The sequence below is a fragment of the Mustela erminea genome, chromosome 2, assembly GCF_009829155.1.
Source record: "Mustela erminea isolate mMusErm1 chromosome 2, mMusErm1.Pri, whole genome shotgun sequence".
Lineage (NCBI taxonomy): Eukaryota > Metazoa > Chordata > Mammalia > Carnivora > Mustelidae > Mustela > Mustela erminea.
This window is the reverse complement of record NC_045615.1, coordinates 134868839-134940927: the sequence shown is the minus strand read 5'-3', so window position 1 is coordinate 134940927 and position 72089 is coordinate 134868839. Positions and strand designations below refer to the sequence as shown.

Below are 72089 nucleotides of genomic sequence, written 5' to 3'. Positions count from 1 at the left end.
ATATATACACAAATATACATATATACTTACAAAATATACACATATTACTGATACATATAGTTTTATATTTGGTTTACATCTTAAAAATAATCTTTTCATCATTTAATTACCGGAAATGATTTTTCACAAATAAAAACATATACTTAGGACATATAACAAAATTCAAAGCCACATTCATAGTATAAAAATGGCATGGGTTCTTCATTTTTTCGGTTTTCTTAATAAGCATATACTGTACAGATTCATTGTTTACATTATCTTTTTGCTAACCTATGAAAATAATACACTGAGTTCAGGTAATAACTAGGAGTGAGGTTTTAAAAAACGTTAGAAATTAGCAGTTGGTCAAATATCTGAAGTTTTTCAAAAACTATAAATATCTAAAAAAAGGAACTATAAATATCTCTTTGCTAGCTTTTGGTTTCTAAACACTAAAGCCTTCCTTCAAAGATTTTTCTCCACCTGAATGAAGTGATTGCAAAATCTCTGACTCGATGCGTTTACTGCTAGTGTCTACAATGCATCAGTCTCTTTGCTAGGCACTGGTGACTTAATGAACATTGTGAACACAAAGTTTGCAGAATGGAGAGGAGACAGGTGTGGACAGAATGTGAAGATAGTGGTGATACAAAGTGCCATTGAACCACAGGTCAATGATCCTCAATCCAGCCTAGTGGTGTTTAGGTGTCTCCCTCCTCCTTCCCCTCCCTCTTCTTCTTCCTCTCCCCCTCCCCCACCCCCCTCTCTCCCCTCTCTGCCCCCCCCATGCACACGCACATAAAATCAATGTCTCATTCTGAAGATAAGTAATTGGGTGAGAGGGAAAAAAGTAAAAGAGAATGTGTCTGGAGAGTATAAACTGGGCAAAATTGTATCTAATTCTAGGGAGAGAGATTGTTTTGCTCACACACAGGTGCAGCATTTACTGTGCCAAAGGTGAAGAAGCAAATAAAATAATGTAGGGTGGTTCAGAAATGATAGAATCTGGGAAATCCAGGAATCACTGTGACAGAAGCCATTAAGATCCGTGTAATCCTGATGATGCCTTAAAAATTCACCTTTTAATAATTAAACGCTATTTTAAAATTCTTGAGGTGTCTGGTTCTCTCAGTTAGAAGAATATGGGAATCCTGATTTCAGGGTCATGAATTAAAGCCCCACATTGTGTGTAGAGATCACTTAAATAAAATTTTTAAAAATTCTGAATAAAGTAGTTCTTACATATGGAAATTCTACTGAAACACTAAGATAATGGGTAAATTACAAGGGTGTCTGGGGGGCTCAGTCAGTTAAGTGTCTGCTTTCTGCCCAGGTCATGATCCCAGGATCCTAGGACTGAGCCCTGCATCCGGCTTCCTGCTCAGCGGGGAGCCTGTTTCTCCCTCTGCCTGCCACTTCCCCTGCTTGTGAGCTCTCTCTCTCCCTCTTTCTCTCTCTGGCATATAAATACACAAAATCTTTTAAAAAAATGTAGAAAAGGTGGGTGGTATGTCAGGATTTGTCTAGTCTCAATTATGTATGCTAATAAGATTAAACATAGAACCAAATGAAATTTCTCCCATCTCACATCTTGAGTTTCCTAAAATTTTAGATTTCTGAACCTCGAACAGCTATCACTTTTTAAATTCATAATAAAATTGAATGTATGGAACAGCAAAAAAAAAAAAAAAAAAAAAAGATTTAAGTTGGGAAGATGCATCTAAATAAATATAAAGCAAAAGTCTAGGCAATATACTGATAAGCAAGGCAATTTGAAGGGAATGGTCAGTTCAAACTATCTATTATGCAACACCTAAATGCTTCAACTTTCTGAATCTGGTCATATATGTAAATTTGGAGTAGTATACTTCTCAGTAGGATACATGTTAATAAATGGAGTAGATTAGGGCATAAAATGAGAAGCCTGATTGCATTTTTAAATATTTCAATTTCAGTTTTCAGAGCAAACCCAGCCATTTTTAACCTAGCTCTGATATCTAGTCTTACTCACTTGAAATACAGATAAAGTCTGAATCATAAATTAACATATAAATGACTTTGTGTTGATTTAGAAAAACTAAGTTGACCCTCAGGTCCTTTAACCATCAGTGAAGCCTAATGAAATAAAGAGCATTATAAGTTATGGGGAAAGTGTCACGAAGTTTTCATTGATTCATTCAATAAGTATTCATAGGACATATTCCTGGAGAATATAAATTCCCTACACCCAATGCCCCTACCATGTACTTAAAGGTGTGTGACAGTCACAATTATAAAATGCTGAATAGCAATTGTGTTAGTCAGGGCTCTCCAGAGAAACAGAACCAACAGGATAGATATAAATGTATATTAAGAGTTATTTGTTATTGTTGTTGTTTTAAAGGAATGGACTTATAATTGTAGGAGACATTCAAGTCTGAAATTTGCAGGGGAGGCAGCAGGCTAGAACTAACTCAGGCAGGATTTCTGTATTGCAGTCCTAGAGGCAGAATTCATTTTTCTCTGGGAAAACTCTTGTTTTTGCTCTTAAGACCTTCGACTGATTGGATGAGGCCCACCCATATTATCAAGAGTATTTTCCATTATTTTAAGGTTTACTAATTATATGTTAACCACATCCAGAAAGTTTCACAGCAAGATCTAGACTAGTATTAGTTAGTTAGATCAAACAACTGGGCACTGTAGCCTGGCTAAGTTGATCATAAAATTTAACCATCACAGCAGCTGATGATAATACACAAAGTTATTATTTCAGACATAGCATTGATATTGAAGTTCTCCAATGAATTTTAATCATTTACAAATCCATATGAGCCATTATGAAAACTAGGATATTAGATCAATTGCTAATTCCTCCTGAATATGGGCCAGTCTTAACCCACTTCTAAGGGCGAGATGAAATAGAAAAAACCAGATACAGCTTCTCCTCCAGCCCCCAGCTCATACTCCTGGGAAGATTGCCCTGGGTACATAGCCATCATGATGGAAAGAACCCCAGACTGCATCCAGAGACCAAATGTAGGTGTTCTAGACAAAAGCTTCTGCTGAGCTCCCAGCTACCAACCAGAATTACGACAAAAACAGCCTCTGTGAAGACTCAAGTCAACATCCAGCAGCAACCATATGAGAAATCCTGAGTAAAAACCCAACTAGCTAAAGCCCAGTTAACCCCCAAAGCAGTGAGAAATAATAAATTATTGTTGCTGTTTTATACCACTATGTTTGGTAACACTTATAATGAATCAGAAAAAACTGACATGTTTTACTGGCAATTGAACAGATAATTAATTAATATTTTAAATATTAAAATATTTAATGTTTTAAATATTAAAAGGTAATTAATATTTTGAATTTACTGAATGCTCACTGTGTGTTGGAAACTGTTTTAAATACTTTATAAATGTACAAAAATGCATTCAATTATCACAATGACCCAACAGAGAGAGTTGCTGTTTTACCCAGTTTTATAGATTAGAAAGCAGAGGCACTGAGAGATCAAACTTGTCCAAAATCACACAGGGATTTGTGGAGCTAGGATTTGAACTCAGTCTGGCTCCAAAGTTCACACTTTCTCTAACATATATTTTCCAGCAAAAGAAAGAAGATACAAAGGGGTTTTATTTCATACATAGAAGAGCAAGGCAATGGAAGCACTGGTTATCATTAAAAGAAAAATAGAAAAGTTTTACAACTGTGTAAATGGTATATAATCCTGTATTATTCCCACGTGGTATCAAAACGTTTTAGGTTTTTTTTGGTTATTGTTCTTGCTGTTTTAGTTTGTTTGTTTGTTTTGAGGCACAAGAAGAATATGAAAAGAAAGAAAAAGTTTCCTCTCCTACTGAGGCCTGGGAATCCTTAACAGTTGCTGTAGCCTTAAAGAGTCCTAGGATAACTTAATCTAAAATAAATTGGACTAGTTTGACTTGCAAAGGCTTCGATGATTTTAATAATGCCAAGATCTTCATGGCCCCTATTAAGCTGGGATCTACTCCAGAATAGACATTCACAGCAAGGCAAGCACATAAAAAAGGAAACCAACCAACCAACCAACATTTCCTCATCCTGCTAAATCAACTTTGTCCTTTACTCATCAATGTTTGCCCAAGAGGTCTTCTTTCAGCTTGTCTACGTGATGTCCCAGAAACTTTTGACATCATCTTCTCATTTTGGCTTCTGTGTTCCTTAAACCTTTCTAGCATCATCAAGTCAAATTCCTATATTATATAGAATCTATGTAACAATAGGGTCAAAATATTCTAAATTAAAAGGCACTGTAGATTATCACCAGTTGATTCTACTTAAAAAGTCTTGCAGAATGACAAAAAAATGACTGTGACAAGCAATGCATCTTGTATCACTAGGAGAGAGAATTATTTACTAGAGAACCATTGAGCAGAAGACTCTGCCATTTAAGCACAGAGTCCAAACCAGCTTCATTATTTCTACTGAAATCTTCCTCATAGCATGGGCAATGTGATAAATTATAAAAGTGAACAGCATAGTTTTAAAAGTAGACACCCTTATCTTTCAGTAATGGAAGGAAGGTACAGAAAATAAACGTGAGAAAAAGAAGGGCTGTCTTTGACATCAGGTGTTGGCCTGGGACGATTAGCTGGACGCTGGTGTTGCTAAGAGGTTACCTGATAACTCACAAACAGATCTCAGTGTTTTACCATTGAACGTAAATAATTTTACAGAACATCAACTTTAGACAAAGCCACTCAGGGGTCCTGATGGATCAAAACAAAAAATAAAACCAATCTCTGCACAGGTCTGAACATAAACCTTGTCCAAACTGTTAAAACAACTCGACATTCCCCCATTCTAGTTCATAAGAGTAACTGCTACTTCTTTATAAATTGCAGCTTTAGCCTTGCCCTCTTTCTAGATAAGATCTATTAAAATACTAAATAATGGAATAACCCACACTTCCTGATAGCATCCAATTCAAAGCAAATCATCTTTAAACTCTCTCCAAAACCACCTTCCATGAGCCCAAATCCTACGATAAGTCCTCCCTAGAACTCCAAGATGTAACTCAGTACCCAATGGCATGTAGTCTCTCTCCTTACAGAAGAAACAAGCCTTACTTGTTCAACTACACATGCACTCCTAGTGATCTTTAGCAGAGGGTGTAGACAAATGTCTTATAAGGATCAAAAATAGAGTAAGTCTCTGGTAGATGAAAAACAATAACCATGGTAACTATTTTACTAAGTCAGACATCAACAACTGAATGGATTATTTGTAATATACAATATACACAATCTTTACAAAATATTTTAAGTGATACTTACTAATAAAACAGGTTGCGTTTTTTAAGGGCAAAAATGGGGAAAAAATTATTTTGGGATTAACTCATGAGAAAGCCGAACACACAAATACAAGGACAAACCAAGTTATCACTTCATCATAAAAGTTGACAGATTCTTTGCTAATTTCATGACAAACCTATTCTGAGTATAATTCGTTCTCAATATACTCATTTGGAAATTGTATTTTTCTTAAACGAAGAAATCCAGTTTGGAAATTTCGATACTGCAGAAATCCATCTAAATATTACTTCCCAGTTATCAGTATCACTAAAAGTATCCATATTCTGAGTGTATAGTTTACTTCCAAAATAACTACTGTGTGCAGAATGCGTATTTGGTACTAAATCCATAACATTAATACAGGAGGAAAGACTGAGCTTTATCCATTTTTATAATACTTGAACTATCTCCATATATTATATAGGCTATCCTGGTTGGGATATGAGGTTGAAAACTGATGTGCACATGTGTGTCTGAGTGCATGCCTTCATAAGACCCTGAGTTTAATGAAGCATTTTCTTGCTTGAATTCACCCAGCTGCCACGAGTCCTCAGGCTCTACCCCATGGAAATATGGAGGCACTCGATGAGACGCTATAGCCTGATGGGCAGTGTGCAGATCCTGCAAATGTACTCAGAATTAAAAAAAAAAAAAAAAAAGAATCTCAATTAGGGCAATTTTAATGATGATCCATCACACGGTTTGAAAATACAAAGGTGGCAAGGGAAAAGATCTAGTTATGTTACTGTGGATTGGCCTCTGGTCATAAGGACCAGATGGAGAAGCACGAAGAAACCAAAAAGAGGTATTCAGCAGGAGTGGCCTTCACCCAAAAGGAAGCACTTACTCATGAGAGTGTCTGGGTGAAGGATGAGCTTGTGGAAAACACTAACAAAAATTTCAGTCTCTCTTCTCCCCGGATGATTTCATAAACATGCTTTGTACATTAAAACTATCCATAATAATTCAGGTTTAAAGAATCCTCTGAAAAGCAGTGATAGTGAGAAACCGATAAAAATAACGAACGTAGAAAAATTCCCAGGATATTCTTACTCAGAAGAACTCAATCAGAAGCTTAAATCTTTCAAATTTGTGAACACAAACGAATCTTTTAGCTAGGGTCCGACCCTAAACACGTGATGGAAATTTGTAAGGAAAGAACAAATTTGAGTTGGAAGAATGTAGGCAACTTCTTATTTATTTATTTATTTATTTGACAGACAAAGATCACAAGTAGGCAGAGAGACAGGCAGAGAGAGAGGAAGGGAAGCAGGCTCCCTGCTGAGCAGAGAGCCCGATGTGGGGCTTGATCCCAGGACCCTGCTATCACGACCTGAGCTGAAGGCAGGGGCTTTAACCCACTGAGCCACCCAGGCACCCCTGTAGGCAACTTTTAAAACACAGAGTATGTTCAATGACCACCAGAAAGTTCCTGTTGAAGAGAGTCCATGAACATGCAGTGCAATCTTGTTGAACCCAAACCCGCCCGAAACACAAAAACCCTTTCTGAAGAGAAATTCTGTGCATGTGATCAGTGTGGAAAACCCCTGGCTGCTCTGTCCAGCTCTTCCTCATTTGCATTATCAACACTATGTCAGCGTCTGCCAACCCAAGCTCTTTCTCTTTTCTCTTCACCTTTCCCTCAGCTTCTCAGTCTCTCCCTCTCCTTTATACATTGACATATATCTGTAGATTCGAGATCACTTCTCTTTCCCATTCAACTGCCATATTTTTGCTGGTGAGTCTTCCGTTTGTTTTTCCTATCTTATCCCATTTCTCTTCTTTGGTGGAAGGGGAGGAGCATATCTGTACCTACTCCATTTTTTTAAGTTTGTCAACTTTTTACTTTATCAAGGAAAAGCATAAAAACTATCGTAGCTATTATTTTGTAAAAAGACAAAAAATTATAAAATCAAAAAGTAGAAAGGGCATAATCTCAGAATAACATATAGTTTCTTCCCAAGTTAGGATAGTTAGAAAAGTTATGCAATACCCACCACCATCAGACTTATATTTCCTATTCTGCCAAAGAATAACAAAATCTTCGTCTGGGTGAAGTTATGTCTCAAGTGTCTTTTGGATTCTAGGATTCTATTCATGTCCTATGTCATTTTGTTTGATATATTTTATATATGTTTATTCTATATAGTAGTTCACTTTTAATTTATAATGGCCTATCTCCTACAGATGATTACAGATAACAATTTTCACAAATCTCAAGCTGGCTCTGCCTTAAGTTACTTTTAATTGAAATTGTTGTAGAGAGCGTTGTAGATTCAAATGCAGTTCTAATGCAGTTCACATGTAGTTATTAAAAGGTGAGAGTGGTATATATACACAATGGAATACTATGCAGCCACCAAAAGAAATGAAATCTTGCCATTTGCAATGACATGGATGGAACTAGAGGGTATCATGCTTAGTGAAATAAGTCAAGCGGAGGAAGACAACTATCATATGATCTCCCTGATATGAGGAAGTGGTGATGCAGCATGGGGGGTTAAGGGGATAGGAGAAGAATAAATGAAACAAGATGGGATTGGGAGGGAGACAAACCATAAGGGACTCTTAATCTCACAAAACAAACTGAGGGTTGCTGGGGGGAGGGGGGTTGGGAGAAAGGGGTGGGGTTATGGACATTGGGGAGGGTATGTGCTATGGTGAGTGCTGTGAAGTGTGTAAACCTGGTGATTCACAGACCTGTACCCCCGGGGATAAAAATATATTATATGTTTATAAAAAATTTAAAAAAAATTAAAAAAAAAAAGTGAGACTGTTGGTGGGTACTAAGGAGGGCACATATAGCATGGAACACTGGAAGTGGTGCATAAACAATGAATTCCGGAACACTGAAAAGAAATTTTTAAAAAATTAAAAAATAAAGTAATAGAGAAGCCCCATAGTTACTTTCTTTATCCATTATAATACAATATTTTACAGAACACAGCAAGGATATTGAATAGATACAATTCACACATCTTATTCCAATTTTCCTAGTTTTACCTATATTCATCTGTGCATGTGCATGTGCTTGTGTGGATGGTGTACTTAGTTCCATAAAATATTACCACAATTATAGGTTTGTGCATCCACCACACAGTCAAGATGTCGAACAGTCCATCACTGTAAGACTCCCTCATGTTGCCCTTGATAACCACATCCACCTCTCCCCCTGCTTAGCCCATATGCCTACTCTTAGCAATTTTTTCATTTCAAAAATGTGGTATAAATGGAATCATGTGATTTTTAACCTTTGGGATTGGTTTATTTCACCTGGACTATTCCCTAGATAGTCGTCCAAGTTGCTGTGTGTCTCAATGCTTTATTCTGCTCTGTCCTTGAGTCGTTAGTATCCCAGGGTATGTATATGTCACGGATTGTTGACTATTCATCTTTTAGAGAATAACTAGGTTGATTCAACATTATATGAAAAATAAATGCCCTTTGAATATTTGTATTAAAAAAATTTGTATTAAAAAAAAGCATAAACCAAGCCTTTAATGGATTTTTTTCATCCTAGGAAAGATAGAGGACCATTACTCACCTGTACTGGGCTTATCCAGCTGAATGTACTGTTTTCATTCTAAGCACTATTCGAAGTTGTTTTAAATCATGTATAACAATCCTAGGAAGGAAATATTGTTAGATACCCATGGTAGGGGTGAGAAAAATGAGGCAAAGTGTGGTAAATTGTTCAAGGTCACCTGATTTCTAAGTATCCAAGCTGGAATTTGAACCAGGCAGTCATTCCATAGATCATTATTGTAGTCATACTTCACTACAAAAAACAGAAAAGCACAAGAACCAATTGAAAGTAAATTATTTTTAAGCTATTTACAACTATTTCCAGGCTCTAATGACTTTGATCATCAGCATATCATTTGACCTCACTAGACCTAGACATAGTTATGGATAAAATGTGGTGAATCTCTTTCATTTTGCAGATGCTCTCTTTCAGAGCTCATGCTTTAGTTATTACCCTGATTCAAGGACTCCATGCCTAAGTGGGAGACTTTTGATTTCCAGAACTGGCAAATCTCTATCATTTCAGGGCACTCAGATTTATATTTGAATACAAAGCAGCAGAGCACCAAATAGTCCCCATTTTATATTCATTTTTAAACAGATTATGTTAGAATGCTCTTATCTGTGACAAATGCATTTTCCCCAAGAAACATTAAGTTCTTACTTTAAGGCAAGAATTTTACAAATATTTATGCCAACATGTCCTGAAATAGCATCTCCAAAATTTTAAGAGCTTTTAGATTTATCACAAAAAGGGAATCAGAATAAAACCTTCTCTTTTCCACTATACTCATATTGAGTTTTAAAACCAATAATGACAAATAAGTATATTTTTCATATCTACTCTTGTATTCACATTACCCCTTCACTGACAGTAAGAAGACTAATTTCAAGTGTCCTTTTTTTCCTCTCAGAAATTAAGGTTTAAGGTTTTCAAAAATTCAAAGTTATTTCAATTTTATTATTAAACGAAGGTGGAATTAATGTACAAATGATGCATAAATTGATATTTCTGTACAAGATAGTGGTAGACATTGTTATCTATGTCATATAAGATGTGTATTATAACCCTGGGGCAAAATATTACATTTTAAAATTTAATGGGCAAGTAAAATAATATTCTAGAAGAGCACTAGTAAGCTGTACCACAATCTGTCGTTTGTTGATTTATATTTTCATCATTTTTTATATATTAAAAACGAATTGCCCTGTACCACAGAAAATAAAGCTTGAACTCCATGTCTCCACAGAGAAGTTCGTAGGAGGCACTTCAAAGAGGAAGACTTTTCAAACAAAATTCATATTTATTCTATTTTTGTAGACTTTAGTAAATTGGTCAGAAAATGAAGTCTCATATAGAAGTATTGAAAGAGAAATGAACATCACTTTTCTAATAGCTAAAAATCTGGTAGCACCATGCAGAAGTTACATTGGTTTCTGGAGACTTTTATAAAGTTGTTACTAGAACACACACACACACACACACATACATACACAAATCATAGCAATTTTATGCTGTGTGGTTGCAGACACATAAAAAATTGTTTTCCCAAAGGAAACTTTTTTATTAAATGCTATGCCCAATTAAGTTCAGTTAATCGTTTTTGGTATAAAATGAGTTGCTGTGGAGTTGTTTTCCCTGAGGGAATAAGCAGCTCTCTGGCTTTGGATTAGAGAACAGCTGAAAGCAATCAAACATCATCTGAGCTCTACAAGTTTTTTCTTAATATAGGATCATCTTGCCTAGCTACCATGGGCTTTTAGGAGGGCAAAAGTGTTTAAGTTTCAGGATGTGATGTGTTGTTTGTATGTTTGTTTGTTTGTTTGTTTCTAGTGTATAAATGCAGTACAGGTGCCTACAAGGCAGGGCTCTCACCAGCTTACTGCACTAGTACCCCTCAGAAGCAGAGTGGGTGGGAAGGCGCAGTCTTTAGCAAACTTATCTTCAGTGCATTTAAAGCAAATTTAAATATATGTTAATAATAAATGTACTTAATTCTCCTTGGTCCCTTTCTGAACACTAGGTTTTGCATCAATTACAACAAATAGTAAGGCTGCTACATTGTTTTATGTTTGTCTAAGAAATTAAGACTCCAAAAACTTTTCAATTGTATGTAGCATTTGAAAGATTCTTAGTCACCTTAAATGTATCCATGAAAATCACTAATTGTTGTACAAAGACTCAAAGGACTTAAGATGGAAGACAAATTTCACCTTTATTCTAACGGTGATGAAAGCCTAAAATAGATTCCTCCCCATCATTAAATCCTTATCATACTGTGGAATAGACCTCTTCCCACAAGATAACAACACGTTACTGTGCTATGCAGGATGGCAGTATTTTTCCTCATGATCCCTATTATACATATATAAGTTAGATTTTATACATTAAAAGCAAAACATTATTTCTATACATGATCTTTTTAAGGAATTACAAATTAGTCATCGCTCTTCAAAACATTCTGCTGATTTCTCACTTTATGTTCTAATAAGCCCTACAGAATAAATTGAAATTCAATTAATGTATATTTTCATAAAATTATTAATTTCAATTAATGGACTAGAATAATGTTTTATTGTCAAAATACAACAAATGGCATATAGGTACAATACCGGAGGCTTAAATTTAATATTGCATTCTGAAGTTACATTGTTATGTAAAAATATTTAGAAAAAACTTTTCAAGCTGTTTCTACCAGAAACTTCAATATGTCTTAATTCACTTCTTCGTGTAGTATGACCAGATGGGAATGTAGGGAATTACAGACATCAGAATCTAAAAGTAACATGAGATAGATAAACGTAACATGGAGAAGTCAGAAGGAGGAGGGGCATTGGAGCTAACACAAGACTTGCACACCTTCGTGTGGAGGTAGGTGACAGAGTGTCAGAGGCAAACTCTTCGGAGCAATCAGAAATGAAGGCACAGGGCTGGAAGTTATAATCTCAGGCACGACTTCACTCAGGTAAAGATACACATCAAAAGTTCTGATGGGTCCATGTTTTCACAGAAACTGTTAGGCAGCTAACTTAAATAGAGACAGAGACTTATAAAGACACACATGTTTCTCAGGAAAGTGAAGGGCAGAATTTCTGCTGGGGCCAAAGGAGGGTATGGAACCAATAACTGAAAAACTACAGGGAAGGGAGAAAAAAAAAAAAAAAGGCATCACAAAATCCTCTCTCCTCTCTGCTGATCTGCTTCATGCTTTTCCCATCTGAAAATGACTTTTATCTGTTACAGCATTCTTGAAAGAGAGCTATCATAACCAATAGCCCCCTGCACAGTTTCACCCATAAAAGTGATGCTGGACTGATCAGAACCACCTGGATTTGGTTTCAAAGTCCTCCTGGAACATGCTCATTGGCTTAAATCAATTATCTGTGGCTATAGGTAGTAACAAGGATATCTAAACAATGAAAAACACCTGGAAGTCAAACAGACCACCTGTAATTTCTATATCGAGTAGAACTTTACTAAAAGCACGCATCCCAGGACAAATCTCCAGAATGGCGAAGGGAACTGGTAGGAATTAAGTGGGTCACTTAGTGGGTTTCTAAGTCTGTTCTGCCAAACATTTAAAATATTTGAAAGAGAAGACAAACCTACCAAGAACAATTCTTCTGAGTTCTTAAACAACTTGTGCAAATCCAGAAGGGAAAAAAAAAATCACCCATTGTCCTATTCCCTAGAAATAGTTCTTTGGGACTGTTATGTTTCCTCAAAGAAAAATGAATTTTTATTTTTGCTATAACATATATTTAAAATTATATGTAGTTAAATCTACCATTTCTCCATCATGACTTCATGTATTGATTTTAAGCTAAAAAGTCATCATTCATCCAGAGATATAAAAATGTGTGACAACTACTTTTTTTGTATTTCTTCTGTTGTTGGATTTCTTTAAACTTCACTGCTAGGAGTCTCAGAATGAAATCTATCACCCACCTTAAGCAACTGTATAGTCCAGGAAGTCTAGAATTCTACATTTTTAGTTTCATCTCACTTTGGTGAGTATTCAAATTTCTATTTTATTTTGTATTTCTATTATATGTATTTCCTATAAGGCATTTCAAATTTTTTGGGGGGAAAAAAAGGGCAGGCTTCAACTAGTTTCTTCTCCTCTTTTAAGTTAAATTTCCTATTATTTTTATAGGTACCAATTGAGGAAAAAATGATATATTTGATTCAGGTTTTCACGTAACAAAAATTTTTGAAAATAATATCAATTTAGATTTTACAATATATATTTTACAATATATATTTTAAGTTTACCTTATTTTTGATGTGTTAGGCAGGGGTAGCAGTCTATATTTTTCAACAGCCTACTTGCCATGGGTCTACAACCAAATAGATGCCAGCTGTAGTGCTTAAACAGAGTCTTGGCAGTGTTCCACTATGCCGACTATTTACCCTTTAGGTGTCATTTTGGGGGTGTTCAGGATGGCCCTGAAGGAAAGGCCATAACTGTTAGGACAATGGGTACTTGAGAGCTTAGAGAACTAGATGCTTACTAGATTGTATAAAATTATTTCAACATTGGGAGTGCCTGGGTGGCTCAGTGGGTTAAGCATCTGCCTTTGGCTCAGGTGATGATCCCAGGGTCCTGGGACTGAGTCCCGCATCAGGCTCCTTGCTCAGTGGAGAGCCTACTTGCTGCTCCCTCTCCCTCTGCTATTCCCTCTGCTTGCTCTCTCTGTCTCCCCCCCCCATCTCTGGCATATGAATAAAACCAGTGTACATATATCAGTGCGTATTTGCTAAATATTAATCTGATTCTAAGGATATGGGCTTGATAAATACACGATTACTCAAAGAGAATTCCTTCCCACTCTTAGGAGATAAGTATATGATTTGAAGTCACCTGTTGTGGTTTTTAAAGGAGATGATCCTTTCATCTCTAAAAACAAACTTTAAAACATCAAACTTATTACTGGTAAGGCTGGATGGACATGCAGCCAGGAACTGAAGCCAAAAATAACTCCCTAAGAGTTCCAAAGAGCTGAAGAATCCAAGAGAGGAGGCAGAAGAAAGAAGACAAGTAAGTCTGGCAGACCTAAAAGGTCCTGCGTACTACTCCATCCCCCACTTCCCCCAGGAAGCAGAAATAAGAGGCAAATCAGAGCAAGTGTGAGAGATGGAGAGGGAGAAGGGGAGGGGGAAAACCAGGAAAGGGTGGAGTGGACCCAGGCTCAGACTCTTTTTTCCAAATACCATTAGTCAGATAGTTCACTCCTACTTTTGAGGAAAGCAACATTAGAGTGATACTGATTCCTTTTGGAAAGTAAAGTGGGTGGTCCCACCCCTTAGAGGGGTTTTATAAACATCAGTATACATCATCATTTCTAGCTTCATGTAACAAAATCTGGAGCTAGCATAAATATAGCTTCCTCAACTTTTTACAAGTACACTAAACTCATTACATTTGCATTGTTAATTCACAGATGTACCTAAGAATTTACAGCAACCACTAAATCAACGTGGAATCGCAGAAAGTATTCCTGAACTGCACAATATTTTGGTCTCATTATTTGCTCTGATTCTCTCAGTTACACAGATAAGCAAACGTCAAAAGCTCTGTGAGCCTTAGCTCTTACCCTTAGGTGATAAAGTTGATAATGCCTCCCCTTCAGGAGATAAATTTACATAAACAACACTTTGTATAACTGACTCCTTACCAAATATTTTGCAAACTTCAAACCCAATATACTTCAACTAAGTTAAACAAAAGACAGTGCCAAAATGTGTCAGTAGCATGAACCTACTTTACAACCCGCTGATCTGTCCAGTTTTGAAAATACTTCCTAAAATTTCTTGGTTTTTTTATTGGAGGATTTTTTTGTATTCTGTAAAATTTAAATATGAAGAGTTAATTAAAATTCTTAAATTATCCTACATTAAATTTGCATAGTTATATTTTTAATGCTCCTGAGTTACAAAATCCATATACATATAAATCATAGTCACCCAATTAAGATAACTATTAAAAACAAAATTTAAAAATGTAGGCATTTTTCTTCTGGCCAAAACTGAATAACAGGCCCCTCTTAACTTTACTAAAACAACAGGCTGGATGGAACTGATTAAGTTCTTGAACCTAGGTGAGGTTCGGTGGGGTGAGGTTCAGAGCCAATGGCTAAGAAAGAATTCTTAAGACGTCTTTGGTGCAAAAAGGTGGTTTATTGGAGCTCACGGACAGGACCCGTGGGCAGACGGAGATGCTGCTGCGTTATCCTGAAGAGTGGCTGATTATATACACAGGAGTTGGGTAGGTGAGGACAAAGGGGATGATGTTAGTTTTAAGGAATTTTGGAAGCAAGGTCTCCAGGACCTTGAGGGGCTAGTTATTGTTGGGAGAAAGGTTATTCATTAGTAGTAGTAAAAATCTTCTGGTGAGACCCTTTAGATGTATATCAGTGGGCCATATGCTTGGGAATGATTCTCGACACTATCTTGGAGATCTAGAGATAAAGTTTCACATTTCTCCTATCAAGTGTCCTTGTTAGTGAGATTTGGGTTTAGAAGAAATTTAACTTTATTTAGGGCTTGAGGAACTGAGTTATTTGTCTCTGGATTGTGCTATTGTTAGATAGCTTCTTTGTTGTAAATCTCTAGGACATGGGTAAACCAAGGGAGACTCCTGTCTTGTAGGACTGTGATCTCTGCAAGTTAACTATTTAGGGCAGCCAGAGGTGCCTGAGGAATGTCACACATATTACTGAGGGGAGTGGGTGGAGAGGGGGTTCAAGGTGCCAGCTTTTGCTTTGTCCTCAGCCAGCCTCTTGCTCCCTTATCAGAACAGGGAGTGTATGAAACAACAGTTCTCAAGATACTATGCTTCAGGTGACCTAAGGCAATAACAACTCATGAAACATGTTTACCTGATGTGGTGGAAAAGGGAAGCCAGGCAAAGCTTGGCAGTCTTCCTGAGTTGAGCAGGTATTGCTGGAAGACAAGAAAGGGAGGAAAAGGGAAGCCAGGTAGAGCTTGGCAGTCTTCCTGAGTTGAGCAGGTATTGCTGGAAGACAAGAAAGACCATGGTGGCTAGAGAGCTACATAAGGACCTGTAGAGATTCATAGAGGCTCCCACCTAGAAACTTCAGTCAGGCTATTACCAGCTCATGCATGTGAAGAAATTACCAAGGCCTGGGAAAAGGCAGTAGAAGGCATCCTCTCTAATAGTCCAGGGATAGTTCCTGTTCCTGCCAGCTAAGGGAAAAACCCCAGAAACAAACACCACCAAGCAGAGTACTCAGAAAAGTTCTCTTACCACTGTGGCAAAGTTTGCCCTTGAGTAATGTTACACATCCTACCTAAGCTTTAAAGCCTTGCTTTAAAGGAGTTAAATCATTTCCAAGTAAATTAACTGTATCCCAGAACAAAGCTTAAGATTATTTATAGAATACAAAAATAGCCAGTATACAATAGTGTAAAACATTCACTCACTTTTGTTCTGTTTTACCTCCAAGAGATCCACCAGGGTCCCCAGTGAACAGCTGAGAAAAATCCCCTCATGCTTCTGACAGAGAGAGAAGAAAATGAACCATTTTGAAAGGCAGCAAAACATTCTTTTAACAAGCCCTACCCTCAAGGGAGAACTCGTTCACATAACCTAAACAGATGGGTTTGAGTAGAGCCTACTTGACCTGAGGGACGAGAAATGCCCAACTCCAGCCCACTGGAGACTTCCATTCCCATGGAATGGAACATGGAGCTCTGGGACAACTTCAAGTGGCCATGAATACATACAATTTGAGTCCCTAAAAGGGGGAGGGGAGGTGACAAAATTTTTTTGAAGAAACTACTGCTAAAAATTTTCCAAGCATGAATTAAACTATAGACCCATAGTTCCAAGACATTCCACAAACCACAAGTACAAAAGATGTGAAAAAAATAAAAACTATACCAAGATACATTATAATCAAATTGTTTTAAACCAGTGATAAAAATAAAATCTTGAAAGAAGACAGTGGGAAAAAAAAAGGGAACAAAATAAGATAAACAACAGATTTCTCATTGTAATACAAATAAGCCAGAAAACAAAGGAGAAACACCTTTAATGAAAAAAGACTGTCAACTTATAATTCTATTTTGCTTAAAACCAAAGGCAAAATAAAGGCTTTTTCAGACATAAGAGCTAAAGGAGTTCATTGCCAGCAAGTCTGTGTTACAAGAAATAGTGAAGACGTTCTGAGGACCATGGTGTAAGATAAAAATCTGTATCAACACAGGAATGAAGAACACTGGGAGTGGATACCACATGGGTAAATACAAAGACTGAGAGCCCTGTATCTATTTTTAAAATAAAGTTTACAATTATAAACTCTCCCATACACACTTAAACCTCAACGTTCACAAGACTTCACCATTTTACGAAGCATTTAAGGAAATCGTAATTCCAATTGTGCAGAAAATCAGAAAACAGAAGAAGCAACACTATATAATTCATTCTATGAAGGCAACATTACTATAGTACTCCAAAGACATTGAAGGAAAAGAAAACTATAGTCCAATAACTCTCACAAAAATTGATGCAAAAATTCTTAGCACATTTTATCACATTAAATCCAAAAATCATAAGAATTATATCATGTTCAAGGAGGGGTTATTCTAGGAATGTAAGACTGGTTTAATATTCAAAAATTAACCAATGTAATTCATCTTATGAACAGAATGAAAAGAAGATGTATCAATAGATGAATCAATAGATGTAAAATCAATAGATGTAAAAAATACATTTAACAAAATGCAACTTCTATTCTTAAGAACAAAAACTGTTAGTAAACTATAAATAAAAAGGGTGATTATCACCCTCATAAAGGGCATCTATGAAAAAACTTAGAAGAAATTTGTAGAATTGACAGGAGTCGACTTCAAGATCTACTATAATGCTACAGTAATCAAGATACTGTAGCATTAGCAAAAGAATAGACAAATTGATCAAACAGAATAAAGAGCCCAGAAACTGACCCACATAAAAACAGCCAACTGATCTTTGACAAAGGAACAAAGGCAATATAATCAAGCAAAGACAGTCTTCTTAACAAATGGTTCTGGGACAACTAGACATCCACATTAAAAAAAAAAAAATCAAATATAGACCTTAAGTCCTTCACAAAATTCAGCACAGATCATAGACTTAAATGTAAAATACAAAACTATAAAACTCCTAGAAGATAACAAAGGAGAAAACCTAGATGATCTTAGATACAGCAATGACTTTTTAGATATAACACCAAAAGCATAATTCATGAAAGAAATAATTTGTAAGCTCAACCTCTTTAAAATTAGAAACTTGTGCTCTGCAAAAAGCACTGTCAAAAAAATGAGAAAAGCACTTCTCCCAAACCCCCTCCCCCCAGCAACCCTGTTTGTTTTGTGAGATTGAGTCACTTGTGGTTTGTCTCCCTCCCAATCCCATCTTGTTTCATATATTCTTCTCCTACTCACTTAAGCCCCCATGTTGCATCACCACTTCCTCATATCAGGGAGATCATATGATAGTTGTCTTTCTCTGCTTGACTGCTTTGGTGAGTGCTGTGAAGTGTGTAAACCTGGTGATTCACAAACCTGTATCCCTGGGGATAAAAATATATGTTTATAAAAAATAAAAAAATTTAAAAAAAAATGAGAAAAGAAGCCACACACTGGGAAAAAATATTTGCAAAAGACATATCTAATAAAGGACTATTAACCAAAATATACAAAGAATTCTTCATATTCAACAGTAAGAAAACAACCCAATTTAAACATAGGCCAAAAACCTTAACAGACTCTTCAACAAAAAAGATACACAAATAAACATATGAAAAGATGCTCCAGATCACATGTCATCTGGGAAATGCAAATTAAAAGACAATGAGTTGCCAGTGCACACCTATTAGAATGGCTCAAATCCGGAGCATTGACATTACCAAATGACGTCAAGGATATGAAACAACAGAACATTCATTCTTATTCATTGCTGAAAGGAATGCAAAGTGCTATGGCCACTTTCAAAGACAGTTTGGAGGTTACTTACAAAACTAAAGAAACTCTTACCATACAATCTAGTAATAGCACTCCTTGGTATTTACATAAAGAAGAGGAAAACTTAGGTCCACCCAAAAATGTCCATAGGAATGTTTACAGAAACTTTATTTACAATTGCCTAACCCAGAAGCAAACAAGAGGTCCTGCAATAGCTAAAGGGATAAATAAATATAGAACAGTATTTAACACTGAAAAGAAATGAGCATTAGGTCATGAAAAGACATGGAGAAAACTTAAATGCATATTTCTAAGTGAAAGAAGCCAATCTGAAAAGGCGGCATACTGTGTGATTCCAACTATATAACATTTTGAAAAGGCAAAACTATGAAGACAGTAAAATGATCAGTGGTCGCCAGGGGTCAGGCTGAGGGAAGATTGAATAGGTTGAGCACATATTTTTAAGGCAGTGAGAGCACTCTGTATGATACCATAATGATGGATATATGCTGTTATATATGTATTCAAACACGTAGGAGGTACAACACAAGAGTGAACACTAATGTAAACTATATAGACCGTCAGTGGTTATGACGTATCCATGTAGGTTCATCAGTTTTAACAAAAGCAACACTATGGTAGGGAATGCTGACAAAGGGGAGTCTGTGGATGTGTGGGGGCAGGGGTATAAAGGAACTCTGTGTACCTTTTCCTCAGTTTTGCTATGAATCTAAAACTGCTCTAAAAAAATCAAGTTTTTTTTAAAGATTTATTTATGAATTTTAGAAAGAGAGCGAGCTCAAGCACACAAGTGGAAGGGGCAGGAGGAGAGTGAGAAAGAATCTCCGCATGGAGCCCATCAGCAGACTCGATTCCAGGACCTCGAGACCAGGATCTGAGCTGAATCCAGGAGTCGGTCATTCAACCAACTGTATCACCCAGGTGGCCCCCAAAATAAAATCTTGATAAAAAACTAATTCCTGAAAAAAAATTGAAGGACTACACTATGTGATAAGAAGTGTTATAATAAAGCTACAATAACCAAAACAGTGTAGTATCTTTTCAATATAGACAAAGAGTTCAATGAAAAAGAATAGAGTCCAGAAAGAACTGATTTTTTAAAACGATGCAAAGCCAATTCTGTGCAGAAAGGCAAATGGCACATATTTATATTTAAAAAGGAAGAATTACTTCAGTCTATAGCTTTCATAGCTTATATCATATACAAAAATTAACTCTCAACAAACAACATATATTAAAAAATAAATATTATTTCAACCTATGGCTTACACCATATATATGATATAAGCCGTAGATACATATATATATAGATAGATAGATATAGATATCTAATATATATATAAATAATATATATACTTATATAAATCTATATCTATATATATCTCTATCTATATATATAACTTTAATAGAACATAAGCCTAAGAGTAAAAACTAAAACTATAAAACTTCCATAAGAAACATAGGAGAAAATGTTTTTGACATTGGATTAGGCAAAGACTTTCCATATAGAAAAAAATAATAAACTGGTCATCATCAGAATGAATAACTTCTAGTCTTTGAAAGGAACTAACAGAATAAAGACCAAAGTCTAGGAGAAGTTACTTGCAAATAATATATATATTTTTAATTTTTAATTTTTTTTATAAACATATAATGTATTTTTATCCCCGGGGTACAGGTCTGTGAATCGCCAGGTTTACACACGTCACAGCACTCACCATAGCACATACCCTTCCCAATGTCCATAACCCTACCACCCTCTCCCTCCCCACCTCCCCCCAGCAACGCTCAGTCTGATTTTGAGATTGAGTCTTTTATAGTTTGTCTCCCTCCTGATCCCATCTTGTTTCATTTATTCTTTTCCTACCCCCCAAACCCCCCATGTTATATCTCTACTTCCTTATATCAGGGAGATCATCTGACAGTTGTCTTTATCCGATTGACTTATTTCACTAAGCATGATACCCTCTAGTTTCCATCCACGTCATTGCAAATGGCAAGATTTCATTTCTTTTGATGGCTGCGTAGTATTCCATTGTGTTTATATACCACATCTTCTTTATCCATTCATCTGTTGATGGACATCTAGGTTCTTTCCATAGTTTTGCTATTGTAGACATTGCTGCTATAAACATTTGGGTGCATGTGCCCCCTCGGATCACTACATTTGTATCTTTAGGGTAAATACCCAGTAGTGCAATTGCTGGGTCATAGGGTAGTTCTATTTTAAACTTTTTGAGGAACCTCCATGCTGTTTTCCAGAGTGATTGCACCAGCTTGCATTCCCACCAACAGTGTAGGAGAGTTCCCCTTTCTCCGCATCCTCACCAGCATCTGTCATTTCCTGACTTGTTAATTTTAGCCGCAAATCATATAAAGGATTTATATCTGGAATATGTAAAGAATCCTCAAACATCAATAATAAGTAAACAAACAACAAAATTTGTTGTCTTGTATAGGTTGTAGACCCCGTTGTAGTCTCTTCAGAAATGACTCAGATGCCTGATAGGAGCTGTGGGTACTTGGTATAAATGAAGTTGATGAGGTCACCTCCATCATCCAAAATCATACTGAGAGGCCTTCCTTCAAGTACAGTGTCTACTCAATGCACCAGAGGTACTCCTCATCTGTCTTACCCTTCCAGATGTACACAGAATGCTAGCCTTGGCAATGGCAGCCACTGCATGATCCTGGATAGACAAGATGTTGCAGCTGAACCACTGCCCCTCAGTACCCAGGGCAACAAGGGTCTCAGTGAGTATGGCTGTCTCTACTATCATCTGTAGGTATGTTGCCGGTGTCGGTCAGTGGCTTAAAGGCTGGGTAGATCTACTGCATGGGAATCAGGTCTATCATCTTTCTCTACAATGTCCAGGGCTTTGTGTCCCCCCCATGAGACTGGTTGATGTTGGCAATTTTGTAGGTCATTTTGTCTGACATGCTCGAGGTGCTTCCCCATGGAGTGATGGACATAGGTAAAGGGACCAGCTGAGGACAGGCAGAGAGTGGATGGTACTGGGCAGGGAAAGTTTGTCAATTTCTTAAAAATTTGTATATAAACCTGCCATATCAACCAACCATTCCTTGTGAAGCTATTTGGCCAAGAAAATGAGATCATATGTCCACACAAAGACTCATGCACATCAACATAAACATTGTACACAGATATTCATAGCAACTTTGTTCATAATCATAATCAAAGGCTGGAAACAACACACATGGCCATCCACAGATGAATGGATGATCAGTTGTAGTATATAAAAACCAAATGGACTACCAATACATGCAATAAAATAGATGAATCTTGACATAGTTATGTTGAATGAAAGAAACTGTGCAAGAAAGTATGAATCCTAAAACTGAATCAAGTCCTTGGAAGTATAAACTAGAATTCAGTGACAGAAATATCACTAGGCGTCAGAGGCAGGGATAAGCAAGAGGGAAGGATCACAAAGGGACAAGAGAAGACCTCAGCGGATAGAGAATATTTTCATTATCTTGATTGTGGTGATGGAGTCACAGTATACACACATATCAACACTTAACAGATTTGTATACTTTATGATTTATTGTATTTCGATTAGTCTTCAATAAAGCTGTGAAAGAAAGGAAGAAAAAAGTGTAGCTTATAACAGGATAAGTTATTATGATAAGAAATCAGATTTTTTTTTAATTAGAAGGATTATTTAACCTGAAATTTTAAGTATTTTTATTCCAAATGAGACTAAAACCTCCATGAAGCAAGTGTTATGTCATTGTCCTTTTACACATGTAGTACTGAGAACCATGTGTAGCACACAGTAGTTAGTTAATAAATATATGTAAGTCCAACATGTTTACCATTTCATTCACAGAACAGTGTGGAAGGAAGCCTATTTAAAACTGACTAGCTGGTGATGGTTTAAACATCATCTTCAAGCAGTCTCATTTCTAGGTCCTTAGAATAAATAAACAACATCTGTCTCTCTGTGCATTGTTGGTTTAAAGAACTCTAAGTTTAAGGAGTATCATGTGCACTAAAATGCAAATTGTTTTTCCATTTTGCAGAAAAAAGAAAGTGATTAAAAATTAAGAATTAACTTATTAGAGTCAAGCCTTTTCTATATTTTAAATTAAGTCAAAAGCATTTTTTTATTCTAGTCCCCGCTCCATGAAGGAGATAAAAATGTCAAAGTTTTTTCTTTCTGCTTACAATACAGCAGCTATAGCAAAAGACCTAAGAATTTTTATTTTTTTTTTTATTTGACAGAGAGAGACATAGTGAGAGAGGGAATGCAAGCAGGAGGAGTGAGAGAGGGAGAAGCAGGCTTCCCATGAACAGGGAGCCCTATGTGGGGCTTGATCCCAGGACCCTAGGATCAGGACCTGAGCCATTCATGACCTGAGACACCCACACACCCCCAAGACAATGCTTCAACCCTTCCTACTTAACCTCAAGCAATATTTTAACCCTCCCTATGAAAAACATCTATGTGTTCTGCGCATATTCATTGGTTAAATCTCAAATTATACCCATTCAAATGAGACAGTTATTTTTAAATGAAAGTATATTTCTTTTGTAGTGCCTCAATTTCCCAGATAAGTTAGGAGAAAGGTAAGATAAAACAGATCCCCATTTTTCAAATTCACTGCAAATTTCCCATACTTCAATTTACAGTAGAGCAGACTTAAGATATAATTCTTCATAAAATGTTTTCATTATAGAAAGCACATATATCCATTATGCTTATGGATCCAAAACATGCCTTTATTAACTTTTCAGAAGCAATGTTTTGTGTACAAACAGAATATTGCATTTGAAGCTGTCATATCTTCTCTTCAGATATGATAGATAATTCAACTTTAAGGAAAAGAAGTCCCTTCCTTCAATTAGGTTAATATATTTAATGGTAGAGACAGTAAAATATAATAACATTTTTGCAAATGTATTTTCATTGTGAAATAAAACTTTATTTTCTGCCAGAACTAACCTTATTGAGCTGTTTCCCTGTCTTGCCTTTCAAGTGAAACTATGTCTTCGAGGAATATATTGGTCATGGGTTAAAAAAGAACTGTCAAGTTGGCTTTTTACACACGATAAAATGGAATATTTCAAATCCCTTAAATCATTTCCAAAATCAGAGGAACAGATGGTGCCTCAGAGCAGAGCCCCAGCCTGCCATTTGCCTGAGATTTAAACCAGTGCTTAACTGTGTGAGAAAACAAGTGCTTCCTCCCTCTGGTCTGGAATAGCTTGCTAGGGCTCACGGAGACCACCACCAACAGTGTCTGGAACAGAGAGTAGGAAGCTGTGCCCAGAAGATCCATGTTTTTAGGGCTCTAGGTTTCAGCAGTCTTTTTGTTTGTTTGTTGATGTTTTCCCTCTTGACTCTGAAGGTAATGATGTAGCAAAAGGAAAAGCAGATTCAAAGTGAGGCTCTATGTACAGTCTACCATTAATTAGCAATGTGACCCTTTGGGCGAATTCTTGGCAAACACCCATTCCAAATACATCTGCCTGTCATTAAGGTGTTTTCCAGGTTTGTCAAATAAAACGTGAAAAAGCTTTTTCTTCAAAACTATATAACTAATGAAATAATTAATAACTAAATAAAACAGGAGATAAATTAGTAAACTGCATATCCTTCTTTTCCTCAGCCAACATTTTAATCAAGTTTGTTGTTTAAGTTTTCTAGCTATCAAAGCAAGCAGAGTGAAGTTTGAAAATTCAAAACTGGTTGCATCTATTTGCATTTGGCATGGCCTGAGAGATCTACAAAATTTGGATTCTGGCTCCAGTGTCTTGCACGCTCCTCTCTCTGTGCCCTAGTTGGAAAACTTTTTCAATCCCCAAACACACCACAATATCTCTCTCTTCAGGGCTTTAGTAAGTCAAACTCCTTTTGTCTGAACGTCTCTTCTCTGCCCAAGGCTGGCTCTCCAGGACCCATCAGATCTCAAACATTCCCTCTGGGTGAGCATTCTTGAAAATTGTACCTGGATGGACTGACTGTGTATATTGCACCCACCCCCCAAATCCATATGTTGAAGTTCTAATCCCCAATATGATGGTAACTGGAGGTGGAGCCCAAGGAAAGTAATTAGTTTTAGATGAGTTCACAAGGGTAGGGCCCTCATGGGGGGGTTAGTCTCCTTACCAGAAGAGGAAGAAAGAACAGAGCTCATTCTTGGAGCCCTGTGAGGACACAGTAATAAGGTGGCCATTTGCAAGCCAGAAAGTGAGCCACCAGAACACAGGTACCTGGGTTCTTATCCTAAATAGGATTTAAGAGAAGATGTAATATAATGCTGGTTAAAGGTCTATCTGGGAAGAAAATCATTTTCCTCATGTACTAGATTAGAGAGTTTGAGTAAATGACTTCTAAGTCTTTCCAGATTCATGGGTCTAAAAGAAATTAATGAATAGTAGAACAGCAATTATCAGATTAAAGAGAAAGTCCTATTCATAACAGTTACATTATCTAGGTATATATATATGAGTATAGATAATATAGATAGAGATATAAATACATAGAAAGGTATATAGAGATAGGTGTAGGTCTAGAGAATTCTTTAATACCACATCAGGCTACCCTAGAGATAGCTACGTCCAGAAAACAGGATGTGGTCTTCCACAGACAGAAAGGAGACATGAAAATAATAAAATAGTAGTAGATATTTATATTCAGAGATTAAAATAGTTATGCTGTCTATGGCTATTATTGGATTTTGTTGCCTTCAAAGAAAAATAATCTTTAAGACATAACCACTTCTGCTAATGATGCTATCATTGCTTAGAAGTTTTTAAAAAATTCTCCCTTGGAATTGCTTTCAGAATCAGTTTAAGAGCAATGGGAGAAATCAGAGTCATTACTTATATTTTTGGCTGCAAATATTATTGCTTAAAGTGGTCATCTAACTTACTTACCTTATGGCTTTTGGATTATTCCTAAAGTTAAATTTACCCTGAAATAAAAATACGATATAAATGAAGCTATTTATTCACCCGGACTGTCCATCTTTCATTCCATAAACTTACATAGGAAATCCGTAAAAAATATTATGCCACTAGGGCTGAAAATTATTGCCAAATAGAAATTGCTTTGTGGTAAACTATCATAGATTTTCATTATGTTTGTTGAAACTGGGTCTCCCCTCTTTCCCTCATGCCTCATATTTAATGCAGTAAGAAGCCTATAGGCTTTAATATAGATATCCTGAATATATCCTGAATATGCATCATCTCATGCCACTGCCAGCATCTTACACCAATACACCATCATGTATTGCCTTTCTAACCGCAATAGCCTCTTAGATGCTCGTAGATTTGATAGATACTAAAACTAAGAGTTAAACACAATATCTGGTCTGCATTCTTCAAAACTGTCAAAGTCCTTGTATTGGTCAGCTCAGGCTGCCATTACAAAATATATTGACTCGATGGCTTAGACAGCAGAAATTTATTTTCTTACTGTTCTAGAGGCTAGAGGGCCACAATCAACGTATCTGTGGGGTTAGTTTCTAGTGAGAGTTTTCTTCCTGGATTGCAGATGGCTACCAACACCCCATGTCTTCACATGGACTTTCCTCTGTGTGTATGCAGAACAAAAGACTGAAAACTCTCTGATATCTCTTCTGGTAAAAAATACTAATCTTATTGGATCAGAACCCCACACTTTGACTTCACTCAACCTTAATTACTTCCATGGAGGATCCATCTCCAAATACAGCCATACTGCGGGGTTAGGGCTTCAACATCATAGGGATTTGGGGGTAACACAAACATCATTCCACAATAGTAAAACAAAACAAAACAAAACAAAAAAACCCACAAAACTGTTCTGTATTAAAAAAGACTAAAGAGGCAACAGGGTGGCTCAGTCAGTTAAGTGTCTGCCTTTGTGTCAGGTCATGATCCCAGGGTTCTGGGATCAAGCCCTGCATCAAGCTGCTTGCTCAGTGGAGAGTTTGCCCCTCCCTTTCCCCCTGCTCATTCTTTCTCAAATAAATAAAATCTTTAAAAATATAAATAAATAAATAAATATGACTAAAGAGATATGGCAACCAAATATAACACATTATCCTAGATGGCATATTATTGGAACAATTGGCAAAACTTAAATAAGGCCTGAAGATTAAATATTAGTGCTGCATCATTGTCAATTTCCTAGTTCTGACAACAGCACTGTGGTTATAAGAGAGGATATTCTGTTTTTAGGAAATAAAGGTTGAAGTATTTGGTTGTAAAGGGTCCTTGTGTATACAACTTACAAATGGTTCTAAAATACACACACACATAAGATAAAATAAAATAAAAACAAAAAACATGATGCAGTGAAATGTTTACATTTGAGAACTCTGGATGAAGGTGTATGAAATACTTTATATAATTTTTGTAATTTTTCTTTAATTCTGAAATTACTTCAAAATATGAAGTTTATAAGAGTGTAATTCCATAGATCTTGCTTTTTTTTTTTAAGGGGGGAAAGGACAGAGAGCAAGGGACACAGAATCCCATGCAGGCCCCAAGCCCAGGATGGAGGCTGATACAGGGCTCCATCTCATGATCCAGAGATCGTGACCTGAGCTGAAATAGTAAGTTGCTACAGATAAAGAAGGAATAGTAAGTTGCTACAGATAAAGAAGGCATTTGCTAGTACATGGGTGAATTCAGAAAATTAGCTCAGGGGTTGCCTGGGTGGCTCAGTGGGTTAAAGCCTCTGCCTTCAGCTCAGGTCATGATCCCAGGGTCCTGAGATCTAGACCCACATCGGGCTCTCTGCTCAGCGGGGAGCCTACATCCCCCTCAGTTTGTGCCTGCCTCTCTGCCTACTTGTGATTTCTGTCAAATAAATAAATAAAATCTTTAAAAAACAAACAAACAAACAAACAACAACAACAACAAAAAACAGGGGTGCCTGGGTGGCTCAGTGGGTTAAGCCTCTGCCTTCGGCTCAGGTCATGATCTCAGGGTCCTGGGATCGAGCCCCACATTGGGCTCTCTGCTCAGCAGGGACCTGCTTTCTCTCTCTGCCTGCCTCTCTGCCTACTTGTGATTGCTGTCTGTCACTTAAATAAATAAAATCTTTAATAAAAGAAAAAAAGAAAATTAGCTCAGCTTGGTTTTTAGACTTTTCACTTTTGGAACTGTTTAATAACAAAAATTTAACAGTGAATTGTAAAGCTGTAATTGGCTTTATTAAATGATTATGAATCAAGCAAGGTTCTATCTAGCAAGCAGAGTGAGACTCTGAGGAGGTATACAAAAAAGGAAGGTTTTTATAGAAGGAGGGTGGGGCAAGAGAGTTACTGGCAAAAGTTACTGTTTCAGTCAAGGCTTTCCCTTAAGTGCAAAAGCAAGATGTCTTAACAACCAGAGTACCTCATCTTCCTTTTGGGGATGGAAAGGGCTCCAGTGGCCAACTCTTTGGTGCTGACCAAAAAATTCCTGGTTGACCAGTTAAGATGACATTCCTGGGGAAGGTAGAAATTGCATTTGACTGGGGATCAAGCCCTGGTTTGAGAACTCAATCTAAACGACACCATTCTGAGCCAGTGCTTTTCTAGTAACACAACATACTTCATACGGAACATACACATATTTTTAAAAATATTTTAATGGTTATATTCAATAAGTGGTAGGTCATTGGTATTATAACTATTAAAAAAGTACAATATAGTTCCTGAGAATATGGTAAACAGGTAAAAAGAGATCATAAATAAAGCAATAATCATATGTTTTATTTCAGTGGTACTAAACCAGGGGCAAATTTTGTTCCGCAAGAGATATTTAACAATGTCTAGAGATATTTTTTTTTGTCACAATCTTGGGGTGAGGAAGAATGTTACTCGCATATAATAAGTAGAGGTCAGGGATGTTGCTAAACATCATAGAATGCATAGCACAGCAGCTATTCATGACCAAAACTTATCTGACCCCAAATGTCAATAGTGCCAGGTTAAAAAAACTCTACTTATTCAAACATATCAAGGACCAGGCACCTGGGTGGCTCAGCTGGTTAAGCGTCTACCTTTAGCTCAGGTCATGATCCCAGAGTCCTGGGATTAAGTCCAGTGTTGGGCTCTCTGCTCAGCAAGGAGCCAGCTCCTCCCTCTCCCCCTGCCTCTGCCTGCTGCTCTGCCAACTCATGTGTGCTTTCTCGCTCTCTCTCTCTCTCTCGTAAATAAATAAAATCTTTAAAAACAATCCTAGAGGAGAACATAGGCAGTAACCTCTTCGACATCAGCCACACCAAATTCTTTCAAGACATGTCTCCAAAGGCAAAGGAAAGAAAAGCAAAAATGAACTTTTGGGACTTCATCAAGATAAAAGCTTCTGCATAGCAAAGGGAACAGTCAACAAAACAAAGAGGCAACCCATGGAATGGGAGAAAATATTCTCAAATGACACTACAGACAAAGGGCTGATATCCATGTCCTAAAAAGAACTCCTCAAACTCAACACACACAAAACAGGTAATCAAAAAAAATGGACAGAAGACATGAACAGACACTTCTCCAAAGGAGACATACAAATGGCTAACAGACATGGGAAAAATGTTCGTCTTCATTAGCCATCAGGGAAATTCAAATCAAAATCATATTGAGATATCACCTAATACCAGTTAGAATGGCCAAAATTAGCAGGACAGGAAACAACAAGTGTTAGAGAGAATGAAGAGAAAAGGGGAACCCTCTTACACTATTGGTGGGAATGCAAGTTGATACAGCCACTTTGGAAAAGTGTGGAGATTCCTCAAAAAATTAAAAATAGAGCTACCCTATGACTCTGCTATTGCACTACTGAGTATTTACCCCAAAGATACAGATGTAGTAAAAAGAAGGTCCATCTGTACCCCAATGTTCACAGCAGCAATGGCCTTACTAACCGGATTGTGGAAAGAGCCAAGAAGCTCTTCAACAGATGAATGGATAAAGAAGATATGGTCTATATGGTCTATATATACAATGGAATATTACACGGCCATAAGAAAGGATGAATACCCAACTTTTGTATCAACATGGGTGAGAATGGAGGAGATTATGCTGAGTGAAAAAAGTCAAGCAGAGAGAGTCAATTATATGGTTTCATTTACTTTTGGAGCATAAGGAATAACATGGAGGACATTAGGAGAAGAAAAGGAAATGTGAATTGGGGTAAACCAGAGGGGGAGATGAAGCATGAGAGACTGTGGACTCTGAGAAACAAACAGAGTTTTGGAAGGGAGAGGAGGGATGAGTGAGCCTGGTTGTGGATATTAAGGAGGGCACGTATTGCATGGAGCACTGGGTGTGGTGCATAAACAATGAATCTCGGAGCACTGACAAAATAAAATAAAATTTAAAAAAATATAAAGTACCCATAAGGGGCACCTGGATGGCTCAGTGAGTTAAGCCTCTGCCTTCGGCTCAGGTCATGATCTCAGAGTCCTGGGATTGAGGCCCACATCTGGTTTTCTGCTCAGTAGGGAGCCTGCTTCCCCCCACATCCCGCCTGCCTCTCTGCCTACTTGTGATCTCTGTCTGTCAAATAAATAAATAAATAAATCTTAAAAAATAAAACTATCCATAAAAAATATATATATGAAGGATCACTACCTGGTTTTTTTCAAATCTGCCCTTGTGAATTTGCAACAAAATCTTGTTTATTATGCCTCTAGATATTCATCCTTGCAATTGCCATAATCTACCTTTTCTTTTTTTAAAAGCAGGTTTGGTTTTTTTTTAGATTTTATTTATTTGGGGAGCCTTAAATCTTAAAAAAAATAAAAATTATTTATTTACTTGACAGAAAATGGATTGAATGGATTTGGTAAAAATGGGAAAATGATACAGGAGGCCATTTCATTGACCAGATGAGAGGAGAGAGATAGCAGCTTAGAGTGAACTAAACATCTTCTGCAGAAATAAAATCTTTTAAAAGATTATTTATTTATTTGACAGAGAGAGAGATCACAAGTAGGCAGAGAGGCAGGCAGAGAGAGGGACAAGCAGGCTCCCCGCTGAGCAGAGAGCTAGATCCCAGGACCCTGAGATCATGACCTGAGCCAAAGGCAGAGTCTCAACCCACTGAACCACCCAGGTGCCCATAATCCACCTTTTCTATTTAATACTGATAAAAAGAAACTGTTGTTATTGTGTTTTATGTCAGGCCAATGGATTTGGTTTAGACTTTTAATGTCAATTGCAGCATTCAATGGATCATTTCTACCATTAGTCTGAATTGCTGATTTAGTCTTATGTTAAGCACCAGTCATATTTTTCCCTGATGATTCAAAGCTCTAAGGGAGAAGTAACCATAATGTTTATTTTATTTTGTAGAAAACAAGTGTCACATATGCTAAGTAAAATAAGTCAATCAGTAAAAGACAAGTATCATATGATCTTACTGATCTGAGGAATTTGAGAAACAAGACAGAAGACCATAGGGAAAGAGAGGAAAAAAATGAAACAAGAAACCAGAGAGGGAGACAAACCTTAAGAAACTCTTAATCTCAGGAAACAAACTGAGGGCTGCTGGAGTGGAGGGGGTGGGAGAGAAGGGGTGGTCGGAGGATGGACATGGGGAGGGTACACACTATGGTGAGTGCTGTGAGTTGTGTGAGACTGATGATTCACAGACCTGTACCCCTGAAACAAATACTACATTATATGTTAATAAAAATAAGTGTAAAAATGTAAAAACATAAAGAAAACAAGTGTCACATGTGGAAAAAAGATTTTAAAATAAGTTTTTTAAATGAGCTTTTGATTTCCCTACTCTGTCTTCCCTCCTATTATTCAGACTAGAATGCTTCTGTCCATCCACCTATGCTTTTTAAAATTTCACTCATTATTCAATCTCAATCAAATCTAAAATGTGACCTTCTCTAAGAAGCTTCCAGAGTAATTCCCATCTGAATGGATGTCTCCCTTATCAATGTACCAAAATCACAGATATGGAAAACTCTATTACAACACATTGCACAAAATTATTTTGGATGTTAACTTTCCCCCCTACTATGTTAAAAATGCCAGAGGAAAATGACAATGTCATTCATTTCCTTATTCTGCATATCACTTAGCATAGTGTCTCAGATATTGAATATGCTTGGCTAATATTTTTTTACTAATTATTTTAAATACTGATGACGTTGATGGTAGTCAAAGCAACATGTCAGTAAATGATACACATTTTGAAAATCAGTAAGATAAAAAGATAAACATAATAATAAAAATGGACAAGTGATGTGAACAAGAAGTCAGAGAAGAAATATAAATGGTTCAAAAACAAAAACATTTTCAACCTCAAGGGTAACTTATTACAGTTGAATCAATAATCATAGCAAACTTCCTCTTATTTTGTGCCAGGCACTACAGTAAGCACTTAACACATATGGACTCATCTAATCCTCACCACTTTTTGCAGCATATGTATAATTATCCTCCTTTTACAGAGGAGGGAATTGTGGCATAGAAAGTAATTGGCCCAGTGTCTTGTGGATAGTGACAAAGCTGGACTGAAAACCCAGGTAATCTTGCTCCAAAGCTCAAATACTTAATCATGGAGATTATGCCACTTTGCCTGTATATTTGATAAATATCTATTCAATTATAATATACAGAAAAAAACTAAATACATGTTTTTGTATTAGATAAAATTGTTAGATGTTAAATGCCAGGGAAAGAATCAGATAAAAGTAATACAAAAACCCTCAAAGCCCAAGCAACTTATTTTTCATATGGTGTAGTGGAATAGGGATCAATTTTGATTGAATTAATTCAATCAAATTAATCTCACTTAGAATCTTCATCTCTTATAGCACCTCCGACAATCTGATTTAGACCGCATATCCACATCCAGGCATACTGAGAAAGTAACAGGAAAGAGAAAGATAACTCTCAACCAAAGAATACAAAGGAGCATAAAAAAAAGAAAGAAAAGAAAAATTTCTTATTCAGTATAACTTTGTATTTATGTGGAAGGTTAAAATAAATCTACCAATTCAATTGCTTTTGGAACTTGGAGAATTCTTAGGTACATACTATACACATAAAGCCTAGTTGTCATGTTAACCTTAACATTCACTACTTTTGGGGTAGTTTGATAATATTTAAAGATTTAGTAATAACTTTGAACTTGAGTATAGAGTAATCTTTCATGCATAAAAATGCTCCCTAAATTTCTAGGGGGTTTTGATTTGTCTTGTTTTAGTTTTGAAGTAGAATTTCTATCTTTACCTCAAAACCATCAAGCAAATCATAACCAATAAAATTGACATTTGATTTTTCTCTTATTTTTAGAAAACTTATCCCACCCTGGATATGTTAATTGCTATCTGCTTTGTCTGTCCCTTTATTTGAGAGTCACGATCTGACATTTAGTTTTCCTACATAGTATCCAAAAGGAAGTACTAAATAAAAAGGTTAACTTATGTAATTTGATTAGATAATTTGAAAGATTAATGAAGTGGACATTCTATACTTTCCCCACAGAGAAAAGCAACTGAAGGAACTATCTTACATTATTTTAACAAAACATAAATTGTGATTATGTAGGACAGAGTACAATTATAAATCATTTTTTTTCCTTGCCAAAAGTTTGTTATTCTGGTAAGGTAATTTGTCTTCACTTTTTGACAAATAGAAAGATCAGACAAACCACACCTCCTTGACCTTGAATATTTCTTTTTTTTTTTTTTTAAAGATTTTATTTATTTATTCGACAGAGAGAGAGATCACAAGTAGGCAGAGAGAGAGAGAGGAGGAAGCAGGCTCCCCGCTGAGCAGAGAGCCCGATGTGGGACTCGATCCCAGGACCCTGAGATCATGACCTGAGCCGAAGGCAGCGGCTTAACCCACTGAGCCACCCAGGCGCCCCTGACCTTGAATATTTCTAACTGAAAAATGAATCACCAACAAGCGAATAGCAGTGTGAGGAGCCATCACATTGGGCTTATAGGAAAGAATAGCCCATGGTCAAGACAGAAAACCTGGGTTCTAGTCTTTGAAGTGCAAATCCATTTTCTCTGAAATCTTAGCCAAGCCACATAACCTAGAAGCATCTACTTTTTCATATATAAATGGGATGGCAGGTCTCTGTCAAATTTCCAGAATCTTTAACACAAACAACTAAGTACTTGTGCAGATAACAGAGAACAGCCTATACTCCTTTTATTTATTCTTAAAGGTACACAAATATGTGACCAAGAGCTCTTCCTTTATGCTTGAAAAAAATACCTTTCTTTAGTGTTTTATTTGTTGAGCACTCTGTTAGTTATTTGACAATCCTCTCAGCAATCCAACAGAACTTGAGCAAGCTACTTGACACTTCTGTGTTTTAATGCACTTATCTATAAAATGGAGATGATAATTATACCTCCATCTGTGGTTGTTGTCAGAATTGAATGTGTAAATGAGTATTTACACAAAAAGCTTTAAAAAGCTTTTTCACATATACAAAGTGCTCAATTAATGTTAGCTCTTATTTGTATTACCCCCATCTTACAAGTAAGAAAACTGAGGTTTATGGAAGTTAATTAATATGCACCAAGGTCATACAATTTAAAAATAGTAGAAGTAAAACTTGAACCCAGATGTAGACTCCATAGCCCATATCTACACATTGCTCTATTCGGTCATCCTTTGAACATTCCGAACTAAGTAATAAGGAAAAGCTGCCCTGTTTTGCATATTTTGACAGAATGCAGAGAGAAGATATATAAGAAGCTGTAAATTATTTTAGTAGATAATATGTTAACAGAGAATAGGAGACCCTTAAACTCGTTATATGAACAGAGACTGAGAAATCATAATTTCTACAGTAAATGTAGTTACAGGATTTTCCTTGTTACTACTGAGACTACTGAGAAACATCCAGAGTTGTAAAGAGGGAAGACTGCCATAAATTGATGCTGAATAATCAATCCAAACCAAGAAAAACTGCCAACAAGCCCTAAATGCATTTTTCTGGAAAGATTTAATAAATGTGGCTTCATAAATACTGTATAGTGTAAGGTATAAATTATGCTGCTTTCTCTCAAAAATTAGTTTAAGTGCAAAATGGAAGAAAAGCTGATATAAAATTCAGTAAATACAGAAATTTTAAAAAAAGAATAATATTAAAGACTTCTAAAGATTATGTGAATACTGTAATTATCTGTGCATAAATGAAAGCATTTTATCTTCCTGTACCTAAACAGGAAAATAAATAACAAAAAAAAGTGTTCCCATAGGAAAATTATTTCCAAAAGCACTTTAAGAAATGGCAGCATTTTCTATATATAAGTTCTTGGACTTCCAAGTTAAAATTTTGAATATAACACTGATTCTGACATATGTTTTTTAATCTCTTTCTTTAAAATATTTTAGATCTTATATAAAATTATACATAACTTATGTAATAAGTGAAATGTAAATCCACAAAGCTGGTTTAAACAGAGACTCTACTTTCATCAGTGATAGAAAACAAGATTTATACAGAGATAATTAGGGAGTAATATATAATTAAGAGTTCAAATGGGGGGCGCCTGGGTGGCTCAGTGGGTTAAGCCGCTGCCTTCAGCTCAGGTCATGGTCTCAGCATCCTGGGATCGAGCCCCTCATCGGGCTCTCTGCTCCGCAGGGACCCTGCTTCCCTTTCTCTCTCTGCCTGCCTCTCTGCCTATTTGTGATCTCTGTCTGTCAAATAAATAAATAAAATCTTTAAAAAAAAAAAGAGTTAAAATGGTACTTGGTAGTTAGAATAAAGGCTAATAGCAGATTGAAGTTAGTCAGAATGAGACATAAATTCCTGATCTATTTCTTGCTACTAGCTACGTGACCTTAGGCAAGTTACTTAACACTCTTCATGAGAAAAATCAGAATAACAGAATACACCTTACAGACTTGGGATAATTAAATACAGTAATATTTATAAAGTACCTAGAACACCATCTGGCATGTAATTATATATTCAATAAATAGCAGTTGATATCACTATTTCATAGTAATATTAATGCCTAAATTAAAAATGCCACATGAGGTCAGAAGATTTCAAGAGCAGGCATATTATAAAGCTGCTGCTCTGAACGTTCACCTAGTATCCACATCTACAAAACCGAACAGATAAAATAGAGCCATCACTGTAATGGCAATCACTGGAATTCACTGTGTTACAGAGACCCCCAACTCTGCAGGCAAGAGCTCTGGGCCCAGTCCTTACTGCTGGGCTTCGCTTCCTATAATATCTGCAGTTCATTTTTAAATATAAAGCTATACAATTACCCAGATGACATCAAATGAGATATAGTATGAAGACAAATGTGTATAGAACACTAACCAAAATGATTCTTATCATAGAAAACAAGCTGAATTGTACAAATGGATGAATCTATTTGAAAAAATAATTAAAGTCATAAATATCTAAACCCCAGGAGGAATCTGGAATCAGAGATATCTCAGTGGGTTGCATTAAAGTAATTGGACTCTACTTTTTGCAAATGAGTATCAAGGGATATTCTGAGAAAAACATGCAACCTGATAATATAAAAGGATATATTAATTTTCTCCTTCTGTCTTCCTATCTTTGGAGATGATCTACAATCTCTTACACATAGCAGGCATTCAATAAATGTTTGCTAAATAAATGATTCCATTAAGGATCAGTATTAGGTTGCTAAACATACAGAACAAAAAAATAACAAGAATTTCAGGTGGAAGATCATTTAAATGTAATTTGCATGCTTAACATATTAGATTTAGAAAGGTAAAGAGAATTGTTCAGGGTCACCCAGCTAATTACAGACCTACAACCAGAAATCAAGCCTTAACTCGTAATTTAACTGAGAGACATATGTGATTCAAATTAAAATTGAAATTGTAAAAATATGTAATAAACTATGACATATCAAGGATTTGTCAGGAGGTTCATATCAAGTAAAGGACAAACCATGAGAGACTGTGGACTCTGAGAAACAAACTGAGGGTTTTGGAGGGGAAGAGGGTGGGAGGTTGGGTGAGCCTGGTGGTGTGTATTAAGGCAGGCACGTATTACACGGAGCACTGGGTGTGGTGCATAAACAATGAATCTTGGAACACTGAAAAAAAAAAAAAAAGAAATAGAATGGGAAAAAAAGAAAAAAGAAAAGCAGTGCTTTTATAATATTCTAGAGGCAGTGGAAAGATTGCTAAAGAAGGCATATAGAGATGTTTTAGTACTGACTCTGTACTCTGATTCTAGTTCTATGCAATTCTCAATAAAGGGGCTGATATGAATAACTACATCTAATTCCCCCCACAAAACATACCCATTTTATCTCTTGCACTGAGCTAGCAGCTGAGAATACAAGGAGAAGTAAAATGCAGGTCATGCTGTATTGGACTGAGGTTGTAGGAGGTAACCACATAGACTGTTGAGCCTATATGTTCTACTTCTGGCTTTACCATATACTAGCTACCTGATCTTGAGAGCTTATTTAATCTCTCTTGGCCTCAGTCTTCTACTCCATAAAATGGAAATAATAATAGGATTATACCTTATTTAGAGAATTATGAAGACTCAGGTACTATGTATATAACACTTAGAAAAATGCCTGCTATGGTTCTATAAATATTAGTCATTATTATTAGACACAAGGAATCTATAGTCTAACAGGGAAAATAAGAATATATATATAAAACTAAAAATATCACAGGCTACTATAATGTTAAGTTAAGCTACTATGATGTTAAGTTTGCACAAATTAAAGTGCAAAACTTTATCCCAAGAGTTTTAGGAATCACTTCATTCCAACAACAACAATGAAAAGGTAGAAATTAAAGGGAACATCCTTTGCCTCTGAAGGGGGTGATGATGGCAAAAGGAGAAGGTGAAGAGAAAGGCCAGAAAAATCAGTAAGATGAGTGAATATTGGATTTAGAAATATGGTGGTCTAAAGGTCACTTTCAACCTTTTGAAAAATTCATTCCCATTGAAGAGACAAGCAAATTATAAAAAAGTTGGAGAGAGAAAGAAGGTGAGAAAATATTATCAGTAAATATGAGCTACATTTTAAAATTTATTTATTGACTCACCACTCACTCCTAGTTAATACAACAAATACAAGGGCATACTATACACAACCCAGCATGGTGGCAGATGTGTACCTGAGGAGTGCCCTCCTCAGAGGTAGACAACAATATGATCCCTATCTTTCTAGATCCAGCATGTAGAAGAGGGTCTTCAGGGGATGCCTGGGTAGCCCAGTTGGTAAAGTGTTCACTTTGGAAAAAAAAAAAAAAAAAGATTTAATTAATTAATTTGACAGAGAGAGAGAGAGAGAGAGAGCAAGCAAGCACAACCAGGGAGAGTGGCAGGCAGAGGGAGAGGGAGAAGCAAGCTCTCCACTGAGCAGGGAGCCCAATGGGGGCTCAATCTCAGGACCCTGGGATCATGACCTGAGCCAAAGGCAGATGCTTAACAACTGAGCCACCCAGGAGCCCCAACTGTCCAGTTTGGTTTCAGCTCAGGTCATGATATCATGGTCCTGGGATTGAGCCCTGAGTAGGGCTCCATGCTCAGCTGGGAGTCTGCTTGAGGATTCTTTCTCTCCCTCTTCATGTGCCTCTCCTACCCCCCTTTCTCTCTCTCTCTTTCTCTTTCTCTCTCTAACACAAATGGATAAATAAATCTTTGGGGGGGGGTCCTCAGGAGAGGAAATAACAAATGTGAAGGACTTGAGTAGTCTAGTATTAATGTAATTAAAAAGATAAGACCAAGCCTTAAAGCACACTATAAGTGTAAATCATCATAAAAGAAGCAGGGTTCTGGGGTTCAGTTAACATGAAGAGATAGTGGAAGTATATCAGAAAAAGAAATTTGGTGATGTTAAATATGAGTTCCTACATAACATGGCCGAAGGAAAGAAAGGGAAGGGTAGAAGGGACTTATTTTAGTTAAATACAATGGAGTAGAGTTGAAGATAATAAACACTGGTGGGGAGGAAGGTGTGAGGCAGGAATGAAAAGTGGGACACAATCAGGATCTATCTGGGCTTATAGTAGCAGAACATGTAGGTGCTGCTAGTGAAAAGAATTCTCTTAGGTAATCCCTAAAATCTGTTCTAGTTCTTTGATTCTATGATTCCCTCAAAGAATAGCAATCATAGGGGCGCCTGGGTGGCTCAGTGGGTTAAAGCTTCTGCCTTCGGCTCAGGTCATGATCTCAGGGTCCTGGGATCGAGCCCCGCATCGGGCTCTCTGCTCAGCAGGGAGCCTGTTTCCACCTCTCTCTCTCTCTGCCTGCCTCTCTGCCTACCTTTGATCTCTGTCACACAAATAAATAAAATCTTTAAAAAAAAAAAAGAATAGCAATCATGCAGCTTAGAATGTACAACATATGTTCCAATGTGTGTAATTAATGAGCAATACTTTATTCTTAAGGTGTGGCCTTAGTGACCCATTTGGATATTTAGCTTCTGGTTTCCATAATTAAACACAGCTGCTTAACCTCAATTGTCAAACCAAGGGCTTCAGGAGACTTCTAATTAGCATACCTGCTGGAAATCATTGGGAGTTATCACAAATATGTGCTACTCATTTCCAAGACTGATTTCATGACTTGAGGCCTAGCAACTAAATTTACTTTTGAGCCCCAGTAAGTAAACTTCGTTTTCTAGAATAAACTTAGTATTTTCAAAAATATGTCCTAAAACCATATGTAGACATTATGATAATAAAGTATCATGTTTGTGATTGTGATGCTGCACCGTTCACAGCATCCTCAAGCCGGAAGAACTGTTCAGTACTTGCCGCGTACCCAGTCAGGTTGGTCTCATTACAATCAAGCACTATGATTTCACACTGGCTGTCACTGGAGCTACAAGGAGCAGAGCACATCAATCTCATGTCAGAGAGCCATATGCTCTTTGTGATGTTCAAGCTTTGCAAGAGGAACTTCTGCAAGGGCTAAAGAAAATCCTTACAGGGTGTTACTTCTTAGACTTATTGACAAGAGTGGTAAACAATATCAGTAAAGAAACCTAAGATTTTATTTTCCAAAGTGAGAAAGAACGGGAAAAAAACACACAAAATTCATCATGAGCACAAATTCATGAAACTCTCCTTGTTAGACTATACATGTGAGAAAACCAGAGAATCTTTTTATAGAATTGTAAAGAGTATATCCCACTTTCTTTTCTTTTCTGAGATAGTGAACTACAGGGAGTCCTAGTTCTAATTAGGATATAACAATAGTAGGTTCTCTGGCAGACTATGTTCCCACTGCAAGCATTAGAGCTGTAGGAAAGAGGAACAATAAGCTGAAATATCAGAATATCAGAAATGGGAGAGGCTCTGTGAGGAAGCAAATCTGTTACCAAACATTTTCTTCTGTAGTAGGGTTTCCAAAAACCTGATTCTGTGAGGACATTTGCCAATTCTGTGTTCAAGCTGATGATAGCTTGGCCCACAACGTGGTATACTACTGGGAGAAAGAAAAATCAGAAAAGCTTTTGACAGTCATGAAACATGAGGATTATTTAATAATTTGGGAATGCCATGAATCCTAAACATGCAATTAGATTTTCCCCATGTTACATTTATTATATCTCAGGGAAGAGACAGTGACTTGCCAGACTCAATAAAAAGCCTAGACAGGATGCAACTGAGGAAAGAAAATTCAAAGGTAGAGTCTCAATGAACCTTCAATCCATCCCTGATCCAAGCTAGGCCTGAGCTATATTCAAGAATATACCCCACACCCTACCTGCTAAATAAAGAAAAGCAAAGTCCTTCAGGTAAAAGATAAGGTTACGTGGAGCTTCAACACAATTATCTCTTTAAACACAAAGGCCATCATACAATTGAACAGTACTAGACATACAAAGAGGCAAAAAGTATGACTGATAATCAAGAGAAAAGCAAAGAAGAGGTACAAACTCAGAGACTATAGTAGCCAGCTAACAAGACAGTCCCCAGTGATGCCTGCCTCCTGGTATTTTGCCCTTGTGTGGTCCACTCCCACACTGAAAAGTGCTGACTTTGCAACCAGCAGAATTAGGCAATAATAACAACTATGACTTCCACAAGGAAGACTTAAGACTTTATAGCTTCATCTTCCTGCCTTATTCACTCTGGGGGAAGCCGGTGTCATATCTTAAGGATTCCCAAGCAGCTCTGTAGTAGTCCATGTAGAGCCCCTTGCTATCAGCCAGCAAGGAACTAAAGAGTCCTACTATCTGCAATGTGAGAGCACCATCTTGGAAATGGATCTTTCAATTCCAGTCAAATGTCCAGAGGACTGATCACTTGAATGCAACAGAACAAGAGGTATCAAGTTAGAACCATTCAGCTAAGTAGATCTTAAATTCCAGACCACCACGACTCTGTGAGGCATTAAAAGCTTATTATTATTATAAGCTACTAAGTTTTGAAGTAATTTATTATATAGTAACAGATGAACAGATTTCAGTATCTTGAAGTGGAGTCTCTCCATGACAAAAAAAAAGAAAAAAAAAAAATCAGGGAGTATTCTTTGGAAAGAGGGGAGTGCCCAGGAAGCAGAAAGAAGCTGGAAGAACTTTGAGGAGAATGTTAGTGATGACTATAAAGCTTTGTAGAAACAGAGAGTAGAAATCTAATAACCTTTTCAGAAACTGCCAATGGGGGAATTATAACCCAACTTTCTACAAATGATTCTAATCTGGATAAAGAGCTCACAGAACGCTACACAGCTATCAAGAATCAGCCCCATCTCCCTGGTAACTTTACAGAAATACTAAAGGATGTAACCATTCTCTTGTGCACACAAGACTATTTGATCATCCCTGGGAGAAAATATTTGCAAATCATATATCTGATAAGGAGTTAATATCCAAAACTTACAAAGAATTCATATAACTCACCCCAGTACTTCTACCATGCAGCAGCATCCAAATCAGAGAAAACATGCTACATCATTGCTTTGCATAAAACAGTGGTTTTCAGTAGAACAGGGGTAAGAGGGGTTTTTTGCCCCTCAGGATCTTGCCTGGAGACTCTTTGATCTTGCCTGGAGACACTTTTGGTTGTTAAAACTAGAGAGGTGCTGGCATCTAGTGAGGAGAGGGCACAGATGCTGCTAAACATGCTACAATGTATAAGACAGCCTCTTACAACAATTATTGAACCCCTAATGTCAATAATACGAAGTTGAGAAAAACTAGTCTAGAAAAATCTAGAGTTATCCATTTAGAATTACAGTATATTCATTGAATTCTTTTTCACGTTATACCTTTGTAACATTTTACAGATATTTGACAGCAGAGACTGAGGACATTTCTACTCTCACTTGCCCTGAAGAAGGGAAACTTCAATTCTAAGGTCCCCACACTGAGGTCATCAAAGGAGTTGCAAAATACCACCTGTTTATAAACAGAATTTCATATGCAGTTAAACACAGGTTCAGAAATCTCCTTTACAGAGATTTTTCCCTAAGTTATAAAATGACAAAGTCTTTGAAATAAGTATAATTTGGTCTCCATACTTACAAAAGTACATTATGATTTTTTAAAAATCTTGAGAAAAAATTTTATTGAATATTATCAGCACTTTATACTCAATTTTGAAAAGTATTGTTTCTTTGGTATAAACCAATTCATACTTAAAACCGATTCTTACTTAAAAGACACTCCTATTGCCTAATTCAGCTAATGTATTTATTGTTGAATAATAAATATACTACTCAATGTTTCACTCAAGCCCAATAAACAGACACTAAAGGAAGAAAAGTAGACCTGGTCATTTTCCTGCTGTGATCTAAAATGTGCTCATTCTTAGTTGTTTCTTAGGGACATTACGAAGTTTATGTTTCCTAAGTGTAGGCAAAATTTTAACATGATACAGTGCTAATTATACAGCATGATCACACTACTAGTGATAGCCACATACAGATGCCATTTGGTTTGGCCTCTGTATATATAAAATGTTAGAAAACTTTATTTATTTTCATTCCTAGTAGCCAATTTTATATCCATTATGAGAGAAAAGACCATATGGCAGTAGTGTGAACTTTTTAGATGCCATTATGGTAAAGACATTTGGATTGAGTGAATTTAAAAAACAATAAGATAAATTTACTGTATTATCTTCCAAAGCAAGATAAACCCATCTCTTGATTCTGCAAGAGACGCATCCAATCTTATTCTGCTTGCTGTACCACAGGCCAATAAGTTGAAAACAAGATTTTGGAGTAAGAACAACTTTATTCAGAAAGCCAGCAAACTGAAGAGATGGCCAACTATTGTCCTAAAGCACTATCCTCTACCTACCTTAGGGATATAATGTACTTTGCCCATTTCATATAACAATTACCTGTTACGATGGTTCATCTTATGTGGTCATTTGACTGGGCTAAGAGATGCCCAGATAGCTGGTAAAATATTATTTCTGGGCCCCTCCAGGAAAGTGTTTCTAGAAGAGAACAGTATTTGAATCAACAGACTGAGTAAAGATCCACCTCACCAATGTGGGCAATTAACTAGTCTGTTGAAGGCTTGAATTAAACAAAAAGGCAGAGGAAGGATGAATTCTCTTTTCTTGAGCTGAGACATCCATCTTCTGCCCTTGGATATCAGAGCTCCTGGTTCTCTGGCCCCTGGACTCTAGGACGTAACACTAGTGGCCCTTTAGACTCAGACTGAATTATACCACCAACCTTCCTGGTTCTGTAGTTTGCAGAAGGCAGACTGTGGAATTGTTCAGCCTCCATAATCATACGAGCCAATTCCTATAACAAACCTCCTCTTATATATACACTTAAACATAGTTTCCCTGGAGAACTAATATACCCATGAATGGACTTGAGATAGTTTAAAAGAAAATATATAGGAATCTGAGGTGGCATGTAAAACAATGCAACAAACTAAGTAAACAGAAACTCCTATATGACAAAACCTTCAAGAAGCATTCAAATACAAGTTGCTATATCATCGGGCTCTCTGCTTAGCAGGGAGCCTGCCTCCCCTTCTCTCTCTGCCTGCCTCTCTGCCTACTTGTGATTTCGGTCTGTCAAATAAATAAGTTAAAAAAAAAAAACTTTAAAAATACATGAGAGGGGAGCCTGGGTGGCTCAGTGGGTTAAAGCCTCTCCCTTCGGCTCAGGTCATGATCCCAGTCCCACATCAGGCTCTCTGTTCAGTGGGGAGCCAGGTTCCTCCTCTCTCTCTGCCTGCCTCTCTGCCTACTTGTGATCTCTGTCTGTGAAATAAATAAGTAAATAAATATCTTTTAAAATAAAATAAAATACATGAGTATCCATTTTGAATTTATCTTTGTGTCTTTGTGCATGGTGTAAGAGAATGGTTGCGTTTCATTCTTCTACACATAGCTTTCCAATTTTCCCAGCAACATTTATTGAAGAGACTGTCTTTTTTTTTAGTTTTTTAAAATTTATTTTCAGCATAACAGTATTCATTGTTTTTGTACCACACCCAGTTCTCCATACAATCCGTGCCCTCTATAATACACACCACCTGGTACCCTGACCTCGCACCCCCGACCCCTTCAAAACCCTCAGAATGTTTTTCAGAGTCCATAGTCTCTCATGGTTCACCTCCCCTTCCAATTTCCCTCAACTCCCTTCTCCTCTCTATCTCTCCATGTCCTCCATGCTATTTGTTATGCTCCACAAATAAGTGATATGATAATGACTCTCTCTGCTTGACTTATTTCACTCGGCATAATTTCTTCAAGTCCCATCCAAGTTGCTACAAAAGTTGGGTATTCATCCTTTCTGATGGAGGCATAATACTCCAGAGTGTATATGGACCACATCTTCCTTATCCATTTGTCCGTTAAAGGGCATCTTGGTTCTTTCCACAGTTTGGTGACTGTGGCCATTGCTGCTATAAACATTGGGGTACAGATGGCCCTTCTTTTCACTGCATCTGTATCTTTGGGGTAAATGCCCAGTAGTGCAATTGCAGGGTCATAGGGAAGTTCTATTTTTAATTCCTTGAGGAATCTCCACACTGTTCTCCAAAGAGGCTGCACCAACTTGCATTCCCACCAACAGTGGAAGAGGTTTCCCCTTTCTCCATATCTCCAAACAACACATGTTGTTTCCTGTCTTGATAATTTTGGCCGTTCTAACTGGTGTAAGGTGACATCTCAATGTGGTTTTAATTTGAATCTCCCTGATGGCTAGTGATGATGAACATTTTTTCATGTGTCTGATAGCCATTTGCATGTCCTCATTGGAGAAGTGTCTGTTCATATCTTCTGCCCATTTTTTGATATAATTGTCTGTTTTGTGTGTGTTGAGTTTGAGGAGTTCTTTATAGATCCTGGATAACAACCTTTTATCTGTACTGTCATTTGCAAATATCTTCTCCCATTCTGTGGGTTGCCTCTTTGTTTTCTTGACTGTTTCCTTTGCTGTGCAGAAGGTTTTGATTTTGATGAAGTCCCAAAAGTTCATTTTCACTTTTGTTTCCTTTGCCTTTGGAGACATATCTTGAAAGAAGTTGCTGTGACTGATATCGAAGAGGTTACTGCCTATGTTCTCCTCTAGGATTCTGATGGATTCCTGTCTCACGTTGAGGTCTTTTATCCATTTCGAGTTTATCTTTGTGTACAGTGTAAGAGAATGGTCGAGTTTCATTCTTCTACATATAGCTGTCAAATTTTCCCAGCACCATTTATTGAAGAGACTGTCTTTTTTCCACTGTATATTTTTCTCTGCTTTGTTGAAGATTATTTGACCATAGATTTGAGGGCCCATATCTGGGCACTCTACTCTGTTCCACTGGTCTATGTGTCTGTTTTTATGCCAGTACCATGCTGTCTTGGTGATCACAGCTTTGTAGTAAAGCTTGAAATCAGGCAACGTGATGCCTCCAGTTTTGCTCTTCTTTTTCAGCATTTCCTTAGCAATTCCGGATCTCTTCTAATTCCACACAAATTTTAGGATTGTTTGCTCCATCTCTTTGAAAAACTGCCAGTGGAATTTTGATCAGAATGGCGTTGAAAATATAGATTGCTCTAGGCAGTACAGACATTTTAACAATGTTTATTCTTCCGATCCATGAACATGGAATGGTCTTCTATCTTTTTGTGTCTTCTTCAATTTCTTCCTTGAGTGTTCTGTAGTTCCTCGAGTACAGATCCTTTACCTCTTTGGTTAGGTTTATTCCCAGGTATCTTATGTTTCTTGGTGCTATAGTAAATGGAATTGATTCTCCAATTTCCCTTTCCATATTTTCATTGTTAGTGTATAGGAAAGCAACTAATTCCTGTACATTGATTTTGCATCCTGCCACATTACTGAATTGCTGAATGAGTTCTGGTGGTTTGAGGGTAGAGTCTTTTGGGTTTTCCATATAAAGTATCATGCCATCTGTGAAGAGAGAGAGTTTGACTTCTTCCTTGCCAATATGAATACCTTTTATTTCTCTTTGTTGTCTGATTGCTGTTGCTAGGACTTCTAACACTATGTTGAACAAGAGTGGTGAGAGTGGACATCCTTGTCCAGTTCCTGATCTCAAAGGGAAGGCTGTCAGCCTTTTCCCCATTGAGGATGATATTCATTGTGGATATTTCATAGATATATTTTATGGATGTGAGGCAGGAATCCATCAGAATCCTAGAGGAGACCATAGGCAGTAATCTCTTCGAAATCGGCCACAGCAACTTCTTTCAAGTTATGTCTCCAAAGGCAAAAGAAACAAAAGCAAAAATGAATTTTGGGGACTTCATCAAGATCAAAAGCTTCTGCACAGCAAAGTAAACAGTCAACAAAACAAACATGTAACCCACGGAATGGGAGAAGATATTTGCAAATGACAATACAGCCCTTTGTAAGGGCTGTATATCTAGGATCTATAAGGAACTCCTCAAACTCAACACACACAAAACAGATAATCATGTCAAAAAATGGGCAGAAGACATGAACAGACACTTCTCCAAAGAAGACATACAATATAATGGCTAATAGACACATGAAAAAATGTTCATTATCACTAGCCAACAGGGAGATTCAAATCAAAATCACATTGAGATACCACCTTACACCACTGAGAATGGCCCAAATTAACAAGACAGTAAACAATGTGTGTTGGAGAGGATGTGGAGAAAGGGGAACCCTCTTAACACTGTTGGTGGGAATGCAAGTTAATGCAGCTATTTTGGAAAACAGTGTGGAGATTCCTTAAGAAATTAAAAATAGAGCTTCCCTGTGACCCTGCAATTGCACTACTGGGTATTTACACCAAAGATACAGATGTAGTGAAAAGAAGGGCCATCTGTACCCCAATGTTTATAGCAACAATGGCCACAGTCACCAAACTGTGGACAGAACCAAGATGCCCTTCAAAAGAAAAATGGATAAGGAAGATGTGGTCCATATATACAATGGAATATTATGCCTCCATCAGAAAGGATGAATACCCAACTTTTGTATCAACATGGACAGGACTGGAAGAGATTATGCTGAGTGAAATAAGTCTAGCAGAGAGAGTCAATTATCATATGGTTTCACTTGTTTGTGGAGCATAAGGAATAACATGGAGCACATGGGGAGATGGAGAGGAGAAGGGAGTTGGGAGAAGGAGAAGGAGAAGGGGGAGACAAACCATGAGAGACTGTGGACTCTGAAAAGCAATCTTAGGGTTTTGGAGGAGCAGGAGGTTGGGTGAGCATGGTGGTGGGTATTAAGGGGGGCACGTATTTCATGGAGACAGGGTGTGGTGCATAAACAATGAATTCTGGAACACTGAAAATAAATTTTAAAAATAAATAAAAATTTAAAAAAATACACGAGTATCTATATAATTTTTCCTGCCAATACATTATAGTTTAGAGAGAAAAGAGATTTCAAAGGACTACAACAGGTAACTTTGGCAAGTACACAGTGGAGCACAATAAATGTCCTTAACTCACATGGATCTGGGTATTAGCCAAAGTAAAAGAAATGTAGGTGAGAAAGCATGTATATTAGAGACAAGCTAAAATTGTATTTTGCTGACACTGACACAATAAATAACTAGTCTAGCAGGGTGATCAGCAGGGCCCATAGAGAACTTTGGGGAACAGAAGGATATAGAAGAATGACAAGTAAAATGAGGGTAGAAGTCAAATACTAATTATACTGATATTATTAAGTTCATTCTAAATTAATACCTTTGTTGGGTTTTATAATCCAGATTAGTTCAATAATTATAAATGTTGTAAGCATCTTCTTTCTTTTTTTTTTTTAAAGATTTTTTATTTATTTGTTTGACAGAGAGAGATCACAAGTAGGCAGAGAGGCAGGCAGAGAGAGAGAGAGAGAGGAGGAAGCAGGCTCCCTGCTGAGCAGAGAGCCCGCTGTGGGACTCCATCCCAGGACCCTGAGATCATGACCTGAACCAAAGGCAGCGGCTTAACCCACTGAGCCACCCAGGTGCCCTAAGCATCTTCTTTCAATGTTGGCTTTATTGACTTATAATTCACATACCATAAAATTCTCCTCTTTAAACTATATACAATTAACTGGTTTTAACTCTTTAAACTATATACAACTCTTTAAACTATATACAACTATATACAATTAACTGGTTTTTTTTTTTTAGCCTATTCACAAAATTGTGCCAACACTGCCATTCTCTAATTTTAAGACATTCTCATCACCAACAAAAATCTTGCATGCACATGAAAACTCATGCCCATTAGCAGTTCCTCCAGATCCCACCTCACCCCCAAACAATAACTAATCTATTTTTGCCTCTATGGATATACCTAGACATTTTATATAAATGAAACCACACAACATGTGGTCTTTTATAACTGGCTTCTTTCACTTAGCATAATGTTTTCAAGCATGTTATAGCCTGTATCAGTACATCACTGCTTTTTACCTCCTAGTAGTATTGCATTGTATAGATATACCACATTTTATTTAGCCATTCTTCAGCTGATGGACATTTTGGTTGTTTTCACATTTGGGCTAATAGGAATAATTCTGCTATGAATATCCACTACAAGTTTATGTACAGGCATAGTTTTCAATCTTTGGATGTACAGAATTGCTGTATCACAGGATAACTATGCAACTATGTTTAACATTTGAGTAACCACCAAACTGTTTTTCAAAGTAGATGAACCATTTTACAATCCCGCTAATGATGTATGAAGGTATCAATTTCTCCATGTTCTTGCCAACACTTGTTTTCATCTGTCTTTTAGCCATCCTAGTGGATATGAAGAGGTATCTGATTTTGGTTGTGATTTGCATTTACCAAATAATTAATGGTACTAAGCATTTTTTCAGATGCATATTAGCCATTGATATGTATTATTTGGGTTAATGTCCATTCAAAATTGATTGTCCAGGGGTTACTTGAATTTTCTTTTTACCATTGAGTTGTAAAAGGTATTTTATATATTCCAGAAACAAGTTCTTATTATATATATGACTTGTAAATATTTTCTCCCATTCTCTTGGTTATTTTTTTCATTGTTTTGATAGTACTCTCTAAAGGGATTTTTTCTTTCTTTCTTTCTTTCTTTTTTTTTTTTACTTTTGACAAAGCCCATTTATTCATATTTTCTTAATCACTTGTTGCTAAGAAACAATTCCTTAACCAAAATCATGAAAATTTACTTCCATGTTTTCTTCTAAGATATTCAGAATTTTAGCTCTTATATCTAGGTCAATAATATATTTTTAATTAATATCTGTATATGGTATGAGGTGGCAGTCAAATTCATTCTTTTGCATATGGATAACTGGATATTTTTCAAGATTCTCTCTTTGGTTTTGACTTTCAAGTTTGATTATAATCTGGTGTGTATTTCTCTGACGATCTACTTTGATTGATCTACTTAGACATAGAGACTAAGTGTTTTTCATCAAGTTTTGGAAATTTCAGTCATTATTTCGTCAAATATTCTTTCCACTCATTTTTCTCTCTCTCCTTTCCTTGTGGGACAACCATAATATATATGCTGGTGTGGTGACCAGACAGCGAGCTGACATGCTCCTTGTGGTCTTAGGGCCAGGTCAGAGACCAGCCCTACCTACCACCGTTCAGCTCTAAAGCACTGTCATAACCACAGCTTGCAGAAGCGCATAAACCACATAGTAGGAAGTAGGCACAGAAAAATAGATTTACCCCTAAGCTAGTTGATCTGACCCAATGCAGTGTAACAGTGCTGAATGAGAAAACTATTATTTACCAGTAGATTGTACTATTGATTGTTCTATTGAATTATCTATGCATTGATCAAGGTGACTCCCATGCAACTGTATTGTGCTTGAATCATATAAAACTGCTGTAAAGCAATAAATGGTCTCTCAGCATTGGCTGTGACCCTCCTGATCCATTCTTTGTGTTTCTTTCTTACTCATTCCCTCCCCCAAACTCATATTTCTCTGTTCAGTCAAGGCTGGTCCTTGACATGTTGGTATACCAGATGGTATTCCAGAGGTCTCCAAAATGCTCTTCATTTTTCTTCTTCTTCTTCTTCTTCTTCTTCTTCTTCTTCTTCTTTTCATTTTGATCTTCAGCCTGGATAATCTCAATTGATTTATCCACAAGTTGGATGATTCTACTACTTGCTCAAACTGACTTTGCCCTCTTCTAGAGAGAATTTCACTTCTGTGTTTATATTTTTCAACTTCAGAATTTCTATTTGTTCTTTTAAAATGCCTATCCCTTTTTTGATATCTCTATTTAGTGATACATTTTCCTCAGACTATCCTTTAATTTTTTAGACATGATTCCCTTTCAATTTTTTTTTTAAACATTTGTAACAGCTGATTTAAAAACTCTTCTAGGAAGTCCAACATTTGGGCTAACTCAGGGAGAGTTTACATAGACTGTTTTTCTGTTTTATTCCTTTGGATTGGCCAACATTTCCTGTTTCATTGTGCAGCTTTGTAAATTTTCTTGAAAACTGGATATTTTAATTAATATGATGTGGCTACTCTGGAAATCATGTTCCTCTTCCTGTCCAGGGTTTGCTGTTATTGCTGCTTGTTGTTGTTGTTGTTGTTGCTCCTGCTGTTATTGCTTTTTGTTTGTTTAGTGGCTTTCCTAGGCTAGTTCTGTAAAGTATGTACTCTTTGTCATATGCGGTCTCTGCTTGGTTTACTTAATAGTCTGCTAATGATTGACAGAGATTTCTTCTAAGTCTTAAACCAGTAAATCTCTCAGTCTTTGTTCTTAGGGCAAGTCTTCAACCTTTCAGTAATTTATAAATTTGCTTATTACTTATTTCCTGCCTGTACAGAGTTTTAAGGTGAGCCAGAGATAAGAGATTTGGGCCAAATCAGACATTCCTTTAGTATGCACACAGCTCTGTGTATGAGAACAACCTACTAGATCCCTCAGAAATATGTGAAAATTCTTTAAAACTTCCTATGTGCATCTAATTCCCCAGTTCTTTTTTCTTTTGAGATTTTTTTTTGCCAGTCCATTGTTAAAACCAACTAGTATCACAGTTTACATGACTGCAATGTTAAATAATATCACCAATTGTTTTTTTATACACCCTCCTGAGGATAGAGCTTTTCTCAAATGAGTGTTGCATTAGGTCAAATAAAGACAAGTCCTATGGGGCGCCTGGGTGGCTCAGTGGGTTAAAGCCTCTGCCTTCGGCTCAGGTCATGGTTTCAGGGTCCTGGGATCGAGCCCCTCATTGGGCTCTCTGCTCAGCGGGGAGCCTGCTTCTTCCCCTCTCTCTCTCTCTGCCTGCCTCTCTGACTACTTCTCATCTGTCAAATGAATAAAAATCTTAAAAAAAAAAAAAAAGACAAGTCCTATGAATGTTTTCCCAGAGTGCTGCCAGACAAGTCAAATAATGACAAATTTCTGGGAATGGGACTTTTGGGGAGCTCAAAAATTGTCTGCCTCCTGCAGTAGCACTAGACTGGTTTTCACAGATACTGTGGTTGTGATATTGCTGTTTTTAAGGCCTCTGTGGATCTGGGGAGAAGGGGATTGGCAACGGAGCAAATTGAAATGCTACAAAGCTTACCATTCATACCAAAATCCGGCCATTAAAAAATAAATAAATAAATGTTTCTTCAGATCATTACACGTTGTTGCATAATTTCTAGAGAGAGTTCTGAAATGGTTGATTTGGAGAATTTTTACCATTGTGCTCATTGATCTTATGGAGGTGTGCATTTTCAGAGGTTATTACTCCAACATTTCAGAAATGCGTATGTAATCACCTTTGAGGACACTACTTGGGAACTATTTTCTAGAGATAGATATTTTAAATGAAATTAAAGATCAAAGTGATTATTAAATAAATACTCCAATGCGGCTGAAATAGAAGAAGCACAAAAGCACCGAGGTAGTTGCCCTCTGATACTTTCCATCCATTTTACACTTTCTTTCTCCTGCAACCGTGGGAAACCACTATCCCTTACCAAAAAATCCTGAGCTATGTGATTTTCACTGCAGGTTTATTCTTCCTTTTCCCTCTGTTTCTGCTTCTTTTGACAGTAATTGGTTTGGGTTTTTAACTGGAATGATAAGTTCTATGAAATCTTTTAGTCTTGGGTAAAATAAGCCACTTAGGGCTCAAGCCTAAAAAAAAACAGGACTCTGCATTACCTAGGTAAACGTGGGTAGGTATTGGTTTACCTTCTGTTGCCTCTTTTATGAAAGTTCTTGTGAAAAGAGTGATGTCTGAGACAACAAGACTTGTTCATTTATGGATAGGTGAAGAACTTTCTCAGGGAAGACGTTCTTAACCACAGATCCCTGACATTTAATAGCACCCTGATAGCTATCACACTTGTTGACTTCACTGTCATAGCCCTTATCACCACAAAATATTGCTTGTTTGCTTGTTTATTGACTATCTTTCTTCACTAGAATGTAACATCCAAACGCAGAGGGACTTTGTTTTCCTCATTGTTTTCTTTATAGTGACTGGAAAAGTGTACACAGTTGTCCCTTTAATACATACTGATGGAATAAATTTTATAAAGGTATCATTTATTTATCAGACATGACTGAAATATGGATACTTCTAAAAGTAAGTCTTTTTTTTATATTTAGCATGGGGAGAAATTTTCAAAATCTACGAGAAAAAAGAAACATGTATTATATAAAAAGGAGTTGATAATTAGGAAGAAAATTTCTTTCTAAGACCCTGATGCTTTATGAAATGTCACAGATTATTGAATTTATCCAAAACTCACAAATTCAATTTGACAAAACTGTATATATGAACATCTGTAATTTTTAATATATGTGTAATGTTTGTGCTTGCAGGTATAACTATGTTTTTGGTTTTCCTCTTAAACCTTTGAGTATGTGATGCCTATAAAATAGAAATCTATTTAGAGATATTTATTTCCCAAACTCATTCCCTTTCCAATATTTATAATCAAGAAAAATTAGATCAACCAAAACTCAAGTTTATCATCAGCCTGTGGTATGTGGATTCCATGATTGATTTAACTAATGTGCAAATTCAGGGAAATAAAAAGTAAGAGTTGCTGTAAATTATGTTAAGGAGTGACATTTCTTTTGTGCAATGAAGGGGATCATTTATAAAAGATCTGTCATTGCTTCTCCTTCAGAGCAAAGGTAGGCAGGTTTATTTAATTTCCTCATATACTAGTGACCAAGGAGCAACAAGGATGAAAAAGAGTTATGAGAAAGAGTTATTTTTGAAGGACAGCTTTACCATTTACCATCTAGTGCCCAGATAAAATAATAGGGGGCAACTCCAGGTAGCTATTGGTTGAGCCTGTCTACAGAGATAAGGCTAATGAGTCCTCCTTTATTACTGTCAGGTGTTCTGTTGTTGATAAGACCCCTATTGCCTTCAGAGATCAAAAATGAAGCTGCTTCTGATGAAAGCCTTCATTCTGGCTACTGAAACAATATGCCAAAAAATTAAAATACAATCTTCTGATGGTTTTTTCAAACAACTCAAGTCATATCTACCAGACTCTCTTGGTTCCTTCAGGTGCAATGCCTGAATACATATTTTCCCTGGAGAAAAACAATATATTGTAGTTAAAGGTATATGTTTTGGACTCTCAAATGCCTGGATTAAAATTCTAACTCTGTCACTAATTAGATGTCAAATTATTTAACCTCGGTAAACTCTAGTGTCTTTAAGTTGTTGACAGGAATATCTAAAATAAAGTCCACAGCAGAATAAATTTAAGAAACCACTTTAAAAAACAGTGCCCAGCACACTGTAAAGGCTCAATAAATGTCAGTTACTATCATTAGTCCTTGTTTTCCATTCTCTTAGCTAGTACATTAAATAAGGTCTTCTTTGTTACCTTATGAACAGACAATTAAAATAACCTCATAGCTAGTGTCCTTATCTTTACTTTTGCTTCTCTTTCCACATTTTTCCTTACATTTACATTCTGTAAGAGCATAATTTCAGGAAGAACACAAATAAAGTAAGAAGAAGAATTATAAATCAGAAGGACCCAGGGGAAGATAAAAAGTAACCATACATAGCATGTATTAAGCACTCTATGAAAGGAACTTTTTATTTTTTTCCTTAAATTTATTTTAGAGAAAGAGAGAGAGAGAGTGAGTGGGAAAGGCTGAGGGAGAGGGAGAGATAATCTAAAGAAGACTCTGCACCAGGTGTGGAGCCCCTCATGGGTCTCTATTCACAAACCTGAGATCATGACCTGAGCTGAAACCAAGAGTTATATGCTCAACCGACTGCACCTCCCAGGTGCTCCTGTGATAGGAACTTCCTAAACACTGTACAGATATTTATAAATTTATTTCTCACAACAGCCTAAAGAGTAGATATTAATTTTATCCCTCAGTTGAGTTAATTAAGGCACAAAGTTAAGTAACTTACCAAGGTCATACAGGTGGTAAGAGGTAATATTACAAATATATAGTAGCAAAATAGGAAATAAAATTAGAACAGACAGAAAATCATCACAATGTGTATCAATCAAGTCTCAGCCCTGAGCTTACAAATGGTAGAACTGTTCAAATTCATGAACTCTAGATTCAGCACCCATACTCTAACCAAGTCACTAGAATTGAGAACATCACTGACCAAAAAAAAAAAAAAAAAAAAAAAAAAAAATCATCCTGTAGTTAATGGGACAGTTCATTTTGCTTCTTGGGATTAGTAGGTAGGTATTTTGAAGCATTGGACAGTGAGGACCACAGGAAAGGTTAATTCTTAATTATTGTTTTGAGAGCTACTCTGTGTCTATTGAAAATAGTATACACCTCTAAATAACTAAGCAATTTACAACCACACATGATTCTGGTTTTTAAGAGTTTTTATAGTTTTATAGGCATTTGGACTCTCAAATGCCTGGATTAAAATTCTAACTCTGTCACTAATTAGATGTCAAATTATTTAACCTCGGTAAACTCTAGTGTCTTTAAGTTGTTGACAGGAATACCTAGAATAAAGTCCACAGCAGAATAAATTTAAGAAACCACTTTAAAAAACAGTGCCCAGCACATTGTAAAGGCTCAATAAATGTCAGTTACTATCATTAGTCCTTGTTTTCCATTCTCTTAGCTAGTACATTAAATAAGGTCTTCTTTGTTACCTTATGAACAGACAATTAAAATAACCTCATAGCTAGTGTCCTTATCTTTAACTATTCTGTAAATAGTTTATTCAGAATTGCAGTGGGAAAGATCTCCAGCTAAGACCAAAAAAAAAAAAAAAGCACCTTGTAATTTAACATCATTAGCATCAAGATAACATATCTTGATAGGAAAAGAGTTTTCTAGAATATGAACTTCTTGATTTTATTTTTTTTGCTTTTGTCAATCGGAAATGGGTATACACACATTAAAGGTATAATTAAAAAGATATCACTTTGCTATTATGGACATTTTTTTGTGTTAAGTGCATACTAAGTACAGTGTAGCAGTTCTATAACACTGAGAAAAAAAAAAGTGTATTAAGTTTTAAAACAGTCAAGGGGATCCAAAGTGGCTCAGTTGGTTAAGCAACTGCCTTCGGCTTGGATCATGATCCTGGAGTCCTAGGATCGAGTCCCGCATCGGGCTCCCTGCTCCTAATTGAGACTGCTTCTCCCTCTAACCCTCCCTCTTCTCATGCACTCTCTCTCTCAAATAAATAAATAAAATCTTTAAAAAAATATTTATAAAACAGTCAAATATAGAATTAGAGAATCATTATTTTGGACATACAATTTTTCTAGAAATTAAAGCATTTAAAAAAAGATACCAAATATATGCAGACATGCATACATATAAATTCCATATAAACTCAAATTTGGATAAAGTTAGCCACAATTAAATAGGACTAACACATATGCTTAAATAAGTATCTTAGGTCTTTTTTTTTTAATTTTTTATTTTTTATAAACATATATTTTTATCCCCAGGGGTACAGGTCTGTGAATCACCAGGTTTACACACTTCACAGCACTCACCAAAGCACACACCCTCCCCAATGTCCATAATCCCACCCCTTCTCCCAAACCCCCTCCCCCCAGCAACCCTCAGTTTGTTTTGTGAGATTAAGAGTCACTTATGGTTTGTCTCCCTCCCAATCCCATCTTGTTTCATTGATTCTTCTCCTACCCACTTAAGCCCCCATGTTGCATCACCACTTGCTCATATCAGGGAGATCATATGATAGTTGTCTTTCTCTGCTTGACTTATTTCGCTAAGCATGATACGCTCTAGTTCCATCCATGTTGTCGCAAATGGCAAGATTTCAGTTCTTTTGATGGCTGCATAGTATTCCATTGTGTATATATACCACATCTTCTTGATCCATTCATCTGTTGATGGACATCTAGGTTCTTTCCATAGTTTGGCTATTGTGGACATTGCTGCTATAAACATTCGAGTGCACGTGCCCCTTTGGATCACTACGTTTGTATCTTTAGGGTAAATGCCCAATAGTGCAATTGCCGGGTCATAGGGCAGTTCTATTTTCAACATTTTGAGGAACCTCCATGCTGTTTTCCAGAGTGGCTGCACCAGCTTGCATTCCCACCAACAGTGTAGGAGGGTTCCCCTTTCTCCGCATCCTCGCCAGCATCTGTCATTTCCTGACTTGTTGATTTTAGCCATTCTGACTGGTGTGAGGTGATATCTCATTGTGGTTTTGATTTGTATTTCCCTGATGCCGAGTAATATGGAACACTTTTTCATGTGTCTGTTGGCCATCTGGATGTCTTCTTTGCAGAAATGTCTGTTCATGTCCTCTGCCCATTTCTTGATTGGATTATTTGTTCTTTGGGTGTTGAGTTTGCTAAGTTCTTTATAGATTCTGGACACTAGTCCTTTATCTGATATGTCATTTGCAAATATCTTCTCCCATTCTGTCAGTTGTCTTTTGATTTTGTTAACTGTTTCCTTTGCTGTGCAAAGGCTTTTGATCTTGATGTAATCCCAATAGTTCATTTTTGCCCTTGCTTCCCTTGCCTTTGGCGTTGTTCCTAGGAAGATGTTGCTGTGGCTGAGGTCGAAGAGGTTGCTGCCTGTGTTCTCCTCAAGGATTTTGATGGATTCCTTTTGCACATTGAGGTCCTTCATCCATTTTGAGTCTATTTTTGTGTGTGGTGTAAGGAAATGGTCCAATTTCATTTTTCTGCATGTGACTGTCCAATTTTCCCAACACCATTTATTGAAGAGGCTGTCTCTTTTCCATTGGACATTCTTTCCTGCTTTGTCGAAGATTAGTTGACCATAGAGTTGAGGGTCTATTTCTGGGCTCTCTATTCTGTTCCATTGATCTATGTGTCTGTTTTTGTGCCAGTACCATGCTGTCTTGATGATGACAGCTTTGTAATAGAGCTTAGAGTCTGGAATTGTGATGCCACCAATGTTGGTTTTCTTTTTCAATATCCCTTTGGCTATTTGAGGTCTTTTCTGGTTCCATATAAATTTTAGAATTATTTGTTCCATTTCTTTGAAAAAGATGGATGGTACTTTGATAGGAATTGCATTAAATGTGTAGATTGCTTTAGGTAGCATAGACATTTTCACAATATTTATTCTTCCAATCCAGGAGCATGGAACATTTTTCCATTTCTTTGTGTCTTCCTCAATTTCTTTCATGAGTACTTAATAGTTTTCTGAGTATAGATTCTGTGCCTCTTTGGTTAGGTTTATTCCTAGGTATCTTATGGTTTTGGGTGCAATTGTAAATGGGATTGACTCCTTAATTTCTCTTTCTTCTGTCTTGCTGTTGGTGTAGAGAAATGCAACTGATTTCTGTGCATTGATTTTATATCCTGACACTTTACTGAATTCCTGTATAAGTTCTAGCAGTTTTGGAGTGGAGTCTTTTGGGTTTTCCACATATAGTATCATATCATCTGCAAAGAGTGATAATTTGACTTCTTCTTTGCCGATTTGGATGCCTTTAATTTCCTTTTGTTGTCTGATTGCTGAGACTAGGACCTCTAGTACTATGTTGAATAGCAGTGGTGATAATGGACATCCCTGCCGTGTTCCTGACCTTAGCGGAAAAGCTTTCAGTTTTTCTCCATTGAGAATGATATTTGCGGTGGGTTTTTCATAGATGGCTTTGATGATATTGAGGTATGTGCCCTCTATCCCTACACTTTGAAGAGTTTTGATCAGGAAGGGATGCTGTACTTTGTCAAATGCTTTTTCAGCATCTATTGAGAGTATCATATAGTTCTTGTTCTTTCTTTTATTGATGTGTTGTATCACATTGACTGATTTGCGGATGTTGAACCAACCTTGCAGCCCTGGAATAAATCCCACTTGGTCGTGGTGAATAATCCTTTTAATGTACTGTTGAATCCTATTGGCTAGTATTTTGTTGAGTATTTTCGCATCTATGTTCATCAAGGATATTAGTCTATAGCTCTCTTTTTTGATGGGATTCTTGTCTGGTTTTGGGATCAAGGTGATGCTGGCCTCATAAAATGAGTTTGGAAGTTTTCCTTCCATTTCTATTTTTTGGAACAGTTTCAGGAGATTAGGAATTAGTTCTTCTTTAAATGTTTGGTAGAATTCCCCCGGGAAGCCGTCTGGCCCTGGGCTTTTGTTTGTTTGGAGATTTTTAATGACTGTTTCAATCTCCTTACTGGTTATGGGTCTGTTCAGGCTTTCTATTTCTGCCTGGTTCAGTTGTGGTAGTTTATATGTTTTTAGGAATGCATCCATTTCTTCCAGATTGTCAAATTTATTGGTATAGAGTTGCTCATAGTATGTTCTTATAATAGTTTGTATTTCTTTGGTGTTAGTTGTGATCTCTCCTCTTTCATTCATGATTTTATTTATTTGGGTCCTTTCTCTTTTCTTTTTGATAAGTCGGGCCAGGGGTTTATCAATTTTATTAATTCTTTCAAAGAACCAGCTCCTAGTTTTGTTGATTTGTTCTATTGTTTTTTTGGTTTCTATTTCATTGATTTCTGCTCTGATCTTTATGATTTCTCTTCTCCTGTTGGGCTTAGGGTTTCTTTCTTGTTCTTTCTCCAGCTCCTTTAGGTGTAGGGTTAGGTTGTGTACCTGAGACCTTTCTTGTTTCTTGAGAAAGGCTTGTACCGCTATATATTTTCCTCTCAGGACTGCCTTTGTTGTGTCCCACAGATTTTGAACCGTTGTATTTTCATTATCTTTTGTTTCCATGATTTTTTTCAATTCTTCTTTAATTTCCCGGTTGACCCATTCATTCTTTAGAAGGATGCTGTTTAGTCTCCATGTATTTGGGTTCTTTTCAAACTTCCTTTTGTGGTTGAGTTCTAGCTTTAGAGCATTGTGGTCTGAAAATATGCAGGGAATGATCCCAATCTTTTGATACCGGTTGAGTCCTGCTTTAGGACCGAGGATGTGATCTATTCTGGAGAATGTTCCATGTGCACTAGAGAAGAATGTGTATTCTGTTGCTTTGGGATGAAATGTTCTAAATATATCTGTGATGTCCATCAGGTCCAGTGTGTCGTTTAAGGCCTTTATTTCCTTGCTGATCTTTTGCTTGGATGATCTGTCCATTTCAGTGAGGGGAGTGTTAAAGTCCCCTACTATTATTGTATTATTGTTGATGTGTTTCTTTGATTTTGTTATTAATTGGTTTATATAGTTGGCTGCTCCCACGTTGGGGGCATAGATATTTAAAATTGTTAGATCTTCTTGTTGGACAGACCCTTTGAGTATGATATAGTCTCCTTCCTCATCTCTTATTATAGTCTTTGGCTTAAAATCTAATTGATCTGATATAAGGATTGCCACTCCTGCTTTCTTCTGATGTCCATTAGCATGGTAAATTCTTTTCCACCCCCTCACTTTAAATCTGGAGGTGTCTTCGGGCTTAAAATGAGTTTCTTGGAGGCAACATATAGATGGGTTTTGTTTTTTTATCCATTCTGATAGCCTGTGTCTTTTGACAGGGGCATTTAGCCCATTAACATTCAGGGTGACTATTGAGAGATATGAATTTAGTGCCATTGTATTGCCTGTAAGGTGACTGTTACTGTAAATGGTCTCTGTTCCTTTCTGATCTACCACTTGTAGGCTCTCTCTTTGCTTAGAGGACCCCTTTCAATATTTCCTGTAGAGCTGGTTTGGTGTTTGCAAATTCTTTCAGTTTTTGTTTGTCCTGGAAGCTTTTAATCTCTCCTTCTATTTTCAATGATAGCCTAGCTGGATATAGTATTCTTGGCTGCATGTTTTTCTCGTTTAGTGCTCTGAAAATATCATGCCAGCTCTTTCTGGCCTGCCAGGTCTCTGTGGATAAGTCAGCTGCCAATCTAATATTTTTACCATTGTATGTTACAGACTTCTTTTCCCGGGCTGCTTTCAGGATTTTCTCTTTGTCACTGAGACTTGTAAATTTTACTATTAGGTGATGGGGTGTGGGCCTATTCTTATTGATTTTGAGGGGCATTCTCTGAACCTCCTGAATTTTGATGCTCGTTCCCTTTGCCATATTGGGGAAATTCTCCCCAATAATTCTCTCCAGTATACCTTCTGCTCCCCTCTCTCTTTCTTCTTCTTCTGGAATCCCAATTATTCTAATGTTGTTTCGTTTTATGGTGTCACTTATCTCTCAAATTCTCCCCTCGTGGTCCAGTAGCTGTTTGTCCCTCTTTTGCTCAGCTTCTTTATTCTCTGTCATTTGGTCTTCTATATCACTAATTCTTTCTTCTGCCTCATTTATCCTAGCAGTGTGAGCCTCCATTTTTGATTGCACCTCATTAATAGCTTTTTTGATTTCAACTTGTTTAGATTTTAGTTCTTTTATTTCACCAGAAAGGGCTTTTATATCTCCCGAGAGGGTTTCTCTAATATCTTCCATGCCTTTTTCGAGCCTGGCTAGAACCTTGAGAATTGTCATTCTGAACTCTAGATCTGACATATTACCAATGTCTGTATTGATTAGGTCCCTAGCCTTCGGTACTGCCTCTTGTTCTTTTTTTTGTGTTGAATTTTTCCTTCTTGTCATTTTGTCCAGATAAGAGTATATGAAGGGGCAAGTAAAATACTAAAAGGGTGGCAACAACCCCAGGAAAATATGCTTTAACCAAATTAGAAGAGATCCCAAATCGTGAGGGGGGAGAAAGGGGATAAAAAGAGGTTCAAAAAGGAAGAAAGAAAAAAAAGGAAAAAAGAAAAAGAAAAAAAAAAGAAAAGAATTTAAAAAAAAAAGAAAACAAGTAAGAAAAATATAAAAAAGAAAAAATATATATATTAGATAAACTGGTTAAAAAACGTTAAAAAAGAAAAAGGTAAAAGTTAAAAAAAAAATTTTACCAGAAGGCGAGAAAAAAAAAAAACAAAAAATGAAAAAGAAAAAAATTAAATTAACTGCAAGACTAAAAAAAAATCACAGGGAAAAAGCCATGAGTTCCGTGCTTTGCTTTCTCCTCCTCTGGAATTCTGCTGCTCTCCTTGGTATTAAAACCGCACTCCTTGGTAGGTGAACTTGGTCTTGGCTGGATTTCTTGTTGATCTTCTGGGGGAGGGGCCTGGTGTAGTGATTCTCAAGTGTCTTTGCCCTAGGCGGAATTGTACCGCCCTTAGCAGGGGCCGGGGTGAGTAATCCGCTCGGGTTTGCTTTCAGGAGCTTTTGTTCCCTGAGCGCTTTCCGTAGAGTTCCGGAGGACGGGAATACAAATGGCGGCCTCCTGGTCTCCGGCTGGAGGAGCCGAGAGCCCAGGGCCCCACTCCTCAGTGTGCCCTCAGAGAACAGCGCCCAGTTACTCCCGTCTGCCTGACCTCCGGCCACGCTCCGAGCTCACCGAGCCTGCGACCGGATCAAGGTTACACCGAGCTGTGAGCTTACTGTCGGCTCTGTCTCTGTAGCCAGCTTTCCCGTTCCAATACCCGCAAGCTCTGCGACACTCAGACACTCCCGATCCTTCTGTGACCCTGCGGGACCTGAGGCCACGCTGACCCCGCGTGGGCTTCACTCCGGTTTAGCCTCTGGAGCGATGTCCCTCAGCGGAACAGACTTTTAAAAGTCCTGATTTTGTGTGCCGTTGCTCCGCCGCTTGCCGGGGGCCGGCCCCTCCTCCCGGGGTCTATCTTCCCGTCGCTTTGGATTCACTTCTCCTACGGTCCTACCTTTCAGAAAGTGGTTGTTTTTCTGTTTCCGGAATTGCTGTTCTTCTTCTCTTCGATCTGCTGATGGATTTTCAGGCGTTTGCAATCTTTAGATAAGCTATCTAGCTGATCTCCGGCTAGCTGAAGTAGTCTCAGCCTGCTACTTCTCCGCCATCTTGATTCCTCCCCAGTATCTTAGGTCTTAAACTTCTGACACTGGCTTGGGGCAGACTAGGAAGTGATTAAGAGCAGAAAGCACTGGTGAAAAACCATCCTGAGTATTTTGGGATCAATCTACAAGGCCCCAGAAACCAAGCAATTGCTAGCTACTACCACTTCTTTAAGGTTACCAGTTCCCTAGTATCAGCCAGTATTTATTTAACCAAAGACATACAAATGACCAACAAGCATATGAAAAGATGATCTTGTCAATAATCTAGGGACATGCAAATCAAAACCACAATGTGATACCTCACCTCACACCAGTTAGTATGGGTTTTATCAAAAACAAAACAAAGTATAAAAAATATTAGCAAGGATATGGAGAAATCGGAACCCCAGAGCCCTGGTGAGAATGCAAAATGGTGCATCCACTATGGAAAATAGTAATGACATTCCTGAAAAAATTAAAAATTGAACTACCACGTGATCTGGAAATCCTACTGAGTATTTACACAAAATAACTGAAATCAGGATCTTGACAGCCTATTAGCGCTCCCACATTCACTGTAGCACTATACACAATAGCCAGGATATGGAAACAACCAAAGGTCCATCAATGGGTGAATGGATTTAAAAAAATATGGTTTATATAACAACAGAATATTAGTCTTCAAAAAGAAAGAAGTCTGCAATGTGTAACAACATGGATGAACCTTGAGGACATTATGCTAAGTGAAATAAGCCAGTCACAGGACAAATACTGAGTGATTTCACTGACATGTGGTAGCTAAAATAGTCAAATCATAGAAGCGGAGAGTGGAATTGTGGTTTCCAGGGGCTGGGAGGGGGAGGGAAATAGGAAGTTGCTAATCAATGGGAATAAAGTTTCAGTTACGCAAGATAAATACATTCTAGAGATTTGTTGTATGAAATTATATATAGTTACCAATACTGTATTGTACACTTAAAGATCTGTTAAGAGGGCACATCTCATGTTAACTATGTTTACTACAACAGAAAAAAAAATAAAAGTAAAGAAAGCAAATTAGGAGTGGGGATGACAAGCTTGGAGAATCAGGAAAACACTGGGATGTGGAGATACTCTATATCCAGCTGCACTATCATTATCCAATTACTTACCCTTTGTTTTCCCCGTTTCAGTCTCCCAGTCAGGACTTCTACCCAAATGCCAGGTCACAGAAAAAGCAAATTGTAGAATTAAGAGTGTCAGGGGTTGTTGCTGATTAACACTGTGCTTTTTCTTAGGAGAAACTGCTATTGCCCTCAAATATTCAGTAGTTTAATTAGTAATTCTTGGTTAACTTTTGTATATATCATTCAGACTTCAGAAATAATTTAAGACAATCATCATTAATATTATTAATTCATGCCTAACTTTTAGAAAGAATTAATATGCTTTCATTTTATCCAAACACTAACTAAGATGAAGAAGAATTAGTTCCGATTTACAGATGAGTTTAAGGAAGCTTATATAGGCTAAACCAATTGCCAAAGAAAACACCAGATCTAAAGATATTTTAGCATTAATTTTAAGCACTTTCCACAAATTTAGGTTGTCTCCTGTTAGAGTCCTTCCTCAGATCTATTCCCAAGGGACTCCTCTCTCCCTACCAGCAATTCAATTTTTCTGAGGTTCCCTGGCTGTCAAGGATGTCCTTGACCCCTCTGAACCCCACAGAGTCTTGCCCTCCAGGCTTTCCCCTACTCCTGCTTCATACAGCATCACTTCTTATACCCTAACTGAGGGAGATAACTTCTCTTTTCTACCTTAAAGAAAGATGATTTAAGAAAGTGTCCCTGAGTTATGGGAGGATGTGGCCTTACGTATTATCCATTCCAGAGTTTACTTTAGTGTTTTAAGAATTTCATTTTTTAAACTGTGGTAAATGTTTGGGTAATAACAGTGCTTCCTAATTCTAGATGAATTTTCAAATTATTAGGAATGCCATTTTTTTCACTTATTCACTCATAATAGTAGAGATCATAATAATCCTAGGATTTATAGAGTATAAAACTCTAATAATTGGCTTTTTGATACTAGGTCATTTTGTGACATAACATACATGAGCAAGAACCATATGGATTCTAATGCACTTCTTAGAAGACTTCTCATTCTAAGTCTGGGTCCACATGATAGCCTGTCATCCTCTTGGAGGATATTCCAGATTGTTGGGTCAAAGACCTGCTAAGTACAATGAATCTATATGCATCCATCACAAGCGGAGAGGGAAAAAGTAAGATGAAAAGAAGTTTGAAGGTATGTGCAGAGGAAGAAAAGAATAAAAATCAGGAAAAACGTTTTTGTAACTTTATTTTTCTTGTGGAGGAAAGAAATGGGCTCTGAAGACTATTCCAATAAAAAGAAAGATTTTAAAAGATCAGAGTAATGTTTACCTTTCTGGATTAAGTTTATATCTTCCTCAAATTGTAAAATTTGTGAAATCTTCAAATTTTAAAGTTGGAGAATGCCTTAGTATGCATACTGTCCAATCTCCCACTCAATATAAGAATTTACAGTATCTGCAATTTATGACCATTCGGAGTCTACTTAAGCCCATGGTTGATTCTATTGGATTTGCCTCCCTAAGATATCTACCAATTCCCCTAGTTCTGACATCTCAAGCTAAAACAATAAACCTAATCCTTTAATCACATATCACTATTTGAAATTATTTAAGGCAATTATCAATTTCCTCTTACCAAGTTAAAGTTGATAATTTTCCTTCCCCCATTATACTTTTTGCAATTACTACCCCCATTGGGGTATATAAATTTCAGAATATTTATTTGAAAACAAAACAACAAAAACTCATTTCTCTGAAGTCATGCTAAATCCTTTAAATTTCCCAATGAAAGAAATCAATAAAGAGCAATTTGGGTAACTGTAGTATATTTAATATAGAAAGACCTCATTTTATGAATTGAGATTCAACTTCCTCAATCTGTTCAGGGCTATAACTTTGAGAATTTGCTACATTTTGTGAGAGATAAAAAGGATCAAAGAGTCAGAAAATTCTAACTAAACAGTAATTCATACATTTTACTAACTCATATGTCTTGGAATATTAGGTGCAACGTGGAACTGCTAGCAGTGAAGAAATAACTCTAAAGGGGGGAGGAGGGAGGAAGAAAAGAAAGGTTTTCACTTTCCAACACACACACACACACACACACACACACACACAAACAGCAAGTTGATTTCTAACTCGACCTTGCCACGGGGAACTTCACTACTACACAAGAGTTGCCAACTGAAGAACTTCTGCTACTAAAAGTAAAAAGACAAGCTTTTCTGGTCAGATTTTTGTTACTATGGAAGAAAAAAATTTACAATCTCTCTTAGTTATGAAAATGTGAATATAATCAAAGTAGGCAGATCATGTCCTGAGGAGACTCTATAACAGTACATTTTTCTCCTATGGCTTATCAAATGTTGACCTTGAATAATCCCTTTGAGTACAGAGATGGGATGGAACCAGGGAATTTATTTGTCAAAATGTACTAGATATGAGGCGCCTGGGTGGCTCAGTGGGTTAAGCCGCTGCCTTCAGCTCAGGTCATGATCTCAGGGTCCTGGGATCGAGTCCCGCATCGGGCTCTCTGCTCAGCAGGGAGCCTGCTTCCTCCTCTCTCTCTGCCTCTCTGCCTACTTGTGATCTCTCTCTGTCAAATAAATAAAATAAAATCTTAAAAAAAAATGTACTAGATACCTTCTGGGTTACTCATTTTTTTTTTTTTAATAGTCATCCTAGTCACTTTAGAGAAGGGCATCAGAGAATACGCCTTTCTTGCTTGCTGAACAGCTTTACCAGCTGCCTCCTACAGCTAGTGAAGCTAAAACTTCAGTCACTGTCTCTCTTGGTCCCGGTGGCCTCGCTGTACTTTTGTCAGTGCGTTCTTGACAATTTAAAAACTCACAATTGGTTTAAACACTTGAACAGGCACAACAGTTCTACAGATATTTCTTGAGACCTCTCTGTAACTCCTACTCATCGGTTCTTATTTAGTGCTCAGAATTCTTTATTGTAAATTAGACACAGTGTTCTAGTAAAATAGTAAAATTCAACAATAAATTAAGTATTATATAAAAACATTCTCTGTTCTGTAAAGGTCAATATGGCTATTAGCACCTGAAGAAAACATTAACATAAGAAATAACTGATAAGCTGAATAACACCACTTTAGCCCCATTTTTTTAAAATCTCAATTAGACTTCGTTTACTTATTTATTTATAGACTTCTATTTTTTTTAAGATTTTAGATTTTAGATTTTAGATTTGGTGGACAGAGATCACATGTAAGCAGAGAGTCAGGCAGAGAGAGAGGGGGAAGAATGTTCCCAGCTGAGCAGAGGGCTTGCTGCAGGCTAGATCCCAGGATCCTGAGATCATGACCTGAGCCAGAGGCCGAGGCTTAACCCACTGAGCCACCCAGGTGCCCCTAGACTTTTTTAAACCACAGACAGTTTATGGGGTGCCCAGGTGGCTCAGTCAGGTCATGAACTGCCTTCAGTTCAGGTCATGATCCCAAGGTCCTAGGATTGATTCCCATATCTGGCTCCCTGCTCAGCAGGGTGTCTGCTTCTCCCTCCCCCCCCACCCCTGCTCGTGATCTCTCTCTCACTTTCTCCTTCTCTCAAAATAAATAAATTTTTTTAAAAATCTTAAAAATAAATAAATAAACCATAGACAGTTTCTTACCGACCAATTCAGTTTATCTGATTTGTAAAAGTCAAAATTTCATTCTGAAAACAGGAATGATGTTGTGTTATTTAAATCTAGGACTGATTAATATTACAATATGTTGCTCAGGTAATTCTGCCATGTGGGGAAGAACCTAAAGTGATGAGCATAAAGACAGCAAACAGACATTCAAAGGTAACATTTTAAAAATAAATCCATTGAGAGTTTATGATGTACATGGTATTATATGATTAACAAACATTTTTACATGGAGAACATTTAATTAATTCATACTTTTCAATGAACTAACTTATACCAACTTCAGATATTAATGTTGGAATTCTGCTTTATGGATATTATGATGATATTTTACTTAATCTGACATGATACCCTCTTTTGAGTTTCTCCAAATACAAACATGCCTGAAAAGTAGTCTCACAGTTGCTACCAGCTTTGCAGCCTTGGTCAGAATTCTTAAGCACAAGTAGCCACTTTAACAGGGATATGTTTGCCTATCCATGAGGACTTTAAAGTCTTGTGAATGTCACATGACAATACTAGAACATCCTCATATACTTACAAAACTTGACTCTCTTTCAACACTATTTTTACAAAGGCAATGATTTTTGGTGTTACTGGGATTCTTGAAATATTTTAGTGAACTGACTAATGCCATAAAAAATTATTCAGTATCAATATTAATATGACATAGGTTTTTTAAAAATGTGATTCATAGTGAAGCATTTTAGATCACTTGAAATAGCAATTTATAATATTAAGTCACATTTAAAATAGAAAAGGAATTATTATTTTATACTCTAACAGCCACTTCTATTTTTATTTTTAACTTTTTTTTAAGTGTTTATTCAAACTCCAGTTAGTTAACATACAGTGTAATATTAGCTTCAGGTGGCGAATCCAGCGATTCAGCCCTTCCATACATCACCCTGAGCTCATCACAAGTGCACTTCGTCATCCTATTTCACCCATCCTCCCCCACCTCCAGCCATTTCTATTTTTATTTTGAGCTGATTGCTTCAATTAACAGATTTCAAAATGTTTGTGTTTTTCCAAATTTAAGGAAACACCTGGCATTATCTGGCACTAATTTCCTATCCTGGATTTTAAAACTTGAATATGAGGGGAGAAACTGAATTTTAATTATTTCAACCTAATGATTACTGGTTCCTTCAATAGGTTTTTTTTTCTTTAAAGATTTTATTTATTTATTTGACAGACAGAGATCACAAGGAGGCAGAGAGACAGGCAGAGAGAGAGGAGGAAGCAGGCTCCCTGCTGAGCAGAGAGCCCGATGCGGAACTCGATCCCAGGACCCTGGGATCATGACCTGAGCCGAAGGCAGAGGCTTTAACCCACTGAGCCACCCAGGCGCCCCAACCTTCAATAGTTTTTTAAAAGCTGTTTCTGAAACTTGTGTTCCCTGGATAATTATAACCATAGAAATATACACTAACAGATTTTATCTAATGACTTCAGATAGTTTTAATGGTTGATAAACATGACAAAATCACAGATAACCCCAGGAACGGAAAAAGTCATATACTGCTATATGGGAGGTATACACAGGATCTATGCCTGTATGTTATTTCTGCGATGTCTGTAAATTGCTCAATGAGATTGAACACCAATACTGAAACCAAAATACTAGTTGTATAGCATAAAGTTCAAGCTTCTTGTTCTTCTTGTATATTTGTATACCACTTTTTGCTTTATTGATTCTTCCTATTAAATCCACCCTAAACTGCAGCCAAAATGCAATTAATTGTCCTTGCAAATTTCCCTCTGCTGTATTTCTATTCCTTGGCTAATGTTTTCCATCTGCATGGAATTCCTGTCAAATTCACTTATCCTTCGAGATGTTTGACCGACTCTCCCAATTTGCCCAGGATTCTCCGGGCACTTTTAGGACTGAAAGTCCTATATCCCTAGAAAACTCTGTCTCAAGAAAACTAAGCTCATTCTACCTTCAAGAGCAAGCATAATGATCTGCACTCTTCCTCCACTTGGTTAACCACTCATTTGAGTGCACACTGGAACTGGTCACTTTTTTTTTTTTTAAAGGTTTTATTTATTTGAGAGAGCAGGAGCAGGGTGAGGATAAGGGGAGGGGAAAAGAGAGGAGAAAGGTGAGGTGAGAGGGAGAAGCAGGCTCCCAGCTGAGCAGGCAGCCAGCTGAGCAGGCAGCCAGATGGGGGACTTGAGTCTAGGGCCCTGGGATCATGATGTGAGCCGAAGGCAGACGTGTAACCAAATGAACCACCCAGGAGCCCCTAGAACTTGTTACTTTTCAAACTGCTTCACCACTGAATGCTTAAAATCAATTATACCTCTCTCTGTTTTAAAAAGTACCATAACTTTTACAGTTCTTTACCAAAAAAAAAAAAAAATCTATCAATCCCCTCCACCCTTATAGCAGAAATTTTCTGTACTCCACACAAATGAACAGTCTGATCTTCTCTAACCTGGTCTCTGTCCTAGGAGACCCGCTGATGTACTGTCTCAACCAAAATCCCTTGTGACTCTGGTTTTTGGATGGATTCAGCATATGAGATGTGATACCAGAGGGTGGCAGGAGAGTCAGGTGGGAGAACTTCTTCTCCCGTTTCCCTGCACTACCGAAGACCACATTTCATTTTCAGTGGCCTCCTCTAATATAAAAATTCTCATTATCTTGTTTCTCTCAGCCTCTCCCTCTCTTTCTTTGCTTCCCTTCCCAACTCCATTCCCTTTCTTCTTCCTTTTTTTTTTTTTAAGATTTTATTTATTTATTTGACAGAGAGAGATTACAAGTAGGCAGAGAGGCAGGCAGAGAGAGAGGAGGAAGCAGGCTCCCTGCTGAGCAGAGAGCCCGATGCGGGACTCGATCCCAGGACCCTGAGATCATGACCTGAGCCGAAGGCATCGGCTTAACCCACTGAGCCACCCAGGAGCCCCCATTCCCATTCAGGTCTAGGGCAGGTAAGAGCTCCCTGCTCTTGACAGTCCTTGGAAGCTTTACCAAGCTTTTTTGATTGCCCAAATATTTGTATATAAACTCTCACTTCTTTTAAGCATACTATCTATTTTCTACTAGCATCTGGTTGATACACCCACTTTATCCAAATCGATAAATCCTGTAGCTGTATTTAACTTCCAAATCCAATTAAATATGAGAATCTGTTATTTCAGTCTCTATCTCACCAATATCCTTAACCATCTCACCTCCTAGTTCTTTCAGTTGTGCCCATTTAGCAATTTCTCAAACCAATCATATTTGTCCTCTTTTATTGCTATCCTAGTGGTAACACAGTAGGTAAAAATCATACCTTCAAGCAGATTAGTAACTCTTGAAGTGAAGAGGTGTCAAAGAGAAGTCCCTGGGGAGGAGTCCTGAAGAGATCAGAGGAATAGGCAGAGATAGCTTCTCCCCCATCCCCATTTTATCAGCATAAGACCTAATTCAACAAACGAAGTCATACATAGGGAACTATCCTAAAGCCCACTTCCTAAAACCATGAGCAATATCATGGCTGACCTAGCAGAAAAGACAACTCAATATTAAGCCACTAAACGTCAAGCTTTAGTTGCTCAGATATCACTTACTTGTGGTCAGAGCATCCTAGATAGAGCATGAAGCATTGCTGATCATTTACATGGGATCAGAGGGTGTAAAAGAATAAGGTAGTAGGAAGAGAAAGGAAAAAGAATCAGAGCATGGGTGAATTAGTCACAATCTGACAACAACTTCTAACCCTAGATCATATTTGTATTCTTAAAATAATTGATAAATCAAAAAAGACAGAACGAAAAACAATACTGAAGGACACATAAACTTATTCCAAAAAGAGCTTGCAAAGGCTATTATTTTCAGAAGAACAAGAGAAAAACTACTTGCTCTCAGATCAGAATAGTCAGACCATGAGCAGTTTCCATGCTCACTAGAAAGCACAGGTGGGTAGTTGTGAGGATACGTATGGTGCCGAGTAGGAGAGGCAACTTCACTGGTTAGTTCAATCCTTTGTTGTGATTATGTAGGTAATCTTCAGGTTTAGGAGAAAACAGAAGAGTAAGTATGGTAATTTCTTTGTGGCTTTTATTTGTTGGATTTTTCTTCAGGGACAATAGAGAAATTACATTAATATATTCAGGGTTCAGTAATAAATATATTTCCCCCTTCAAAAAAACATATAACAAGAGGAGTGTTTCACATTCCTAGTATTTATTATTTTATGTAACTAAGAAAATTAAAGGCATTGAATAGTTAGATCTGCAGTTTTCTGATAGGGACTTAAAAGTAATTGAAGCTTTAAGAGATGAATCTCCATTTCCATAATTAAGCACTGGAGGAGCTATTTACAAGAAGTTTTTTATCTGATAGACAGGTGTTGTGGACTAGAGAGAGGGGAAATTGCAATTAGCTGAAAGAGCTCCTGTGAGAGGAGAGATTGCCATAATGTTTAGATGATGCCTTGAGACCCATCTTCAGCTCTTTTCACTTCCCTCTTAAGAATGAGAACAAAGTGGGGCACCTGGTGACTCATTCAGTTAAGCCTCAGACTTTTGATTTCAGCCCAGGTCGTGATCTCAGGGTCGTGAGACTGAGACCCACATGGGGATCCATACTCAGTGGGGAGTCTGCTTGAGATTCTCCCTCTGCCTCTCCACCTGCTCTTTCACTCTCTACTAAATAAATAAATATTAAAAATTTAAAAAAAGAAAAGAATGAGAACAAAACACAACACACAAAATTTGGGTATTCATCCTTTCTGATGGAGGCATAATACTCCATAGTGTATATGGACCACATCTTCCTTATCCATTCGTCTGTTGAAGGACATCTTGGTTCTTTCCACAGTTTGGTGACCGTGGCCATTGCTGCTATAAACATTAGGGTATGCCCTTCTTTTCACTACATCTGTATCTTTGGGGTAATCACCCAGTAGTGCAATTTCAGGGCAACATGGACGGGACTGGAAGAGATTATGCTGAATGAAATAAG

General features: G+C 37.1%; 1 long non-coding RNA gene across 1 annotated transcript; it reads right to left on the bottom strand.

Annotated features, from left to right (window-relative positions):
• Positions 1-13120: 13120 nt before the first annotated feature.
• On the bottom strand, positions 13121-63573 carry LOC116583951. Its single transcript, XR_004282976.1, has 3 exons — positions 63528-63573; positions 16270-16342; positions 13121-13272 (listed from the first exon to the last, which is right to left on the bottom strand). It is a non-coding gene; the product is annotated as an uncharacterized LOC116583951 (long non-coding RNA).
• Positions 63574-72089: the final 8516 nt, after the last annotated feature.